Genomic DNA, 60,948 nt, shown 5'->3' with positions numbered 1-60,948 from the left:
AATGCAAAATTGGAGCTCAGTTCACAGATTCCCTTCAGATGGTCTCACAGGAGTGAAAGTGTAGACTATATTTTAACGAGATAATACGTTTTATGTATTAGTTTTGCATTTAGACTGCCATCCCGTTACACAGTCTGACATTCAGGATCTCATTGGTTTAGTTGACTCTGTATGGCTGGGAGACTGACTGTGCCCTGACTTGTTAATGTGGTCATATTGTTAACAGGAAATCTCTGGGGAATTCTATCCTGATAGAGACATTGCCTAATGGTTAAAGAAGTACTGAAGCAAAAGTCACATAGTAACTTTGTTTAAAATCCTTGGGAGTATAAAATCATGAATGACAATTGTAAGAAGCTTGAATTATTCATTTAAAAAAGTTTACAGTTTCAGGTTTTCCATAAGAACGTTGTCTCCCTTATTCTACATATGAGTTTAAAGAATCAAAGATTATAATTTTGAAGGAATGGAACAGGGTTTTTCCGCAGATGCGTAATGGTTTCAACAAGTGTAGCTGATTTCTCATGAAGGGTTCTGTCAAGGCTGGTTGGTTATAGGGGCAGTCTGTCATTTATTTACCAATGTGTAAAGAATGTAAATGGTTTCGACCTTACTGTCCCTATTGAAATGATAGAGGCTGAAACCTACGCAAAACGTTCAGGAAATCATTTTTAAAGCATTGTAATTAGCAAAGACTTGTACATCTCCTGATTAAAGCATTTGCTTATTATAGTACATCTATCTTTAACGATTGTCCATCCGTCTAATGGGATATGTTTGGCACTTAGGCTTAATACAACAATAAAGTTTTAAGCATTTGTTATCCTCATCTGCCAAGTTTTACCAACTAGAGAGCAAACTAGCTACAGTGTGTTGATCATGAATTCTATATGTTGTGTTTTGTGGTTTTTGAAAGAGGGCTGATAGAGCCTGTTGGGCGACAGCAGTTAATAAGGTGAGGCGGTGGGGGAGGGGTAAGTTATATGTTCAAAGAAGCGACCTGGTTCTGTATTACACCTACTCTTCCTGTATTTAGTCTCCACAGTAGCAGTCAGCACACTCATTCGTCTCTGTGCTCATTCACATCAAAGCTCTAGCATGCCAAGATCCTTATTAAATCCCTCCCACAAAGATCAAGGGATCAAGATTGAAGGGAAATGCTCTTTGGAGATATTACACTTTTTCAGTGTAGGCCTATGTGCAGTACTCTGGTAATTGTATACTGTACATTCCTAATGATCTCACCCATTGACCTAAAGTAGTCAGTGGACATCAATTTAAATGCTGTGATCAGCCAATATCCCTCCATTGTCCAGTAAGTGACTTCCTCTCGACACCATCGGCCCTTAAAAGCCCATCCATGCGGAGTGAGGCTTTTCAAATCAAATTAAATCCAATTTTATCGGTCACTTACAAATGGTTAGCAGATGCTAATGTGAGTGTAGCAAAATGGTTGTGCTTCTAGTTCCGACCGTGCAGTAATATCAAACAAGTAATCTAACAATCTCATAACAACTATCTTATACACACAATTGTAAAGGAATTAATAAGAATATGTACATATAAATATATGGATGCGAGATGGCCGAACGGCATAGGCAAGATGCAGTAGATGGTATAGAGTACAGTATATACATATGAGATGAGTAATGTAGGGTATGTAAACATTAAATAAAGTGGCATTGTTTAAAGTGACTAGTGATACATTTATTACATTACATTTGTTATTATTAAAGTGATTAGAGATTTGAGTCAGTATGTTGGCAGCAGCCACTCGATGTTAGTGATGGCTGTTTAACATTCTGATGGCCTTGAGATAGAAGCTGTTTTTCAGTCTCTCGGTCCCAGCTTTGATGCACCTGTACTGACCTCACCTTCTGGATGATAGCGGGGTGAACAGGCAGTGGCTCGGGTGGTTGTTGTCCTTGATGATCTTTTTGGCCTTCCTGTGACATCGGGGGGTGTAGGTGTCCTGGAGGGCAGGTAGTTTGCCCCTGGTGATGCGTTGTGCAGACCTCACTACCCTCTGGAAAGCCTTACGGTTGTGGGCGGAGCAGTTGCCGAACCAGGCGGTGATACAGCCCGACAGGATGCTCTCGATTGTGCATCTGTAAAAGTTTGTGTATTTTTGATGCCAAGCCAAATTTCTTCAGCCTCCTGGGGTTGAAGAGGCGCTGCTGCGCCGTCTTCACAACGCTGTCTTCACAAAGCTGTCTTCACAACGCTGTCTGTGTGGGTGGACCATTTCAGTTTGTCCGTGATGTGTACGGCGAGGAACTTAAAACTTTCCACCTTCTCCACTACTGTCCCGTTGATGTGGATAGGGGGATGCTCCCTCTGGTGTTTCCTGAAGTTCACGATCATCTCCTTTGTTTTGTTGACGTTCAGTGTGAGGTTATTTTCCTGACACCACACTCCGAGGGTCCTCACCTCCTCCCTGTAGGCCGTCTCTTCGTTTTGGTAATCAAGCCTACCGCTGTAGTGTCATCTGCAAACTTGATGATTGAGTTGGAGGCGTACATAGCCACGCAGTCGTGGGTGAACAGGGAGTACAGGAGAGGGCTGAGAATGCACCCTTGTGGGGCCCCAGTGTTGAGGATCAGCGGGGGGAGATGTTGTTTCCTACCCTCACCACTTGGGGCGGCCCGTCAGAAAGTCCAGGACCCAGTTGCACAGGGCGGGGTCAAGACCCAGGGTCTCGAGCTTAATGACGAGTTTGAAGGGTAATATGGTGTTAAATGCTGAGCTGTAATCGATGAACAGCATTCTTAAATGGGTATTCCACTTGTCCAGATGGGTTAGAGCAGTGTGTAGTGTGATTGTGATTGCATCGTCTGTGGACCTATTGGGGCGGTAAGCGAATTGGAGTGGGTCTAGGGTGTAGGTGATATGATCCTTGACTAGTCTCTCAAATCACTTCATGATGACGGAAGTAAACTCTATAAAATGTTTATGCATGCATAACCTCCACAATCTGATTAGGTTATGTTTCTAAATAGCCAGCCATCCTTATCTTTCCCGGATTAACCAGCCCCAAGCTTTACAGCATGTTCAGATTTGTCTAGAGCAACAGCCAGGGCTGGGGATAGACAAGACCTGTCTTGTGTTGTGCCTGGGTTTTTGTTTTCCTGGAATGTCTGGTGATGGGACCTCCCGTCTTCAGGAGAGCTACATTAAGCTTCCCGGCTTCAGGCATGAGGGTGTCTGTGACTCTACCCCTCCTCTCCACACTCTTAAGTATTGAGATGAAATGGCACCCCTGCAACACTGCACCCAGACAGGACCCATGCTGTCTCAATTGCAGGGCTCCAGGCTCACGGGGGTTTCAGCAAACTGTGTGAGGCCCAAGGCACTCTCAACCAGTTCTCAAAGCTGTTGTGATGTCACTGTGGAGTGTCATGCAGAAACTGTTGAAAATCTCATTACCTTCTGAAAGGGTGGGGTCATTGGGATGAAAACAAATCCCTCACACATGCTACCTGACTCCACATTCCAGGGCTAAAAGGATTTTATGCTGTTATGTGCTAAAATCTATCCTTACCCTGTCTGTCTGTGTTTCCTTCCTTGTGCTTCATCACCTGTAGAGAGATGGCGCACCGATGCTCACTCACCTTTTTGACAGTCTCCTGACTCTTCTCTTTCTTTGCGTAAGGTGAAAAGTTACTTGTGCATAGTATTGCCTGGGTAGGCAAAGACTAGGGCAAGGATAGCATGCTGATAAGTGTCCCTGGAGGAATGGCTAGCAGCCCAGCACTTAGCCTGGAGCAAGCTAACCACACCCAAGACTCCTGCCTGTCTTTACCTTAATTGTTATTGTTGACACCGAATGTGGGTCGTTCAGTTAACTGCCCCACTGAACTGTGCTGAACTGTGCTGATGAATGAGTAACTTTTTTTTAAAAAGGGTGAGGACTAGTTTAAAAATTTCAGTTGGCACACTGTATTTTTACTTTACAAGCTTTGATACTGAAATACATGCACAGTCACAGTTCTTGTAGTTCAAGTGAACATTTTTTGTTGGATTAGGATACACTCTGATCATTTATAGGGGTTGAATAAAGTTCAACAAGATACCGCTGCCTCCTTACAGCCAAGCTGGGCGCATGCAAATGGAATAAGGAAGGTGTGCTATCAGGCTCCATCTAAACAGGTATTTCAGGTTGAGACAGGCTTTAGGGTACAATGGAGGCTCATTGTGTACTGGAGTGAGCAAACCAGGTATTTTTTCAACAGCTGTTGACAAGATAGACAGAGAGAAGGATTGTTTGCATTCAGATTAAAGGAAGTCCTTAGTGATATATTACCAAGGTTTTTCAGTAGTGGTTTTCAATGTTATTGTTTGCGTTGGTGACACTCAACAAATGGGTTTGGGGTATTTCAATAGTGCGTTTCCAGTATTTCTAAGAGCTAATGTCTTTCAACTATTTAGATTATTTGGCACAGTAAAAGGAATCACCCAAGACAGTCATTTATGTCATGTATCACTCCAAATCTGGACATAACAACATTGACTTTGTCAGCTGCTATTGATACTATAAACATACACTACCGTTCAAATGTTTTAGAACACCTACTCATTCAAGGGTTTTTCTTTATTTTTTACTATTTTCTACATTGTAGAATAATAGTGAAGACATCAGAACTATGAAATAACACATGTAATCATGTAGTAACCAAAAAAGTGTTAAACAAATCAAAATCAATGTTATATTTGAGATTCTTCAAATAGCCACCCTTTGCCTTGATGCCAGCTTTGCACACTCTTTGCATTCTCTCAACCAGCTTCACCTGGAATGCTTTTCCAACCGTCTTAGAGGAGTTCCCACATATGTTGAGCACTTGTTTGCTGCTTTTCCTTCACTCTGCGGTCCAACTCATCCCATTTCCTTCACTCTGCTGTCCAACTCATCCCAAACCAACTCATCCCAAACCATCTCAATTTGGTTGAGGTCGGGATTGTGGAGGCCAGGTCATCTGGTGCAGCACGCCATCACTCTCCTTCTTGGTCAAATAGCCCTTACACAGCCTGGAGGTGTGTTGGATCATTGTCCTGTTGAAAAACAAATGATAGTCCCACTAAGTGCAAACCAGATGGGATGACATATCGATGCAGAATGCTGTGGTAGCCATGCTGAAGAATCTCAAATCAAATATAAAATATATTTTGATTTGTTTTACACTTTTTTGGTTCTACATGATTCCATATGTGTTATTTCATAGTTTTGATATCTTAACTATTATTCTACAATGTAGAAAAGACAAAAAAATTAAGAAAAACCCTGGAATGAGTAGGTGTTCTAAAACTTTTGACCGGTAGTGTATATAGTGAAAGTACAGTATAAACTGGACTATAAACCGTTCCAACAGACACAAGGTTTGCAAAGCGTCGGAAACTTTCCGATACATTTCCGGAATTGTTCTGGAAATTTTCCATGGGAAGTTAAACTCTGGAATTTGGAGAATTCTGCTTAAATTCATCAAAAAAGTTAGCTTATAACAGTGAGCCTTTTTTATGGGATACACATAAGGCAATTCTATGTCTTGTGGCATATTTTGGTTAAACTATCCATAATTCAATGGAATTGCAACCCTCTGCATGTACAGTGCACTCTTCCATCACATCTACAGCGGCTTCTCAAGATCTTGCACACGAATGGAATGCTATTGAGCCCACACTACTACACTGTCTGAGCTAAGGACTACATGCTTTCTGGTAAGTTTTGATTACAATATACTGGGTTGGGTGAATATATTTGATATGCCATACATTATTTTTGTTAACTAGTAAATAGTAGCCTAGGAGTCTTTCCAAGAAATGGCCATGTCACAGTCTGGATGATGTATTTTGGGAGAGTGGTAAGCAGCCTGAAACTCCTGAAACCTATAGCAGTAGCCATTGCGCGGATTGAAGGAGACAATGCCATCCGGTCTAATGTTCAGACTGCTTGCAAATGTAAGAGGGGAAATCCGTACTGCCCTGCCCACTTCACTGTTGCTCCAAGCAGAGGAAACTGCAGTTCTGAAATATATCAACAAGCATGAAGACTTCTCCCTGAAGCCCATACACGCCGCAGCGTACATGTTGGACCCCAAGTATGCTGGCAAGAGCATCCTGTCTGGTGCAGAGATCAACAAGCCCTATGGATCATCACTACCGTGTCTCGCCACCTTGGCCTGGATGAAGACAAGGTTCTTGGCAGTCTGGCGAAGTACACTTCCAATCATGGCTTTGAGATGGAGATGCAATATGGCAGCCGTGCCAACATATCTCATCAGCCACCTGGTGTAAGGGACTTTGTGGATCTGAGGCTATTTCCCCTGTTGCCTCCATCATCCTCCAAATCCCAACATCAGCTGCCTCAAAGCGCAATTGGTCCTTGTTTGGGAACACACACACCAAAGCACGCAACAGGCTGACCAATACAAGGGTTGAAAAATGGGTGACTCTCCCATTTGAAGAGTCAACTCATTTAAATAAAGTTCAATTCGTAACTAAATTGTTGTTTTTTCTATTGGAAGGATTTAATAATTTGCAATTATGTCTACTTATAAGATAAAAGGTTTATGTTTCTGTCTCCATATGATATTGTAAATATATCCAATGCAAAAAACATCTACGTTTAAATGGTATTAATATGAATTTCTGTATATTTCCGTTAATTCCCATATATTCCCGTTAATTCCAATGGGAAGTTTCCACCTCTGGATATTCCCCAAAATGTGCAACCCTCACAGGTGATTGTACAATTATGGATTAGGCTTGACTTTGAAATGGTGCATTGCAGATGTATTCTGAGTCATCAGATGTTACTTATACTGCTACTAAAGATATTAGCTAGAGCTTATCATTTGAGTCTGGTAAAATGCTGTTTTGCCTTGGATTCACAATTCACATGTGTAAGAGGGCTAAATGAATTGCTGATTTATTTATTAAACATTTTTGCATAAACAATATTTTGTACATGGATCATTATTTTCATGCTTCTGTGTAGCATTGCCATTATATATTAACATTGTAGTTCAATTGTATATTAACATTGTAGTTCAGTCACATTTCAGAATTTAAGATGAGTATGCTGCCACCTGCCGGATACATCTGGAAATCCAACATGACACTAAATCGCTGGGCTGAGCCTGCGTACATTTTGACGTATACAGTTTCCGGAAGTGGATTGTTCAGCCCCTGGTTCAGAGTAAGAAAACGATAGTACAAACAAATATACGTATTTCTTTAATTTCAACATCACAAATGTCAGGTGGGGCCCGTTTAGAGAACGCGAATCCCTTGATTTTTCAACGAACAGGCGAGAGACTTCAGACCGCAAATGACGAGGACGAAGATGTTGCTGATCCCATCGACGACAGAGAAATATTTGATATCCTTTCTGTGTAGCTAGTTTAAGGATACATCCCTTGAGCTTTCAATGTCATACTAATTAACTTAGCATATTATGCTTAATTCTTTAATAAGAAAGCTAATTTCTCAACATTGTGTTATCAGATTTGACCTTAACCCGTGCTACATCTCATCAGATCCATTAATGATCCTGAACACCCACTGTCCCTCGAGGAGTTGAATGTCGTGGAACAAGTGCGAGTGCGCGTGAGTTAAACTTCTTTCACAACATTTTCCCCAGTTAGATGTTCGACACAAACACACTTGTGTAGCTACTAAGGACAGCAGATAGTCCATACTGTGTTAGCCTAATAAAAGCATCAACTTTATTTTTCTTTATAGGTAGATGACCAAGAGAACACAGTGGGTGTGGAGTTCACCCCCACTATACCCCACTGCAGCATGGCAACTCTCATAGGCCTGTCCATCAAAGTCAAACTGCTGCGGTCCCTGCCAGAAAGGTTTAAGGTGGGTGAAATAAATTAAGTCTGCTTCCTGGTGAGCTGTGAGGAAAACAAGCTTTAATATGATTTAATTGTCTGGACATTTAAGATTAACATGGTGGGTCATGTCCATCTATGTCTAATCATATCTCTGCAGATTGATGTGCACATCACTCCTGGGACGCATGCCTCAGAAGATGCAGGTAAAGTGACATGCCTCTGAAGTAACTCAACATTGAGGCTGAGACCAACAATTACACCTTCAAGACGACTGTTGTAGACTTCCCTTTTTGAGAAGCCCTTGACATCAATTCCACAGTAACAGTGATACTGAGACTATGAAGTTTCACTTTCAAATGTATGTTAAACCAAATCCAATGACTACAAAGTTAAGCAAATCATGCAACTCTATGCACAAGGACTACTTTTAACAATTTCCACAAATGTTTACAAAAACACATTTACTAGAACAACAGTGCAGAAGCTAATTTTGTTAACAGAATGACAGTTTGTGCTTTTTTGCTGTCATTCTTTTACAGAAGTAAAAGTGTTTTTGTGGAAATTGTTCAAAGTAGTCCTTGTATGTAGAGTTGTATGGGTTGTTTAACTTTGCAATTATTGGATTTTGTTTTACATACACTACCGTTCAAAAGTTTGGGGTGACTTAGAAATGTCCTTGTTTTTTTTGTCCTTTTAAATAACATTAAAATAATCAGAAATACAGTAGATATTGTTAATGTTGTAAATTACTATTGTACTTTTTTGCCCATTTATCCCCAATTTCGTGGTATCCAATTGGTAGTTAGTCTTGTCTCATCGCTGCAACTCCCGTACGGACTCTGGAGAGGTGAAGGTCTAGAGCTCTGCGTCCTCTGAAACACAACCCCGCTGCACTGCTTCTTGACACAGTGCCCACATCACCTGGAAACCAGCCCCACCAATGTGTCGGAGGAAACACTGTACGCCTGGCGACCGACGCTGGGCCAATTGTGCGCCGCCCCATGGGTCTCCCGGTCGTGGCCGGCTGCAACACAGCCTGGGCTCGAACCCAGAATCTCTAGTGGCACAGCTAAGCCCTACAATGCAGTGCCTTAGACCAATCGGGAGGGCTAAAAATTGCCGTTTTTTAAAATGGAATATCTATGTAGGTGTACAGAGGCCCATTATCAGCAACCATCACTCCTGTTTTCCAATGGCACGTTGTGTTAACTAATCCAAGTTTATCATTTTAAAAGGCTAATTGTAAAGTGGGAGATTTGTACAGGGTACATTTTGCAACGCCATTCCATACCCTGTGGACGGTGCTTAATTGGAGCCAATTTCCTCCTACAACAGGACAATGACCCAAAGCACAGCTCCAAACTGCAATAACTATTTAGTGAAGAAGCAGTCAGCTGGTATTATGTCTATAATGGAGTGGTCAGCACAGTCACCAGATCTCAACCCTTTTGAGCTGTTGTGGGAGCAGCTTGACCGTATGGTATGTATGAAGTGCCCATCAAGCCAATCCAACTTGTGGGATGTGCTTCAGGAAGCATGGAGTGAAATATTTTCAGATTACCTCAACAAATTGACAACTAGAATGCCAAAGGTCTGCAAGGCTGTAATTGCTGCAAATGGAGGATTCTTTGACGAAAGCAAAGAATTAAAAATCATTATTTATAACCATGTCAACATCTTGACTATATTTCCTATTCATTTTGCAACTAATTTCATATATGTTTTCATAGAAAACAAGGGCATTGCTAAGACCCCAAACTTTTGAACAGTAGTGTATATCTTAAAGTGAGGTATCTGAGTGTCAGTATCATCCCGTTTCTGTGGAAATGCCCCTAACTAAACCCTTTGTTTTTGCTTTTGTTCCAGTCAACAAACAGCTGGCAGACAAAGAGAGAGTGGCCGCTGCACTCGAGAACTCCCAGCTTCTGGAGGTGGTCAACCAGTGTCTGATATCCAATGCAAGGACAGGCTGATCCCTCCTGATGGATCAATTGAAAATTCTCCTTAGTCCAGGACTATGCTTAATGTTTCTCTCCTTACATGCTAACTGGACTGGTTGTTCAGATTATGTTGAGTAAATGGCAAATGTATCACGTATGCTGCCATTGTATTATTTTAATCTAACAGAATTCCAATGTATTTCTGCTATAGGCAGAAATAACTATACTGTGTGTTTTGTATGTCTTCAATATATTCCTTACATCTTCAGTTTAACAGTATTATAGAGAAGCATTGTATCCTTTATTATACAAGTAAAGCAATAAAATACAGGGTTATATCTTATGTCATTGAAAATATACCTAAATATTCATGGTATTTGGGAAGAGAACAAAGAAAGTGCATATGTCTCTTATAAATGAAGCAATCTCAACGTACACAATGACATGAAAGCCCAAAGACTGAGGACACTGAATAAGAAAGGCCTTAGTTTATAACATATGTCTTGGGGAGAAATTATATATAGTATAATACTTGTGCCATTGGATTTCCATCAGATGCCTTGTTTCATATTTGTGTAAAATAAAATAGTATACAATCTGTGAAATAGCATTTGATTTGTTTGTTTTTTCTCACTTATTTGTAGTGTGGTTGTAAATAAATTAAATGACTTGATCAACAAAAACATTTTAGACAGAAAATTAATGTTAGTTTAATGATATTAATTTTGTCATTAGATTTGTCTAAATTTATTTTACTATGGCAGTGGAAGAATTATTATTTTCGAATTCTCTTTAGGGAGCTCCTAAGAGCTTCATTGCGTACATACGTAATAAGCTGGTCTCACAGGATCAAATGCTACCTTTCCTCCTAGCCATATAGATAGCAGAGTGGCGCAGCGGAAGCGTGCTGGGCCCATAACCCAGAGGTCGATGGATCGAAACCATCCTCTGCTAAGTTTTTTACATGTCGGTATTTCAGCAGGGGAAAAAACACGACTTAAAAATATAATGTAAAAAAGCCTTTATGCAATACCTATACAGTTATGATTAGACAAAATAAAACGAGAGCTTTGTTAACAAAGAATGTATTAAAATGTTTATAAGCAATACTACAAGTTATTATAATACATAAACTGTGACTAATAGATGGTTGCGTTAGACCACATTAATATTGCGTCATGCAGAAGTGCAAATTTGATGTGCTCACTACCACACTCTCATGGACAATGGATAAAATAGTAAGTAATTTTATCTGAGCAGTTCTAGAACTTCCATTACACATTGAGAGCCTGTGTCTGTTAGCAAGAAGTCTCCAGATCAACTGAGTCTCCTTTTTGTACCCGTAGTCAGTAAAAGGTTAGCCTAATTTTAATAAAAATTCTAACTAAAAGTATGTGTGAGTTTGTCAGAGCACCAGCCGGTGGAAGCATTGTCTTTCTGGCAGTTTGAAAAGAACGTGTGAGTGATTATTCCATCCATGTGGGGGCATTTATCACTCCCTATTAGAGAAAGATGAGTAGAACATATTGATTATCCTGAAGCCAGATGAATATACCGGACAGCCAACCACAGACCTTAGAAAAGTATGACTGATTCTTGTGGGACTACTTTACGTAGTGTAGCCGAAATAGCTCAGTTGGGAGAGCGTTAGACTGAAGATCTAAATGTCCCTGGTTCGATCCCGGGTTTCGGCAGACGTCATTTTTGAGAGTGTTCTAATTTAGACCAGAAAACGGAGAGTTTTCACATTGAGAACCTGTTTAGTATATTTTACGTTTCATATTGTATGTATTATTTGTTGATGTCTATCATCCCTTTCGTATGATATGTTACGAATTTCCTAAATGTAACGAATTAGCTAAATGTACAATATGTTAAGATTTCGCAAAACGTATGATGTTACTAATTCAAATTTGTCTTGCACAAATGACTTAATTTGTTTTTATGACTTTACACATTTATTTGGGGATCCAACACTGTATAAACGTAATTTGCCTGATGACGCGTGAGTGGAGAAGGAGCTGCCCGTTGTTCACTAGCACACGGTGCTGCGCGGTGAAACACCGCTTCCCATTCATTTTCAATGGAAGGAAAGCGGTGAGAGGCGGAGAGGGTGGGGGACCTTTGGGCGGTGCGAAGGTGGCGTGGGAGGCGGTGAAAAAGATCAACGTTTTTCAACTTTATGCAAATCGCTAGCGGCGACCGCTGGGCGATGACCAATCATATCGATTGGTTCCCATGACGAATTTGACTCCGTGCGACCCAAGGCTGGAGACTTTCTTCAGCAAAGATGGCTGACAAAAATGCTATGATGGAAGCACATGTAAGTGGTTATAGCGTAATAACGAATCATGCAAAAATTTACAGTTGACAGGAATATGTCAGTTAATGTAGACAAAGATTATGCATAATTTTTTTATCATAAAGTTACATTTACGAAATTCACAATTTAACAAGCTTGCTGCCTAGCTAACATTTGCCAGCTAGCTGGCTAATTTTATGGGTGTTGAGACACGAGTATGAAATTGTAATTCAGGTTCTTTTCTGTTTTAGGGACTCCTGAAACAACCAGCAAACCAGGCTGTCGTCTTGTGAAACATGTAATTGTCAATACCTTCTGATGTAAAGAATCTAGCTAGCAAAAGCATTTACTGCAAATTGAATGTACAATTTTGTATGCTTGCCTTGCTGATATTTGCCATGTAATGCAGATAGATGAAATAACGTAGCTAGCTATGTTCTTGTTTATTGTGCAGTGGAGGATTAAAAAAAATACCTGTATGCCTATGGATGTGTAGCTAGTTATGTAGCCCATCTGTGTATGGTCCATAAAACATTTGGTATAGATATTAGTTCAGAACCTAGCTATGAACCTCAGCTATCATAACCAGTTCTATCAACTTCAAAACAGTCTGAATGACATTAATGAAACCTATGGATTACCAAAGTCTAATGGTTTTAAATGACTGCTTTGTATTGTCTAGAAACTCACTTGTAGATTTCGCTTGCAGTAGGTCTCTTAAAAAAGAGAAGCCGTGCAAGGTTATACTTTTGTTCTTTTGTGCACCTAACCCTGGCCCTGATATGCAATGTCTCCAAATGTCCCCTCTGATTTTAAATCAAGATCTGGTTTTGGTATTTTTCATTTAAATGTACACAGCCTGTTGTCAAAAATTGATGGGGTTAGGATTTGGGCTAAATCAACTGATGCTGATGTAATTGTGTTTTCTGAAACCTGGCTCAGCAAGTCTGTTTTTGATAATGATATTTGTATTATGGGTTACAATGTTTATCACACTGATTGGGTTAAGAAAGGTGGGGGTGTGGCTATATATGTAAAAACGAAATTCCCTGTAAGTGTGGCAAAGTCTGAAACTATTTGTAAACAGTTGGAATTTCTTGCTTTGAATATTGAGGTTTCAAAGGGCTTCTCTATAACTGTGATTGGCTGTTATAGACCCCCCTCTGCTCTCTATAACTGTGATTGGCTGTTATAGACCCCCCTCTGCTCTCGGTGATGCATTTTCTTCTCTGATGAACCTTAGGTCTAAACTTCTTTACAGTGAAATGACCTTGATTGGTGATCTCAACTGGTGTTGGTTAAAGCCGGTGTCTGATGATTTAAAAATGTTTTGTAATTCTATGAATCTTACCCAGTTGATTAACTCGCCCAAATCTTAAATGCCCAGAAAAATCTACCCTGATTGATTTGATATTGACAAATGTTCCACATAAATATTCTGCGGTTGGTGTTTTTTGTAATGATTTAAGTGACCATTGTGCTGTTGTTGCTGTTAGAAATACTAAGGTCCCAAAGACAAACCCACGTTTTATTCATAAGAGAAATTTGAAGTGTTTTAATGAGCAGGCTTTCGTTCATGATTTGTTTTATTTTAACTGGAGCACAATTGAGCTTATTCCTGATGTGGAAACTGTCTGGAAATTCTTTCATGATGGTTTTTCCCAAATAGTAAACAAACATGCCCCATTCCGCAGGTTCAGGGTTAAAGGGCGGGATAATCCATGGTTTTCTTCTGAGCTGTCTTGTATTTTTCACAACTGTAATCTAGCCTGGGCTAAAGCAAGGAAATCATGTTCTGATGCTGATTGTCTTATTTTTAGGCAGTTACGAAACAAGTGTTCTTTTCTTCTCAGGAAGGCCAAGTCTGAATATTTTATGTCTGTTACCACTGATAACCTGAATGACCCTAGAAAGTTCTGGAAGGCTATTAAGTCTATGTCTGGTAACAGTAATGTTAATGAATTACCGTCATGTGTTTTGAAGGTCTCTGTTGCTATATATGACAAAACTGAAATGCTGAATTGTTTCAATGAGCACTTTGTTTCATCTGGTAGGCTGTTTGATTCAGTGTCCTCTGTCTCTGTACAACCCTGTGTGGATGAACCAGTGAGAGCTGGTCAAACTTTTAGCTTTCTGCCATTCTCAGTGCAGGTGGTACATAAAGCCCTGAAATCCTTAGATCAGAGAAAGCCTGCAGGTCCTGATCTTTTGGATCCCTGCATTTTAAATCTGGCAGCTGATTTCATAGCTGAACCACTTACATCTCTGTTCAATCTAACCCTGGAATGTAATGAAATTCCAAAGATCTGGAAATCAGCATTTGTCCTACCACTTTTAAAAGGGGGAGATCCAAATGTTTTAAATAATTATAGGCCAATCTCAAAGCTGTCACCCCTGGTGAAAATACTTGAAACCCTTGTAAGTGAACAGCTAAAATAGTTTTTATTTACTAACTCTATTTTATCAATGTACCAATCGGGCTTCAGGAAGAAGCATAGCACAATTACAGCAGCCATGAAGGTTTTAAATCATATCAGCCATTGACAAAAAACAGCACTGTGTCTCACTTTTTATTTATCTCTCTAAGGCTTTTGATACAGTTGATCATGCTATACTAAGGCAGAGATTGCCGAGTGTAGGTCTTTCGGAGCATGCAGTTGCATGGTTTGCTAACTATCTGTCTGATAGAACTCAGTGTACTCAATTTGATGGGCTCATCTCTGTTAAATTGTCTGTCTGTAATGGTGCGCCCCAAGGCTCTGTACTTGGTCCTCTCTTATTCACTATTTATATAAATAATTTATACAAAAATGTCCAAAATGCGCAACTTAATTTTTATGCTGATACTGTTATTTACTGTTGTGCCTCCTCTCTTACAAAAGCTTTCCAGAAATGCTTTTTATACTGTTCAATATACCTTGTGTCAATTGAAGCTTATCAGTACAATTATAACCCTTTTCCCATAGCCAATCCTGAGAACAACAAAATCCTAAGTGACTGGTTGGCCATGCCACGACCAAGGATTTATAAGAGAATTAGGCCTTAAGTTATCGAAGTCAAAACATTGATCGTAATGTATTATGTTTTGTTTAAATATGTATATTCCATTTGTTTTATAGCCATGTGTAATTTGAGGTCTTGAAAAGTTAAAGTGAATTATAGGCTACTGGATTAAATAATAGCCATTCACTCGTCATTATGACCTTTTTAAGTATTAAAAAGTATAAATCATTTCAAATTCCTTATATTAAGCAAGCCAGATGGCAGAATTTAAAAACAATTTTTTATTGATGGATAGCACACACCAACACTCAGACATAATTTACAAATGAAGAATTTGTGTTTAATGAGTCTGTGAGATCATAGGCAGTAGGGATGACCAGGGATGTTCTCTTGATAAGTGTGTGAATTGGACCATTTTCCTGTCCTGCTAAGCATTCAAAATGTAACGAGTACTTTTGGGTGTCAGGGAAAGTGAATGGAGTAAAAAGTACATTTTCTATAGGAATGTAGTGAAGTAAAAGTTGACAAAAATATAAATAGTAAAGTACAGATACCCCAAAACACTACTAAAGTAATCCTTTAAAGTATTTTAACTTAGTACTTTACACCACTACTTGCACTTGGGAGGGTGCTGAGTGGTGAAGAAAAAGGGAAACAAAAGAAGTAAATCTATGTTGGAAAATAGGAAACCACTAGACTCGTTTTTGGTCGGAGTCAGGGTTTTGGATGAATGCTACTTGGGAAATCCATTTAACGTTTCCAGGAAAATCTGGAATGTGTTGGAGGAAAGTGTGGAGTCGGGGAGAGTCACAAGAAGTGGTCTCATTTAGATGTTTTGTGTGTCTGTGGAGCAGAAGAAACGTGTGTTAAGACTCAAAAAGATATCGGAGTGGAATGTTTCCTGCATGGATTTTCGTAGCAGGGTGCCTTTCAAGGGGGTTATTTCTGTGGTGGTGCAAACTAAAGGCAGAGGGTATAACTGAATACATTGATGGAGTGGTTTGTGCAAGTCGATTGACTTGTATGGTGGACGGAGAAAATTAGTTCACTTCATCCATGCTACTGAGTCTCTCCCTTCTCATACAAAATTAGGTTTCATGAGATACCCTGTAAGAGCTTTTGTGCACAAGACCCTTCCGTGTCATACATGTAAAAATATTTGGTCATGTGTCAAGTGCATGCAGAAGGAAAGAATATTGTATGCTAGATGAAGGAAAATGCTGCACCTGTCGATGTGTACATGCACCTGAATTCTTGGAGTGCCCTGTTGAAGGAGAATTATTATTTATTTTTTTACAGGGACAGTGCACACGAATCAACGTTTCAGTAGCAGTCCCTGGGCAATTTATTAAAAACAATTACAATATAGACAATTTTTGAGCAGTGAGCACATGCAGAGCAACATAAGACAAGCAAGACAAAGCAACATAGCACAAAAATCAGCAAGACCAAATTCATAAAAGCAATAAAGTGTTTCCACACCTCACAAGCTACAGACAACATGGAAAGCGGCAATACACAGCTAGGGATTATGTTCACAAATATGATTGACCTTTAGCCATGTCTTCATGCATTTTGTGAAAGTGTGATATGTGGTGCAGTGTATTCCAGACATGGGAAGCTCTCACAGAAAAAGCGGATTTACTAAAGGTGCTTTTCCTTAAGGGAACTATACAGTCATGGAGTGTCCAGCGTATCACCTATCTGGAGGCGGTGAGAAAATGGAAGGAACGAGTGGCGTGGAAAAAGCAATGGTAGTAGAGCCACCAATACCAGTGAAGTTTTTTCATCAACTGAGAGATAGTGAAATGGTGCATGTTAAAAAGGTGGACTTTGTATTATTTATTGCAATGGTCATAAACTGTACAGCACAAACAGAGAAGTTGGAATCATTGTGAATGCCGCTGAACGTTCCTGTCGGTGAACGTAGCCTTATCACAGGCCCCTGAGCCTGTGTAGCTGAACGTTCCTGTCGGTGAACGTAGCCTTATCACAGGCCCCTGAGCCTGTGTAGCTGAACGTTCCTGTCGGTGAACGTAGCCTTATCACAGGCCCCTGAGCCTGTGTAGCTGAACGTTCCTGTCGGTGAACGTGGCCTTATCACAGGCCCCTGAGCCTGTGTAGCTGAACGTTCCTGTCGGTGAACGTAGCCTTATCACAGGCCCCTGAGCCTGTGTAGCTGAACGTTCCTGTCGGTGAACGTGGCCTTATCACAGGCCCCTGAGCCTGTAGCTGAACGTTCCTGTCGGTGAACGTGGCCTTATCACAGGCCCCTGAGCCTGTGTAGCTGAACGTTCCTGTCGGTGAACGTAGCCTTATCACAGGCCCCTGAGCCTGTGTAGCTGAACGTTCCTGTCGGTGAACGTAGCCTTATCACAGGCCCCTGAGCCTGTGTAGCTGAACGTTCCTGTCGGTGAACGTAGCCTTATCACAGGCCCCTGAGCCTGTGTAGCTGAACGTTCCTGTCGGTGAACGTGGCCTTATCACAGGCCCCTGAGCCTGTGTAGCTGAACGTTCCTGTCGGTGAACGAGCCTTATCACAGGCCCCTGAGCCTGTGTAGCTGAACGTTCCTGTCGGTGAACGTAGCCTTATCACAGGCCCCTGAGCCTGTGTAGCTGAACGTTCCTGTCGGTGAACGTAGCCTTATCACAGGCCCCTGAGCCTGTGTAGCTGAACGTTCCTGTCGGTGAACGTAGCCTTATCACAGGCCACTGAGCCTGTGTAGCTGAACGTTCCTGTCGGTGAACGTAGCCTTATCACAGGCCCCTGAGCCTGTGTAGCTGAACGTTCCTGTCGGTGAACGTAGCCTTATCACAGGCCCCTGAGCCTGTGTAGCTGAACGTTCCTGTCGGTGAACGTAGCCTTATCACAGGCCCCTGAGCCTGTGTAGGGATGTATTTTGTAGTGGACTGTGATTGAAGAAGTATGATGGTTTTGTGTTTTTAGATATTTTGTATGATATCGTTTTACCCCTTTTCCGGAATATATTTTTTCGTTTTTTATTTAATACCCCGTCCAGTTGGTAACGGTAATGCACCATTAACATTGGATGCCAACCGCCGTTATACCTAATCGAAGGAGAACAAACTCCAACACAGTAGATGGCAGTGATGCGCGAACTAACTGTTCGGCTTTCCAAAGCAATGCTGTAGCCACAAACTGATGTTTGCGGAAGCGAGTGCTGTTGGCTAGGCTATATAGCCAAGTAATATTTGTATTAGGCGATACTCTTTTAATAATCTTCGAAAATGGCCCACAAAAGTGAAGATTTATTTGACTGTATTCTCATGGCGGACGACAGGTAGGCTAAATACTGCCTTTCTCTAGCATGACGCTTGTTTGTTTATAGTTAGCTAGAGTTGTAGCAATGTTTCGTGATTACCGTATGAGTTGTATATGATTTCAGGTTCCATGTAGAGGGGTACCGTGAGGGGTTCGGTGAAGGCACGCGACAAGGAATGATTGATGGTCGGAAACATGGGGCATCACATGGTGCCAAGCTTTCAATGGAGGCAAGTTGAGCATCACTTATCCAGGGTCATATCTAAATTGACGTCAAAAGATGATATTTTTTGTTGTTGCATTTGAGCAAAACCTAATGATTTTCCTAACCTTAACCGAATTATCCTAACATGCTACATTAATTATCCTAACCTACTGCGTAAGTTCTAACATGCTACAAAAAATTAATTCTTACAAGCTGTAAACCATCTAGTGAAAACTAGCTATTAAGAGGATAGTTTACGCAAATTTCAAAATGACATTAGTTTCCTTACCCTGTAGTAAGCAGGGTATGCGTTGGTTTAGTTTCGCTGTTAACGTTACTGTTTCCACGTGCTAACGTTTTAGCATTTGTCACAAATCCCATTCGTCATGTGTCTTGAGTTATTTTTCGCATATCATGTTCAAATCTTCCAAAAGTATCTAAATGGATTGTGAAGCTCAACCAAAATCACTTAAGATGATTTGAACTTGATACGCAAAAATGTGGAAGACATGGAGAAGGTTCGGGACAAGTTTAGACAGGTAGGACTATCTCACTCAAACCACAAGTCAATTGTGTGAATAAGCTCTTAGAAACAAACAAATGTGCCTTAGACCACTGCACCACTCGGGAAGCTGACTAGGCACTTTTTAATAGCTAGTCAAAACCCCCAGGGCAGGCATGGAAAGCCAGTGTTGTTACCGCAGCTGATTTGTTACTCACTAAAGTCATACATGGTTTTGTTACACGCACATTACATGTATAGACTTACTGGTTTGTGAAAAAAGCTTTGTTAAACAAGTGTGATTTTGTGTTTTACAACTAATTTCTCCCCAACTACAGATAACTTTCTAAACTCCACTCACCTATTTTTATAGGTTTCCTTCTATTATGGATTTGGAATCACTTGGAAATGCCTTCTTCAAAACAACACAGACGTGAAAGCCAGGTTTGTAATAAAATGCCTATAGCTCATCTACTCATCGGTCACTTGTTCCTGTTGACTTTCATGCAAATAATATGATCTTCAGTTTGTCTATTTTAATGTTTCAGAAAAAGACTGAAAGTTTTGGAATCTCTACTTGGGTTGATTCAGAAGTTCCCCCATGAAGAACCTCAATATGAACATCTCCAGGAAGACATGGAGAAGGTTCGGGCCAAGTTTAGACAGGTATCTCACTCAAACCACAAGTCAATTGTGTGAATAAGCTCTTGGAAACAAACATGGTTCACTCAAACGTTTTTCATTGTAAAGGTTCATGACCTTTAGATTATCCATGACCTAAACTGGCCACTGGCCAGCAGTGTTTTTCATGCTCTTATTTTGATGTCTAAACTAATGTCTACTGAAAAACTAGGTACTGGTCTTTAGCTCCTCTTAATTTCTTTCACCTTTAGGTCTGCTCTCTGTTAAATGTGCCAACAGACTTCAGTGATTATGTGAAGTCTGGAGGGTCTGGAGGAATATCCTTCTGAAGGGAACTGGCAACTCTAAAGCCCACGGCTTGAGGATCTGAAGGGGGTTCCTTGAATGCAACCTTTCCTGTGAAGCATTGTGGCTTTGAAGACATGATAGGAGAGTTGAGGAGGAGGAACCTGCAGGTGGGCCTGCCCTTATGTAAACAGGAGGTCCTGAATTGGTCTGTAGTGTAGTTAACTGACTTTTAATGGTGGAGCATAAAGTATGCTATCAGTTGGTATTATGAAGAATTGGTGTTTTCGAATGACAAGGGTTAGGATATCAATTGGTGGGGCATCAGTCTAGTTTTGAAATATGGAGTGCTACTGAGAACAGGAAGTGCTACATAGGCCTAACTGGTGTTCTATAGTCCTTGATGTTTACTGCTTTGTCTGGGTGGTAAGAGAGAGCTGAGTTGCATCATATTATTTTGTAATTCTAATGATTCTAGATAAATGAGTGATTTTCTTTTTTTTTAATCTACACTTTGAAGAAAAAAAAGGTTCCAAATGGAACCAATAAGGAGTCTATCGCTTGCTTTATATATACCCATAAATGTTCTATACAGGACCCCAATTAACACTTTTTCTAATAGTGTAGGTCAATTTTGAGTGACCTGGTGGAGAATGAGTGATTGCTTAAACTACTGGTTGATGTGAAATAATAATAAAAAGCTATTTATTTCAAGTACTTGTGAAGTATGTATATTAGCATATTCCAATACATTTGTTTCCTTTTCTATTCACACTTGCTAAAACATAAATGGTCACAAGGAGATGCATCATTTCAGTGGTTGAAATGATCAAGTAGTAGGAGGTCCTATGGATAGCCATAAACTTCAACATCCCCACCTTGTGGTCAATTAAAAATATCACACCCATGTTTTAGTGAGCTCCTCAGGCTGAGGTAATGTGGAAGAGTATGGAGATGGATCTCCTCTGTCGGCTATGGTGTATTAGTTTACAGGCATGAATTAAACTCAACATTATATGAAATAAGTGATCAAAACCACAATTCTTTACTATGCAATACAACTGAGGTGGTATGTGTTTCTAAGTCACTTTTTTTTTTTTTTTTTTTGTAAAATGACTTTATATACAGTATGACAGGAGGGTGGATTCACCTGCCAGAGGCACAAAGTCTCTTGTCTGTTGGTTTTGTTTAACCAACTCCATCCCCATGAAATTCCACCACTGGGCCTTTCAGCCTCATTTCACTGGTGGTCAGCAGTCAGTTAATGTTCGGCCCCTTCTCCTGAGTCATGTGTGGGATTGGTCTCTATCTGTAACAATGGTATCAAGGGGCACCAGCGATGGCAGGGGCTGTGGAGCGCTTGTTTTTGTTCGTGGTCCCCCCTTTCTATTCGCTGTACGGATAAATTCAGATAGACAAAACCAGATGGGGAGGTGGGGGCCAGTGGCAGCTGGTTGATGCACTGTGCAGCAGCAGGTGAACACTGCCCCGAGGCACCTTCTGAGCGGGACAGATAAATCCCAAATGAGCTGGAGGGAAGAAGGAACTGCCAGTGCACTGCTCATCTTTGTGCGGTCTGACCTGATTCGTAGTTACTTGTGTGTGTTTGAGTCCAATGCAAAAAGAACAGAGGGAGAGAGGGGGTATGCCAGTGAATGAAAGTTGTAGCTGCACTGTTTCTTTGATTCCTTGTGTTGGGCAAGCAGAGTGGATGGGGCCAAGGAAAGGGAGGAGGCAGAGAGGGATATGGGGGCACTGGAGGGTTTAGAGAATGTTCTGGAATTTCTGGAGCAGGTGGCGAGTGGTGACATGAAAAGAAGACGTGACAAATGCAACCGCCAGGCACTTCGAGGGGAAAAAGCCCCAAACTAAATTGTGGCATAGTGTTCCCCTGCCTTGGTGCCTCATGCACCCCCCCCCCCATTCCAGTCCTGGAGGCAGATGGCTATCTGAGCTCAGTTTTAACAGCTGTCTAGCCCATTATGCAGTATGTCTGAAGAATGCCAGTATATATTTTCATGCTTTTGTTTTTTTGAACATTCAGTTACAATTAATCTTGGCACCCAGAATCAGCTACTCTGTTTAATATTTTAATGTTGATAGGCATCACGGTGGAAGTCGGGTGATTTCATAACTTTTTAAAAGAACTTGATGCATGATGTCACAAGCTGCTCTGCATCTGCATCACAGCTACAGCCATGGGTAAAAATGTTGAAAGGATACCACACTGAGGTAGCATGTCCTGACGAGTCCATCCCTGTACCCTTTGATGGCACTTGGGGAGCAATGTTGATCCTTCCTCTTAAACCGCAAGTGCTAAGATGTCAGAGGTTGAGGACACCGTATTAATGCGAACCTCAGATGCCTACAGGTTTATGTGAAATACTCAAGAGTTCCTTCACAAATGCCCAGGGCCTTAGACCAGTGGGTACCATTTTTTCTTTACTCTGGCCCATCTGAAAGCCTTTGACATTTTATTGTGACCTACAGTACCCAACAATCAGTTGCTTTTACACTTAAGTAAAAATACCCCCAGAAAACTACTTAAGTAGTTTTCTGGGGGTATCTTTACTATTTATATTTTTGTTAACTTTAACTTTTATTTCACTACATTCCTAATGATAATAATGTACTTTCTACTCCATACATTTTCCCTGACACCCAAAAGTCCTCATTACATTTTGATAGGAAAATGGTCCAATTCACACACTTATCAAGATAACATTCCTAGTCTTCCCTACTGCCTGTGGTCGGCAGACTCACTGAACACATGCGTTGCTTGCAAATTATGTCTGAGTGTTGGAGTGTGGCCCTGGCTATCCGTCAATTACTTGTATTTATATAAGGTGGGGTCATCAATGAGACCAGGGTCTCATTTGCAAGGGAGCCCAGTGAACATGTGAAAAGTGTTATATACAATTTAAAAATAGTGCATTTCAATAACTGCCTTAATGTTGCTGGACCCCAGGAAAAGTAGCAGCTAATGGGGATCCTTAATAAATACAAAACATGAACATACAATAAATAATATCAATACAATAAATATTATAAGATTAATCAAAACAATCACAACTCTCACATATCACCTCCCTTAAACTCAATCTAAGCTGTCCAGTGGAGACAAGCAAGTCTAACTTCAAGGTGGCCTGATGGGTCCCTGGGGATCCTCCAGAACAAGCCAGTCCAGAGAGCGGGTCTGAAAATGGCTGGATCACCAGTTAAGGTTGTTACGGAGTGTCTGAAGAACAACTTTATATACAAAAAGTAGCCAGTGCTGGACCCTTCTTGTAGTCAGGGACTCCCAGCCTTATGTAGTGATGTGTACGAACATTTCCCCAGTGATAAAATGCAGCGCTGATAATTGGCAAAAGAGCTGATCTGATTGGTCAGATATGGATGTAAAAAGTTTACAATATAATCAACAACAGGTTAAAACTAGGGCTAGTGTTAAGGCTAGGGTTAATAAATCATTAGTAAAACAGTTATAACCCAGGGTTAGATTAGGCATTTTAGGATAGTTGTTTTGGTGCTTGTTAATTAAATAGTGAGCATTATGGCTGCAGTTGTATTAATCCTTTAGTTTACAAATGCTATAAGATGCATTTTGTGGCATGATGTTCAGAGAGAGAGAGAGAGAGAGATGTCTATGTGCCAGCAGGGATTTGGTGCCGCATTGTCTTATGTGCTGAAACCCTTTATCCACTGTTTGTCCAGCTCACGATTGCAGGGCTGTGGGAAAGGATTAGGATTTCACACCTTTTTCTTTACAGAAAACCCTGATCAAAGCAATTCCTTGCATAATAAATCAATGAGTGCTGTCACACACGCATGCTTTGACCAATAGCATGGGTAATCATTAGTCCCACAATGCATTTCAACTTTAGATTTTGTAAAATGTCCTTAATATCATTATGTATGTCAATGTTGCTTTTTTTGGAAAACGATTCAGTCACTGTCAGTAATCTATAACTTCCTATTCAAAATGTATGATTACTGATCATAATTGATGTATGGTTATGTATGTATGGAATACAATAACTTTGTTTTAGAAAGAAATATGTATCATGTGACATTGTAAAAGACATGAACATTTTTTGTTTTCCCATCAAGGAGACAAAACAGGATGTGTTTAATCCACTTAATTCTGGTTTAGTTTGATGTTAATCATGTTTATAGAATGAATCTGTAAGTAAACAGACCAGCGACTGTTACACAAAATAGACATAAAGCAGACATTTCAGAATCTTTGCTTTATTTTCTTGGACCCCAGATGACCTTTGACCCATTGCAATGAACACAGATCCTGAAACAACAGTTCAGTAAGAGGGGCGACCTACCCGACCATCATTAACAATAGAAACAATGGTAAAAAGCTGACCATTTTAGCTTTTTGGGGGGGGGGGGGGGCACTGTAGCACATTCTGTTTGGACAAAGATTTTTTTTAAATTACTAACAGCACTTTTTTAATATGACATAAATATGTAATGTCATCTCACAGGGGCATCAACATGTATTTCTTTTCTCCATTTGAGGTAACGAGTATTTCTTACACTAGACAGAAAAACAATAATTCCATCCTGGGTCCTGTGTTAGCGAGTAGAAATTTGAGCAGCAACATCATTTGTCAAAAGTAGGCCTACCTCACATCTACAACCAGAACATATAGCAGCATCATGTCTATGGCTAAGTGAACCACTGTTGGCTCTCACACTCATTAACTCTGATTGAAGGATGTCTGGGTCAAATGGAAGTGTGCCAACAATATCAGTAGCCCATTATTTTGGCTTCAATGTACCAGTAGCGGTTCAGTTAAGAAAAAAACTGCAGTGTTACAAGATTTAAATCTATTTACCATTTATTGTGCAGTTGACATAAATATGCTATGCTTCTTGGGAGGACAAGATATCTAGAATAGCATGAACTGAACTGTGTGGAATAACGGCATGATGATTTGAAAGTAATTCTATGGCTTGGTATTTAACAAACTCAAATAAACTCATTACGGGCTTGAACTCGAGCAAATGTTTTATAAATATAAAATAGGAGGGCCTTCAGGAGCCTAAAGGGGATAAAGACTCTTTCAATGAGACAGCTTAACACTCAAAAGAGTTACACAATCCAGATTACTTGCTCACATCAGGACCCATTTGGGTAATGATCAATGCATTACCATTAGCAGTTTAAACAGGACTGTCAGCCACTGAACAAACTAGTAAAAAAAAAGATAAAAATAGATTAAAGAGAAGTCTTGACTGTAATATGAGGTATTGTTGATAAAAACCATGCCTATTGTCTCATTTTTACTGTTTTTGGAATAGCACTGAAATCAAAGTAAAAACTGATGACAACTATAAAAACAAAGATGTCAACAATTTTCTCATAGAAAATTAGACCTATTACATGGCAGTATATCAACATTTATATGTATATTTAAAAAAATAGCAGCAAACAATAGGAGAAAAAGCAGTTTTTTTCTTGTTGTTTTTCATTTTGTTGTACACTTTGCTGGGAATTCTTCCATAGCAGCTCAAAAGGAGGAGTGTGCTCTTCCGTTATCCTGTTTTCTCATCTTTTTCTCAATGTACAGTCAAACACCTTAATTCAGCAAGTCAACAAAAACATGCCGTCACCCTTTTTGCCTCCCTTTTTCCCCCACTCCCACTTTTCAACGTTACCCTTCCCTCTTATCTTAGGCAAGCAAACAAAAACATAGCCTAAGTCTTCAGGTTTGTGCAAAATCATCTCTAAACCAAAACATTTTTTTTGTATTTTTATCCCCTCAACTACACATATTCTAAACAGCATTTTAACTATGGTGTTTTCTTTCAGTTTTGCATTGAGAAAACACGGTCATACATGATTTGTAGGGCAGGCATGTGTTACGCACTATGGTAAATAGTTGTGTACAAAATGTTACATAGAGACAGACTTTGGCATCCTGTTTCTACTCTGTACTGGCTCCAATAGGAAAATCTGCAATAATAAACAACCTAAATCTTTGTTTTAGCTTTCAAGTTTGATACTTTAGTGTTTCAAATGCTCTGGATGCCGTTCAAGCGATGGGATACAGGATGCTGAAACATGCCACACCCAACGCTCGTCTCACTCTAGACCCCTCCTGTAAGAACTGTGGCATAACAATGTCCAAAATAATACCCGTCTACATCAAGGGCACACAGGATCGCTGCTGGGCTGCGTTGACTTGTACCCAAAATTGTCACACACATAACACCATAGTTAAAAAGAGACCTGCTCCACTCCATTCCATTTTTTTTTCAATGTGATTTTTTATGAGTCAGAAAAAAACTGACTAAAAGTGCTTTTAAAAAATGGAATGGTATTAGAAAGATAGAACCACAAAAAAATGCAACTGTGGATTGCATGGTAAAGGTTTGCAATTAATGCTAGGTTTTAGTTTATCATGTCATAGCTGTTGAAATATGTACATTTGTGGCAATAAGTCAAAACAGCCAAACAATGCTGGTTCATTCAATTTACTCCTAATGGAATATAAAGTAAATGTCCTTATATTGAATGAACTTATTTGCCAAACTTCAGCACCAGCAATCCACAATCACCTAAACAATAAAAACAGAGCAATATATACTAAAAGTATACTGTTGAGTTATACAACCCAGTTAAAAAGAGAAGAGGCCAAAACTGGGGGCTCAATTTCTTTAGAAGTCTAGACAATATAATAAAGTGACTAAACGCATAAGCAAGCAGGGATACACAGATGCCTAGATGCAAAAAAAACAAAAACGGGAACTTTGATGGCAAGCAAAATGCCTATTAGAGAACAAAAATGCCCCTTCTCTTTAATAAATGAATTTATACTTCAAATAAAAACCTAGACAAAGACAGACTAAAAATACCTACTTGTTATTTTGAATGTTTTAAGTAAGCATGTAAAGTCAGTCTATGGTATTTAAAAATCCTAGTTCAACATTGGGTGGTAACAATGTATATTTCTGTGGCTTAATCTTGCACATAAACTATAATGTTTTTGTTTCATCAATATAGTTGTGTATCTTCCTATCATCCTTGTCTAGGTCTTGAGCTGGACAGGATGGGAGAGTGAGAGGGAATATGACTGGTGGTCTCAGAAAAGTGAGGTGTTCAGTCCTTTCTTGACAGCCCTGGCTGAGGGCGGCCACACGTCACTGGGAGGCCATACAGGCCGGGGCACCGTAACAGGTGTGGCACAAAAGCATTTGCCAGAGGGTGTTCAGAGGGTGACGACTCAAGGGTGCGCTGGTGTCCTCTTTCCCCAGATGGCCTCTTAGTAAGGCCAGAGCCTCAAAGATATTTCCCAAAAAATGCAGAGGATGCCACTCAAATGTTAATGTCCCTCACATCTGTAGGGGTGCAGGACAGGTCCACATCCTCATCTACCATTTTTGTTTCTGTGGAGACATTATGTTGCTGTGCCTGTCTCAGACTAGACTCAAGCAGAGACTCAATCTGTTCCTGACACGATCTCAGGCAGTCCTGTGAGGAGAGAGAGATACTGTCAGCATAAGGAAGCAAAATATCTGAAAGACAATAGTAGCGAAAGGGTTTGTGACAAATAGTCAATGCAAGCATGTGTGTGATGCAATGTAAAGGCCTGGGGGAGCTGTGTTTGACGTACCGGGTCACTCCTGATGACTTGGGACAGAAAGTTGGTTAGGTTCTGGGATGACAGTACACCGTCTTTGCTCTTTAGGTACAGCCCCTGGACCGCTGCTGCCACACTGCCAGCTGCGATCATGGAGGGAGGGTTGGCGATGAATTTGACATCTACGGGGAAGACAAAAGAAAGAGACGGTAAGTACTTATGTCATAAAGCAAAACATCTGAAACAGATCATTGGCTAAATAGTACACATGAGCTTTCAATAAGATTAATGTGGAGGTTATGTGAGGGAGGCCATTCTAGGCTGTGGCATAATGATGTAGGGGACAATGGATATCCTGTTGCTCCTTTCCACTCACAATATCCTGAATGTGCCTTATTTCATGACCAGCCACTGACAGGACACCGGTGCGCATGCACACACTTCCAAAAACAATAAATCTAACTCATGAACAAAATAGAACAGGTACAAATGTACTTCCAGCACACGCATTCAATGGGTCCACCACGTAAAACTTTTTCCAAGAAGGAAATACCACTCTCCTTCCTACCCATTTCCCTCATATAAATTATAGTTTTAATCCCCATTGAGCTCATCTCCTCTAAAGAGGTTAGCATCCCATTTCCTACTCAAGTGCATGAAAGGTGACCATAAATCTAGTGGACAGTGTCCATCCCCCCATGCATTCAGTAGATATATTTTCACAAATAAACGCATCGACAGCACAACCGATTTCATTTCCACAATAGCCCTAAAACATACCCCAGTAACAACAGATTCAAAATCTATTGAGCAAACCCTGACTTTGGGGAGAAACAAAGCAATGTGAGAAGCAAACCCATAATCACATAAAACTGATCTGGTGAAAAAGAGATCACCGACTCCATTCCAGTATCTCCTCTACTTGTCCACACTACACAGTGACTGAGACACCCCCCATAAAACATGTTAGGCCTCGTACACTCAAACATTCCTGCATTAGAGCCCATACCCCCAACCGTTTACATTGACCACTGGCCACCTGGGTCCTTCAAGGAGGAAGAGTTATCCTGACAAGTGGGAAAAGAATGCAGACAAAATCTAACACATATATTAGCCATTGGTCCCTGAAAAATTGGTTATGGAACAGTGACAGGAAACAGGTGGTTCATATGTGGGCCTACCTGTTGCACAGAGAGCCACGAATGTCTGGGCATGCTTGCGCAGAATCTGCTTCGTGTTCTGATGGACTGGTAGCTTGGAGAGGAAATGGTCTATGAAATCGTGCGGTGTTACTGATGCTAGATCCCATTTCAACTTGTTTAGAGTCAGTAGTTCCATTTGCTACAACAAAAAAAAAGACACGACGTGTGCAATGAGACAATCGAACTTCACAAGTGGCTTCACATAATTTGTTCTACTTTAGCCACTAGAGGGAGATATCGCCCTCCTCATATCATTGCGCTACACTGGCCTAACCGCTTTAGGCTACCTTTTGAAATGTATAAGAAACCAAACGTTCTTTGATGCAAACTTTCTTTCAAATTAACAACAAAAATGATGCAATAATGATTTAGATCCAGTCAAAGAGAAACTAAGACAAATAGTAGGCTATCTATAGGCCTATATTATGGAAATGCTCATTACAATTGTCTGGCCGATATTAAATGGATTATAACTACAGCCATATACAGTGTGTCTATTTAGAAGATTGACATTGCTCATTTACCAATAGATCGCTGGGCCGGATGGAGTTGTCGGTGTAAATGCACAACTTCTCTGCAGTTAAAGGGACCGTTTCCTTCATCTTTGAGGCCAAAAACATACAAGTAGCTCCCAGGAGTTGTAATCTGGTTTTATTTGTGAGCTCCACAGACAAAAATCTATCCAAGTAGTTCATAGCCAGGGGAAAAACCTCCTCCTCGCATTTCTGTTCCTCGCAGACCTAGAAGTGAAAACAGCAATTTAGCCTATAGCCTCAAATTACAGTAGCCTATAATATAGGCCTATAAGTGCATTCAGGTCGATTGTATATACCAATAAATAGGCCTGTCCATAAGTGAAAACGAAATACTGTAATGACAACACATTTATTGAATTATCCTTCTATTCCTTAAGGCTGTCCTTAAAACAATAGCTATGGCTTAATTATAGGCTTCAGGTGGCGCAGAGTAGGCTATAGTCTGCCAATGCAATGAACATAAAAGCATGCATTTCGAAAAGCTGAAAGTTGCTTAGGCCTAAATTAAAACGGAAATTGAAATAGTTGAGAATTTCGTCTGTTTTCAGTCGCTTCTTGGAAAGACACAAAGGTGGCGTCAATGCAACTTTCCCCTTAAATTTCTAGTTCGTCATCTTTTCAAAAAAGAATCAAAAATATGTAAAAATTGTCCCTGTTTGTCAAATTAGCATGTAAATGATCCTTACGGTATACCTTATCGGATAGTTTCATGAAATGTCGAATTTTCATAGTAAACCCATGAAAACAATTGAATTTACAAGTCAACGCTCTTTCTCGTGGAGCATGCGACATTTAGATCTTGTGCTGACTCTCAATTTCTGAAATTAATAATAAATGTATGTCGACATAAGACTCAATCTCTAACTACATGTAAATGTTGATTCATCGATATAGTATCATAGCCGACCATCTAAAATGCATTCTTATTTACATGTTTTGTGGAAACGATCATGTCTCCAGAGCGACCTTCATAAACTGCAGCAACAGCAGCCTGATCAGTAACCGAAACAAAACTTTACGGTTTTATATAATCAGTTTTCGCTATCCATGCGACAGGATTACACATGCATACCCAAGATATACTTTTCGACTCGCTGATTCAGTTACTGTCATAGCTGACATTATTAAATATTTTTAATTATATTAAAAACCTACGCATACGACAACAAAGATGGCGCATAATACTGGCAAGAGTAAGACTGCATACGTGTACATTGCTATTAATTTGGGGGGGGAAATTACATCTAAATACAAAATTACATTAAATAAGTCTCCGACAAAATAAAATAATCGAGCAGCTACATTGCGAGTGTTGTAATTACTGAACACACACGATACCTGTGAAATAGCCTAATAGGCTACAACCGTGTTCCAAATCTATTTTAGCCTACTTGGACACCCGTACACAAATGAAACATTAGCCTACTATATGTCAGTAAGTTTACATAATATGAATGATCATGCTTGGAAAGAATAAACGTACGATGCATAAAACGACCAATTCAATACATTGCGTCCAAAGGGCATGGTTAGTGTCTGGACAAACTTTTCAGCAATACATTTAGACATCATAAATATACACACCTCTAACATCCATGTAGCCACAATTTTCCTCATTTTAGGTATTATTTCTTTCTGGACACACTTGAAGTAATTCGGAGACGGAAGGTAATTTTCCTCTGCTTTGAGCATTGTCTGTAGAACTCGGTCATTTAGTAAGTTGGCGTCTTGGTAAGCTCGTCTGATGGTTTCCACTTCACAGCACAGCAGCTGGTGTTCCATATCTTTTGCGGTAGTAGCTTGCTGAGCTGAATAAATAATCAAAAGAGGTGCTTCTTGTTAGGAGTGAGTGAGGCTCCGTGGATGCTGCTTGCTGTTCCTACAATGTAGCCCTCTGAGAGCTCCAACTCTTCACGCTTCTAGACAAAACTCTCCTTCAGAGGGCTATGCGATGACGTTAACTGTTGTTAAGGAGGGGATCAAAGCAATAGCGAGTCTGAGAGAGCCGAGCTAAGGAGTCTAGAGCGAGAGGAGGATGACTCTAAAGAACTACCCCTCTAAAGTTCCAAGTCCTTCCAATCGCTGCTGAACCACTCCTATAGGTATGGAAATGGGAGGTCCCAGTATTCTGGGTGGCGTAGCCTATACAGCCGAGGGGAGTCAGGAGGGGGTGAAGAGAACGGACGCTGAGTGGTGGGGGTTTGAGGGCGGAGGGATGTAAAGGCTAGTGTCGGTATAGGGAAGTTGGTTATGCAGAGATGAATGTGAAATGGTTCCATTTTGATAGGGGGCGGTATAGACACGTTCATGAAACTTTCCTGTTAGAAAAAGCCATCCCAAAGAATAGCCTCGGCTTCTCTTCTCGTCACCAAGTCGAACATGAGGTGAGCACATGGGCAAGCTTCTACCACACAAAGACATTTAACAGTGGGACATGTATTTTTTTTAAGTCACTTTAACATAATCATTATACAGCAATTCATATACTTGTTCAGATTGCAGGCATATTCAATAGACCTATGCATCACAAAACCTGTAAAAAGCTACTATCAGAGCCATTGAGTAAGGCAGGCTATTTAATATTTCAAGAGTAAAATACGACGTGCAACGACGTTTACGTTAAAGCCTAACCTAATAATAATAGCATTATAAACATCTCTCATTTAGACAAAGTAGCTTGTTAACAACATTGATTTCATTAATTTTATGTCATTAAACATGGTACAACAAAAGTGCACTAGCTCACTTTACAATACATTCAAGGGGCTTTATAGGCATGGCAAACATATGTTTACATTGCCAAAGCAAGTGAAGTAGATAAACAAAAGTGAAATAAACAATACAAAATGTACAGTAAATATTACACTCTCACACAAGTTCTCTCTCTCACTCTCTGACTAGGGAGGAGACCGAAATGAGTCTTAACCAATAGGAGGAATTGCTGTTACCAGGCAGAAGACGATCAAGCACTTATGGGAGTGTTGAAATGTTGTATTCAAATTAAAGTTATCGATAATCATGTGATTGGTTAAAATATCATTGGCTGTATGCCAAATAAAAAAATGTTGAACGTTCTGTTATATAACATTAGAACAATAACAAAAACAAGTTTGAACAGAATGCTATGTTCTTTTACCTTTAGAACAGTTGGAAGTCATGGGAGTGGAATATCAATATTATTGTCGTGTGAAAGAGGATCTAAATAAGGGATCAATTCTGTGAATAGTCGAAATCAGATTTATCACACTTTTTCTAAGAGTTGCAATAACGTTTAATCTCAGTCGTTTCAATAGGAATATGAGTTTTTTGCATTCTTAACATTCCTCTCAACAGGTTACTGTAAAACTACCAAAATAAGTTTTCTTTTTGTCAATACTTGCTATTGTTGACGAATGTGGGTGACTCTCATCTACACTCTTTCACATTTACAAGTTTATTAACAAAACTTATTTTCAATAAAAATCGATTTTTATCATTAACCCATATGGCCTATAAGGAGCCTACTATCCTTATCACCCACGTTGCACATTATTGCACTATTTTCAACTTTTTCCATACTTGTTGAACATTATGCAAAACCATGTGCCAAAATCCCTACATATTTTGACCAGGGGCTTCAGCTAAATGTAGGGTATGGCAAAGTTACAGTGGGGGATTTCCTACCACAGCCATCTTCCACCTCTGCACTGTTTTGAGAGAAAAGTCATGCTGTTTGGCTGACAAAGTCTCAAAATAATGCGCAGGCATGGATAGGGCCAGAAGCCCTGCTTTGTTATGATTTCTGAATGGTCAGATAGCTAGCAACAATGACAAGAAGCTGCCATGTGGGGAATGGTAGGTGGCTCATTTCAGCTAGTTGTATCTTGTTCTTGATCCCTCTACCCAATTGTCATACTTGAGTAAATGTAAAGATACTGTAATAGAAAAGTAAAAGTCACCCAGTAAAATTCTACTTGAGTAAAAGTATAAAGTATTTGGTTTGAAATATACTTAAGTACCAAAAGTAAAAGTATAAATAATTTAGAATTCCTTATATTAATTAAGCAAACCATATGGCATCATTTGATTGTTTTTTAAATGTACTGATAGCCAGGGGCACACTCCAACACTCAGTCATTACATGGGGTGGCAGCTAGCCTAGTGGTTAGAGCATTGGGCCAGTAAGGTTACATTCCAGCTCAGGCTTCTTCAGTACTATGATGGTGGATATTGCTCATCCACCTGCCACTAACTCTAGCAGGCTTGTAACTGCACATGCATGTCGCAAATGGCTAGTCAAACGTCAAACTCTTAATTGAGACAATGCTGAAACTAAATCCACGGACGAGTCAGTGCCACAGTTTCATTTGTGCCAAAATAAAAGTTGTTTGCAAATTCAACATGAGATGATATAAAATAGGCTTTTAGAATGGCCTTTCATTTGATTGCTTATCGTTAATGCCAACTTCGGTGTGCTTTGTTGTGCTTATCAATGCACAACCACCAGCACATTGAGTCATACTGTGTGTGACATTACAAGTTTTTAACACACCAGAAAAACATTTTAATGAATAAAATATTTAATCAGTTAGCCGTGAGTTAGCCTGCTCCGGAGCAAGTTAGTTCTGAAGGATTCGTAGCCATAGAAATGTACCTTGGCTAAAAGGTGAGCCACTCGTATGACCGGTTATCCCGAGTTGAACTCAGAGTTGACCAAAGTTAGCTCGCTTACTCCTTAAAACTGCTTCGTAGGATACCCCTCTGGTATTGTTTTGCGGTGTTTTGAATCATTTCATGTCAATGCTAATATGGCAAAAAAATTGCGAGCTAGCTAACCAACAACTGTAAAGATGCATTTGAGGGACAGAAAGTGCTCATTGTGCAAATGTATTGATGTTTTCAATAAACATTTGGAGACTAAATATACACTGAACAAAAATATAAATGCAGCATGCAGCAATTTCAAATATTTGACTGAGTTACAGTTCATATAAGGAAATCAGTCAATTGAAATAAATTCATAAAATCTATGGATTTAGCATGACTGGGAATACAGTTATGCATCTGTTGGTCACAGATACCTTTAAAAAAGGTAGGGACGTGGATCAGAAAATCAGTCAGTATCTGGTGTGACTATCATTTGCCTCAAGCCATGCGACACATCTCCTTCGAATAGAGTTGATCAGGCTGTTGATTGTGGAATGTTGTCCCAAACCTCTTCAATGTCTGTGCAAAGTGGCTGAATATTGTCGGGAACTGGAACACGCTGTCGTACACATTGATCCAGAGCATCTCAAACATGCTCAATGGCTGACAAGTCTGGTCAGTATGCAGACCATGGAAGAACTGGGAGATGTTCAGCTTCCAGGAACTGTTTACAGATCCTTACGACATGGGGCAGTGCATTATCTTGCTGAAACATGAGGTGATGAATGGCACGACAATGGACCTCAGGATCTAGGAATTCACTCCTTTCTCATTCTATGTGATAGCAAAGCTACAATTATGTGCCTCTCCCCTTCTGAAAGAAAGCAATGCCATTTTTATAGCCGTAGAAGTGAGATGATCTGTAGTCTGTTGAAGGAGTTCTGCTTTATTAGTAACATGGGTGGTATTATCTACTGTATATAGCAGGTACTTGTGTTTATGTTAATATATGAAGTATATGTGTGTTTTAAAGAGTACATGCTCACTGTCTGAGTGGACCTCAGTTATTTATCAGAGAGGGAGAGAGACAGAGAGAGAGAGAGAGAGAACACAGAGCGATTCTCTAGGAATTAGAATGCTGCTCTATAGTTGAGGGTGGCCTGGCTGTGTGTCCCGAGGCCCTGCTGCTGTTGCAACTCCCTCCCACAGGTGTGCAGTAAATCAGCTGTAGGCCGGGTGACGAGTGCTGGTGTCTTGCCTCCAACCTGCACTGCTGCATATCCCAAAACAAATAGCTGCCTAATGAGAGGATTACAGGTTGTCAATCACTTAACACAACGTCCACCTGACCACCTCCCACCATCTCCCAGCCACTGCCTCCTCCCACTCCTCTTTGTCTTTGAGGATTTCTCCATGTTGATACTCGCCCCCCCCATTGAGGGTGAGTTCACTTTCTTTCCTAAGCGGGTGTCGCCCTATGCTAATACAGGGTCATCCCTTCAAACGTCCTTGACCTATAGAGGTTAACCACCCAAGGGCGGGGCAACATTTTCAGTATAGCCTATGGATTGTGAAATGTGCTTCGGTAAACTTCTGCAAAAGTTTGCTGGTCATGAAGTTTCAGTTTTAGTAATGTGGGTTAAAGTGTAGCTGTGTGTTTCTATTGTACATTACCGAGCGAGATTTCTGGCATATTGAGCTGTGAAAATGGAAGACTTTACACTAATAGGCAACTGTTAGTTAAAGGCTCTGTTGTGTGAATATGTGAATTAGTGTAGATGGTTTATTTCCATTGATGGATCAACTCTCTGTGTCTTACTCTTCATGGAGTAATAGTTTAGTATGGGGACCTGGTACTACGGAGTTCAGAACCAGCTGGTCCATGGAGGTCCAGGCATCTCCTTCATTAGAGGGGCTGGTCCTATGTTGCGACGTCTCTGAAAGTATAAATCGTGGCCCTTGGAAGAAGACCACCTCAGGGACCCCCTGATGCCACAATAAATCACAGACCTATAATGGAAAACCAACTACACAAGGAGTGCTAAAGTACTGTGTAACAGGTATCAAAGATTAATGGGCAGCATTCTCAGTCTTTGGGCTATGGTAGTGCACGACCCCCACGACCCCTGCTGTAAATCAAAAGAACAGCTCTGAAGTCTGCACTTCACAAAAACAAAACCTGAATGGGGAATCTGAATATCTTCCACATAACACTGTTAATAAGTGAAAGCTCAATTTAAAAAGGTCATAATAAATCATTTGTCATAAATTGGGTCTGGTTAGAACTTTTGCCACCATCATTATAAACTAAACACACGTTTTGTATGTTGATGGTGATCTGGTTTGGCTGCCACAGAATTAAGCCACCATGTTTAGTTAAGTACTTGTTAGATATTACTGCACTGATGGAGCTAGGAACACAAGCATTTCGCTACACCTGCAATAACATCTGCCAAATATGTGTAATATGCGACCAATAACATTTGATTTGATTTGTACATACATCTCTCTTTCTTTCTCACTCTCCACTCTCCTCTCTCCACTCTCCACTGTTTTTTCACTAACACAATGTATTAACATACATGGCCCCTCAATTATTGAAATAACATTTATTCAACACAAATTACATCATCACTTTTGCATGCAATTAGACAATGAAACTCACAAGATTGATCTTAATCTTGAGGGGCCCAACACTCCCCCACACCACTGTCTCTGTGATCCATCTCCACCACTCCCAAAGACACTCTCTCCTCAAAGCCACCTTTTATTTGGCTTATGGTGATCAAGATGAATTTGGTGCCAAATGAAGTCAAAAGAATTCCCAACTCACTGCCAGTGGAGGCCAAACCTTAAGCAGGCCTCAGAGATTAATGGAGATGTGGCAGATTGTTCTCTCTCTCTCTCTCTCTCTCTCTCTGTCTCTCTCTCTCTGTCTCTCTCTGTCTCTCCCTCTCTCTCTGTCTCTCTCTCTCTCTCTCTCTCTCTCTCTGTCTCTCTCTCTCTGTCTCTCTCTCTCTCTGTCTCTCTCTGTCTCTCTGTCTCTGTCTCTCTCTCTGTCTCTCTCTCTCTGTCTCTCTCTGTCTCTCCCTCTCTCTCTCTCTCTCTCTGTCTCTATCTCTGTCTCTCTCTCTCTGTCTCTCTCTCTCTGTCTCTCTCTCTCTCTGTCTCTCTCTGTCTCTCTGTCTCTGTCTCTCTCTCTCTCTCTCTCTCTCTCTCTCTCTCTCTGTCTCTCTGTATCTCTCTCTCTCTCTCTCCCCCTCTCTCTCTCTCTCTCTGTCTCTCTCTCTGTCTCTCTCTCTCTCTGTCTCTCTCTCTCTCTCTCTCTCTCTCTCTCTCTCTCTCTGTCTCTCTGTGCTTGTTTGTGTCCATGTCTGTAAGGAGGCCTATAGCCCTTGTCAGGTCAGATGTTTCCCATCCATATCTCTACAACTCAAAGACAAAAAAAGAGTAAAACTCAAATGTTTGGTTTGACATCAAACCAACAATAGTAAATAGATTACTGATGGGACTACCATAGTAAGAATTACAGTTCTGCAAAGTGCTGTTTCTCAGAAGTTTGGTTGCTTGAATGGTTCAATGAGTTTTGAGATGCTCTGACTCCGTACATCAGACTGAGAAAGACAGGAATCTCTGTTCTCGATCAGGGGCTCTGGCAAAAAGGCCACAGGGAACACATTTGATAGTCAGTAGGTCCATTCATACAGAGCATGGTTGACACCAGAAGTATCTCCGGGTTCAAGGGTCAGAGGAAGCCTGCGTGCCTGACATTTATGTTGGCCATCTCATGTGGTCAACTCGTGCTGATTTAAAACTATAATGTACACTGTAAAGGGGTTGTATTGAATTTGACAGTAACTTACAGAAAGCTCATTGGCAAGTAAGTTACTGTATTTCATATTTCAGTATACCTACTGTAATCTAAATACAGTATCAATGCATGTACTGTGTAATGACACACAGTACACTAGTGGAGAATTGACTCTATTATACTGGGGGGAAAAATGCTACTGTAATCGTAATGAATGTGTGAATAAATGGATGAATGAAATTCATTGTGGGGAGGTAGGGTTTGTATTTCACAGTATTTTACTGTAATTACATGGAATTGGTGCAAGCAGGTTGGCTGCTAGCTAATGTGTTTACACATACAGCACATCAATGAATATTTGGTGTTTTATATCACTTGTACTTCTAGAATAGCCTGACGACTCACACTAAATTATTCTGCTCCTCTGTCGTTCGCTATATACTTTAGTCTGAGACTGCAATCATTGAAGTCATTTGTGGTGAGAAGGGGCACGAGGGGCGTTGTACAAAACAAAGTCATCAGCGATTGAATCGTCTCTAACCAGAGTATCAAAGTAAATGACTGATTTCCAAACTGCTGCTTTACCCACACGAGTTCTGGCTCTGGCCCAACCCATCGGTTTCTGGGTCAATCAGATGGCCCCAATGTGTTCACATTTTGTGAAGGGTCCAGGAGATACTCAGCTCCAGACTCATTTCGGAGAGAAGAAAGCAACGTCTTTGGTCATGGCGTGGCGTTTGGCCAGAACAAGGAGTCTGGGTAGCCAGGCAACTTCTAGAGGCCTCAACAAAGACTTCTAAATTGGCAGCGACTCCAGGGAAAAACAGACCAAAAGCACATGGCAAAAGGCTAAACCATTAAAGGAGCACAACACTTCCTGATTTGGCGTCATTTTAGATTTGGTTCATTAAGAAATGATAACGGCCATGACATGATTGAATTCAAACGTGAGTTGGTTTCTGGGTGTGGTTACATCTGTGTGTGTGTGTGTTTGCAGGTGGGAGGAGTTACCCAAATTATTTCGCCAAATAGCTTCAGCCAACTGGTGTTTTACCATGGCAAAATTGATTTTCCTTTTGATAGCCTATCTCTGGGGATAGTTAGGGACCATCAATAAATTACACAATGTAAATTGGGCAATGTTTTCATGTTGCACATTTTTTAGTTGTCTCATTAAATGCTTTCAATATTTGTAGATTCATTTCTACAATGTGTAGTTGGTTTGAGGTTTTTAAAATATTGTCCCATGTACATTGTGTAATTTACTGATGGTCTAACTAACCCCATAGGGATATCGAATGTGAAACCAAATTGACCATCGGCATTTATGCAGCAGCGCTCCAAATTGAAGATTACTTGAGTGCTCCCAGCTGTGGGGATGTGGGCAGGATTAAAATAAACCCAACCCATGGAAAACATTTATGGTATCCTTCATTCCTAGACATACAATTTTTTACCTATCATCTCACAAATCTCCGCTTTGGACGAGACTGACTTTATGACAAAAATGATTCTATTGGCACTTTGTAGTCAATTTTGATTGACTCATATCAATACCGCATAGGCTATTTTGAAAACAATATTATCATTTTTAGGGGCAGTTGCACTTTAATGGTTTAAGACTTGCTGCCACTCAAATCTGTCCCCTATACATTTTAAATTGATGGGGCACTACTACCCCATACCAAGTAACTACTATAGCACTCTCACCAACAGATGTAGCAAATTTAGCCTCTTACAAGGCACACCTCAAAATATGTTAATGAGACAGAAACAACAATACCATGTAACCACTAACGGTCAAAAGGTTTTTGTCCTGGTACGGTACTGTATTTTATGGGATGGAATTATAGTACCATTCGAAATACAGCAACTCTTTCCCTGACAACAAAATATGTTTCACAGTATTTTACTGTTGATAATACCCAGCATTACCATGTTTAAATGACAGTTTTCCGTTACAGTGTGTTGCGTAAGTGGTGAAATGGATAGTGTGTTGTGATAGAAGTGTGTGATTTTGAACTGCAAAACTAGAAATCCGCCTTTAAATATCTACCTTGATCATCTCACTCAGGATTTAGCAGATTGCATTTTTTATGATCTTGTCTCATATTGTTGGAACTTGCCTTTAAATTAAGGGTCTGGAGTGGGTATGTCGCTCATTCGAGTTCTTGTTAAGTGAGTCATGAAATTGGCCTCAAACTCAAAAAACCAGTTAGTGACATTTTGATGAAAAATGCCACTACTGTCAGTACAGCTTTGTGTCATATCTGTCAATTTAACAAACAATAGTGTCCTCCCACATTATGGGTGTAGCGGTGCAAAACACTATCATTAGATGATTTACTCACACTTTTCAGTGAATCTTCAGTTACTGGAAGCACATTTGGCATTCTTAAATTGTAATGACTTTGCATACACCAATGAATGAAATTTGAGTGATTGTGTTGATGCTGATTTAAATTGAATAACTTTATATTTATGTTTATCTGTCACAACAACCGTCTGTTGCTTTACAAATCACGGAATATCATTTGTCTCTGACAACTCTACCTAAATAGTTTTTACTTGTTTTATGTAAGATGACTTCAAGCTATCATTATTGAAATGTAATATGATCATTTCATCAAATTTGACAAGTTTCTGTTGATAACTGACTACTGATTAATGTCCTGAAATAACTTTAAAGGGGCAACCAGCAATTGGTACATACATTTTTTTTAGACTTTAAAATGTTTGATTCTCTAGGAATATAACTTATAAATGCCTCATGAGATGAATTCAACTGTCGTACTCCATAACCCAAAATATCAACTTTTACTCCATTGTTTGAAAAACAATGTATAGCCTCAAAACATGGTTAAAACTATAATGGTGATATCAGGGATGGTCAGTCCTTGCATCCATAGCCCTGTCTATGAATTTAAGAATGGTTACATTTCTCCAGCCCCATCCCTCAGCTGTTTACCAAAACAGTGACCAGTTGTTACATAAAACATCTTCCATTCAGGCTGCAAAGACGTCTGTTTCCTCCTTAACTCAATTTAATGGCCCGCCGGACTAAAAAAAACAGGGAAAATATGCATACAGTCACCACCGTGCTAGAGTGACAAATGCTACTTCCTGATGTTGCGCACCACGTTCAGCCATGGGTAGAAAACAGACTGGTGTAACCTGATTGGCTGAACACGGTGTGCAACATCAAAATGGTGGTGTACAAACATCAAGACAGTACAACATTTTCTCTGTTTTTTTTTCTTCAGGCCAGCTGATAATTAAATCAAAATTAAGGAGGAAACTGACACCTTTGCAGCCTAAATAGAAGATGTTTTATGTAAGAACCGGTTGCTGGGGGACACCAGTGTATTACCAGCTGTGCCACTTAAAGATGCAACATTTCCTGGTTGCTAAAATTCTAATAGTTCGCCTAATTTCAGTTTATGTGCCAAATCAACAAGCAGTCACTGTGTAGAGAATCATTGTATCATCTAAATATATTTATAAAAATACTGTATTTTCAGCTGTTTGAAGCAGCTGTACGAAAGTAAAAGATGCAAAATCGAAACTCAAGAACAAGAAGCATAGAAATATATTTTGATAGAACTAGCTTCTTAGACTTGCCTTCAATGAGAATGACAGGTCTGTAATACACGCCCAAAAAAGTTAGATATTGTAGCTTTAATGCAGGGCGTCAATAGCAATGACAAATCTGGTGGAAGCAGGGCTACGAATCCCCTAATAATCCTGTTTACATGGACACGTCTGAAATCAAGCTACCTGATGGGACTTTCACAGATCAAAATAAACATTCTACCACAGCGACCACATGAAGTTTGTTTGAGTTCGGACATATAAAGTTTGTATGTGAAAACTATTTCTAAGATGCACAAAAGAGGGAGTCTTGGTCTGCTGGTGCTAGCACGTGCACAGCTTAAATACACCGCTGCAACTCCCATTAAGCTATTTACATGTCCCAATAATTCAAAATATTGCTCAGAAAACAGGTGTTTTAACCAGCGTATGCTTACTTCTTAATGACCTTACGCCGATTAAGATAAGTAGAGTAAGGTGTTTACATGACTAATGCCATACTCGGCCTACTACCATAGTCAGTTTAATATTGTTACTATGCATGCAAATGTACTCCATGATAGGTATATTGACAGTTGGTTTGAATATTGAGGATGGGGGAGGCATTCTCTCCAGCTTTGATGTCCTGATTCCTCTTCATATCCTGGATATGTGCTCCAAAAAGGGAGAAGGCCTTGCAATAAGAGACACATAGTCTGTGAGACTTAGCCCATCCGCAACCCCAAAAAAGCGTAACGAAAAAAGAGAGAAAAGATTTCCCACTGAAAGAAGCCCCTTTCTCAACTCTAGGCAGCTCCACAATGCCCCCTGAAAAGATGGATTGAGTGATTGTCCTGTTTAGTGATCCGCAAACTGGGAGAGGTGGGGGTCCAGTCTGGAGGGCACGCCTGCACCGTGCCTGACCTGACACCACTGGCTTGGGTGGGTGGTTGGGGGCCATGTCCGGCCAAGGGCAGCAATGAGAGGAAAGTTCCCCTGAACAATGGAGGCCCTTGGGAGAGAGAAGGACCTTGTCCCTGCTATGTGGGGGCTTACAGAGCCTTGGAACATTGGGGACTCCAGACAAGGAATGGGATGAGCATAATGAAGGAAAAACTTCTACTTATATGGCCCATATCTGCTATGGAAGAAAGTTGGAGCCTGTGCTATGATTTTGGGGCACAAAGGATTGCAAAAGTTCATGGGCCCCCCAAGTCATTCACGAGCGTGCATGTACGTGCACACATATACATACGGTGCACATCACACAGTCATAGTTTTTGGTTTGGACAGAAATAAACACATCCAACAATCTGTAGTCAGTTGGTTGCTCTTTTGACAATTATGTGTCAATAAGCCCCCATCCTGACAGCCATTCATAAAGTCCATGGTGCCGATGGCAGGATTGTCTTCTGAAGCTTCTGGTGGCTTAAGGAGGATCCCAGAACCTTTCTGTCTGATGGTCTCAGAGCTGGAAAGACTGACGCTCATTTGCTTCTGAATAACTCTCCTTTCTTCCCCATTCTCCTATCTTGTTATAGACAAAGCAATGCATACTGGGGGTGGGGTGGGTAGGGTGTGTGTGTTTGTGTGTGTGTGTGTAGATGGGAGGATGGGGGGGGATCTCTTGCTTGACTCATGAAACACATAATCATGAACACCTTTGAATATATGTGTGCTATTTATCCTTAAACAAATACTTACAATATCTCTATCTAAGAACACCATTTACGTCCCTCAAAAGTAATTTGCATAGACCTCAAAAGTAATTTGCACAGACCTTGAACATTGAGAATGGAAAAGTAGTGGAGTAATTATAGAAAGAGTAAAATGAGGATCCAGAATTGGTCATTTGCCTCAGTGAAAGTTTTTATATTGACCAGGATCCCTTGTGAAATACAACACCTCCCTCAGGGGCCCATGCTTAGTCCCCTCCTCTATTCCCTATATTCACCTACGACTCCAATACCATCATCAAGTTTGTTGACGACACGACGGCGGTAGGCCTGATCACCGACAGCAATGAGACAGCCTACAGGAAGGAAGTCAGAGACTTGGCAGTGTGGCGCCAGGACAACAACCTCTCGTTCAATGTCAGTAAGACTAAGGAGCTGATCGTGGACTACAGGAGAAAGAGGGGAGAGCACGCCTCCATTCACATCAACGATGCATTTGTGGAGCGGGTCGAGAGCTTCAAGTACCTTGGCGTCCACATCACTAAGGACTTAACATGGTCCACACACACCAGCACAGTCATTACGAGGGCACAACAGCTCCTCTTCCCCCCGAGGAGGCTGAAAAGATTTGGCATGGGCCCTCAGATCCTCAAAAAGTTCTACAGGTGCACCATCAAGAGCATCTTGACTGGCTGCATCCCCGCTTGGTATGGCAAGACCGCAAAGAGCTACAAAGGTTGGCTTCGAGACAGCTTCTACCCCCAAGCCATAAGACTGCTAAATAGCCATAAGACTGCTAAATAAAGTTAATTAAATGGTTACCCACACTATCTGCATTGACCCTATCTTGCACTGACTCTATGAACACTCACAAGACTGTATATACACAAGATATACAGTTGAAGTCGGAAGTTTACATACACCTTAGCCAAATACATTTAAACTCAGTTTTTCACAATTCCTGACATTTCATCTGAATAAAAATTCCCTGTCTTAGGTCAGTTAGGATCACCACTTTATTTTAAGAATGTCAGAATAATAGTAGAGAGAATGATTTATTTCAGCTTTTATTTCTTTCATCACATTCCCAGTGGGTCAGAAGTTCACATACACTCAATTAGTATTTAGTAGCATTGCCTTTAAATTGCTTAGCTTGGGTCAAACATTTCAGGTAGCCTTCCATAAGCTTCCCACAAAAGGTGGGTGAATTTTGGCCCATTCCTCCTGACAGAGCTGGTGTAACTGAGTCAGGTTTGTAGGCCTCCTTGCTCACACACACTTTTTCAGTTCTGCCCACAAATTCTCTATAGGATTGAGGTCAGAGCTTTGTGATGGCCACTCCAATACCTTGACTTTGTTGTCCTTAAGCCATTTTGCCACAACTTTGGAAGTATGCTTGGGGTCATTGTCCATTTGGAAGACCCATTTGCGACCAAGCTTTAACTTCCTGACTGATTTCTTGAGATGTTGCCTCAATATATCCACATAATGTTCCATCCTCATGATGCCATCTATTTTGTGAAGTGCACCATTCCCTCCTTCTTAATTTTTTACTCTTATTATTATCTATTCTGATGCCCTTTACTCTGCCTTTATGTACATATCTACCTCAAATACCTCATACCCCTGCACATTTATCTGGTACCCCCTGTATATAGCTTCATTCTTGTGTATTTTATTCCATTGTGATTCAAGTGAAAGCTAAATCGGATTTCACCTTTTGGTTCAGGAAACTCAAAAAACCAGGAAGAAAATAGGGAAGCATGTTCGTTCAGGGATTCTTTGGAGCTTTCATGAAAATGTTGGTCTCGATGTGACACGATCCACATTGTTAATTTGCATAACTTTGAATTACTTTTGCATTGGCTGTCTAAAGCATAGCAAAGTTCCTTTTCGTATCGATATGTGACTCAGGTCAGTACTTGGAATCCCTCTATTACACCATCATTTCATGAAAAAAATATTCAGCATATTGTGTTTTTTTTATGCATAAGTACTGCATAATCATGTGTAGGCAATGTGGTCTGACATTGAAGAGTGAATGGGATTTAAAATGAGTCTGTGTATAAATAATTTAACTGGGGAATTGTATACAGTAATCTCAAGCATGTACAGTACTTTTAACCCGAGGGATTGGATAACTTTAGATAAAAAGCTAAAACATGTTTTAGTGTACACGAGTAATCAACAATGCTTTTAGTATGCTATTGATATCATTGTCAACACTGTTATGAAACATGATGATGAACAGTTGGAAATAGAAGGAATAAGAGAATGCAGTCAGCATTATACAGTACTTCAGAAAGTACTCAGACACCTTTTTCCACATTTTGTTACCTTACAGCCTTGTTCTAAAATGGATTCAATAGTTTTTTCCCCTCATCAATCTACACACAAAACCCCATAATGACAAAGGAAAAACAGGTTTCTAAAACCACCCTGAAATAATACATTTACATAAGTATTCAGACCCTTTTCTCAGTCATTTGTTGAAGCGCCTTTGGCAGTGATTACAGCATTGAGTTTTCTTGGGTATATTGCTATAAGCTTGGGACACCTGTATTTGGGGAGTTTCTCCCATTCTTCTCTGCAGATCCTCTCAAGCTCTATCAGGTTGGATGCGGAGCATTGCTGCACAGCTATTTTCAGGTCTCTCCAGAGATGTTTGATCGGGTTCAAGTCTGGGCTCTGGCTGGGCCACTCAGGGACATCCAATGGTGCAGACATTTTTTGGTACCCTTCACCAGATCTGTGCCTTGACACAATCCTGTCTCGGAGCTCTACGGACAATTCCTTCGACCCCGTGGCTTGGTTTTTGCTCTGGTATGGACCGTCAACCATTAACCTTATACAGAGAAGTGTGTGCCTTTCCAAATCATGTCCAATCAATTGAATGTACGACAGGTGGACCCCAATCAAGTTGTAGAAGCATATCAACGATGATCAATGGAAACAGGCTGCACCTGAGCTCAATTTCGAGTCTCATAGAAAAGGGTCTGAATACTTATGTAAATAAGGTCTTTCTGTTTTTCATATTTACTAAATTAGCAAACATTTCTAAAAAAAACAGTTTTCTCTTTGTCATTATGGGTATCGTGTGTAGATTGAGGAGGAATGTTTTTATTTAATCCATTTTAGAATAAGGCTATAACGTAACAAAATGTGGAAAAAGTCAAGGGGTCTGAATACTTTTCGAAAGCACTGTAATTGTTATTATGGTTTAAGTGGTAGGTGAATTAGTGTGTTAAACATTTAAAAGTTGGTCATAACAAAATACCTCAAACTTAAAGAATGGGGGTTCTGTCCTGGCGCTAACACATTTTTTAAATTGTCTACAATACAGGACTGGAGCTTTCAACTGTTTTGTTTGCTTTTAAGCTTCAAAGGGATAGTTTAAGAAAAAATCCTACTTAGTGAAGAGTGAGCAACAGTTATTATGCATTGTGACTCTTACTTCCATTTGATTCTCTCTGTACATAGATCCAAGTATTTAAAACCTGATATCACATTCCTAACAATACTTAAGGTCAGATGTCACTGTCAGGAGGACATGTTACAGCAGCACCAAATAGCTTATATGATGTGTGGGAGGAAGGGAGAGGATTCCCACCAATGTTACCCCATCAGTTAAATCACACAAAATATTGCCTGCATGCCTGCCTCTCTCTCTGTTTCTTTCTGTCTGTCTCTGTACACAATATGACATTCTTGTGCTGGGAGCCCACGCTCTTGTCCTTTTGAATGCCTTTAGGGTACCAGAACCACATCGGACAGGCTTATTATAAAGAGTGGACTTGGACCCTCTCTCATCCTTTCTCTTCTCTTCCCAGTCTCTCTTCTTCTCCTTTGGGTTAGCCGCCCTGCCATTTAGGATGCTCCGTCTTCTCCTCTGTTCCCCTTGCAAAAGAGGACGTAATCCCATTGTAACTGCTGCCCGGGTCAGGGACAAAACTGAGCATAAACAAAGAAAGAGAGGAGCGATGGGAGCCTCCAATCAGGTTAGCCCTGCTAGTCCTGCTCCATCCGCCGGCAGCAGAAACCGTCAGGACGGCCATACAGAACGTCATTCCCTGCTCCATCCCTCTTTATGTTCCAAAATCATACTCAATGTGTACACTATAGACAGTGCTGACTAGGGTTTAGTCGCCAGTGAACTCAATTTTGTTCATCATTTCAGAATGACAACAAGAAATGTCAGAATGACAACAGTGTTTACGGAATGTTTCTTACCAACGGCATGTTGTGATGTGTGTGTGTGAGTGCTGGTATGCGTTTGTGTGTGAGTGCTGGTAGGAGGATGTCTCTGGCATTAAATCCTTATAAATATTAATTGTGCCAGCCAAGGGCCAGGGAATGTGACCTTTTGCTGGGGCTTAAACAGATCTTCCTCAAGCAGCTTACAATGCGTCCCAGTTCAAAGTGATCCGACTAGCATTTCGGAGGCCCACCATCTCCCTCTGAAAACCCAAAGTTATCTGTACTGTAGAAGAAACTATAGAAGAAAACTTCCAGGCCTACAATGTTTTTATTCTCGTGGGATTGTTCAACTGAAGCAGCCATACGGCTAAGCAATAGCTAAAGTGGATTCATTTGTTATACAGAACAATTGGTACTCCAGGCACTATAGTCAGCAGTTAAGGATGGTGGTTTGTATTACAGAGGTTCTTGAAAATGAAAAGCTTGTTTCTGTATTTTTCTTTCCCACTAGTAATAGGGCCTGGTCTCACCACCTTTTACATAGAGATTCTGAAATGTCCACAATAGAGACTTGATTGTTGAGCATTTAAATATAGAGGCATGGGGGAAACAGGTCCTTCTAACGCAGTCATTGGGAGTTTAGCAATCAAGACCATTTGGCTCATCATTGAGTCTGCATACATTGGGCTGACATGCATAATGTAACACTTGCAACCAGTGGATAGTCACTTAGTGGCTGAGGCAATTAGTGTAGCTAAAAGTTAGAACAATGCAAACATTTAAAACATTTTTTTTTTTAACCTTTATCTAACTAGGCAAGTCAGTTAAGAACAAATTCTTATTTTCAATGACGGCCTAGGAACAGTGGGTTAACTGCCTGTTCAGGGGCAGAATGACAGATTTGTACCTTGTCAGCTCGGGGATTTGAACTTGCAACCTTCCAGTTACTAATAATGATGCAGTGTATGGTATCAAACTCAAATTCAACACTTGAGTTTCAACTTTTTTTTTTATTGCAGACTTTCTTTCTTTATTCTCCTTAAGACCTGTCCTGAGTCAACCAGTTAAACCCCCGTTGACCATCTCCTCCCCAACCTCCTGCCAACTTCCCCCTTCCTCCCCCATCCTGATCCTTAATAATGGGCCAGGGGACAATGAGCTCTGGCCGTCTGTTGGTTGGAACACCCATTCATTTCTGTTTCAGTAAGTGCCCCTATTGTGTTTTTTCAGGCGGTGGTGGTGGTGAAGGTGCTTGTTTTGGTGGGGGGTAAAAGTTCCTGAGGAGAGAGGACGAGCCCCCTTGGCTGACGTCACCCAAGCCCACGTCAAAAGGCACCACCACAGGCACTTGAAACCAGTGGTTGGGACAACTTTAACAGGCCGTCCTGACGGACGTTTACGACCTCCATAGCTCCAGCGGAGCAGCAGCTAAAGCCATCATGGGCCAACCGGGGCATCCCCCTCACCCCGACCCTCTAAACGCAAACAAGGTTTCAGGGAGTTGAAGTGAAAAACATGGGGAGCATGTAGCGAAAATACCTGAAACGCCTCCATGTCATTCCAGCTCCATTTGATCTTTCGGCAGCCAGAGGATGTGCCGTTCCCATGATCCAGGCTTCAAGGTTCTATACAGGGATCATGATGCCAAACGACAAGAGCAAGAAGGCTTAGAGACAGTCTGTTCTTGCCCAAGCCTGCAGCATGTCTCACACACGGAAACTTCAGTTTCATATGGCTGGTAGCACTGCATTTCTGAACAACCGCAACTGACATTGTAGTGGTGCAGGGGCCCATTTATGAAATCAAAGCAAACACATTAGTGAAAAAATAAAATGTATGTTTGTTTACGGGGTGCTTGTTGAGATGTGCAGAATGCCTGTGGTGTGTGAAGGTGCCCTATGACATTTCACTCAGTCCCGATGAAGAATCTGCAGGAGAACATTAACAATGGCAGCCGCAGAACAACAGCCAAAACAGAAGGCCCATGAGCTGCCATTGAGGTAAGTATTGGCATTGACTTAACAATTCCACTGAAGCTGTTCACTTCTATCCACGTCTGCTGCCAGTGTTCCATCAACATCTAATAATATGTATTGAATTTGAAATGTAGTTGGAGTTACGGTTTTTCCACTGTTGGCGTTGCCACACATCATTGGAATGCCACTTAGTATGGATAGGCACATTCCTGAAGGTATTCTGAATGATAACAATGACAGGAAACAATAGGATCAAAACACGTTCAATAGGGTTGGCTAGAACTGCTTTTCTCATTGGTGAGCTCTCTACTGCATACACTACATGACCAAAAGTATGTGGACACCTGCTCCTCGAACTTCTCATTCCAAAATCATGGGCATGAATATATATGGAGTTGGTCCCCCTTTGCTGCAGTAACAGCCTCCACTACTCCGGGAAGGTTTTCCACTAGATGTTGGAACATTGCTGCGGGGACTTTCTTCCATTCAGCCACGAGAGCATTAGTGAGGTCGGGCACTGATGTTGGGCGATTAGGCCTGGCTCACAGTCGGCGTTCCAATTCATCCCGAAGGTGTTTGATGGAATTGAGGCCAGGGCTCTATGCAGGCCAGTCAAGTTCTTCCACGTCGATCTTGACAAACCATTTCTGTATAGATCTTGCTTTGTGCACAGGGGCATTGGAAAGGGCCTTCCCCAACTGTTACCACAAATTTGGAAGCACATAATTATCTAGAATGTCATTGTATGCTGTAGTGTTAAGATTTCCCTTCACTGGAACTAAGGGGCCTATCCCGAACCATGAAAAATATTCCCAGACCATTATTCCACCTCCACCAAACTTTACAGTTGGCACTATGCATTGGGGCAGGGAGTGTTCTCCTGGCATCCGCCAAACCCAGATTCGTACGTCGGACTGCCAGATGTTAAAGCGTGATTCATCACTCCAGAGAACATGTTTACACTATTCCAAAGTTTAATGGTGGCGAGCTTTACACCACTCCAGCCGACACTTGGCATTGCACATGGTGATCTTGCAGCTGTTCGGCCATGGACACCCATTTCATGATCCTCTCAACGAACAGATCTTGTGCTGATGTTGCTTCCTGAGGCAGTTTGGAAGTCGGTGACTGTTGCAACCGAAGACAGGAAATGTTTACACGCTTCAGCACTCTGCTGTCCCGTTCTGTGAGCTGGTGTGGACTACCACTTCGCAGCTGAGCCGTTGTTGCTCCTAGACGTTTCCACTTCACAGCAGGGCAGAAATTTGACAAACTGACTTGTTGGAAAGGGGGCATCCTATGACGGTGCCACATTGAAAGTCACTGAGCTGTTCAGTAAGGCCATTCTACAGCCAATGTTTGTCTATGGAGATTGCATGGCTGTGTGCTCAGTATTATACTACTATCAGCTTATTTTTGCTTGTTGTTGCAATGTTTTATAAATCAAGCACATACATGTTTACCTCCATACACCCCGTAGCTAACATATGAACATTATGATGTAGGCTTGTGTTACATGTAGGACAATGTGTTCTACATTTCTTTCGATAGAAACAAGTAGCACCTGTATCTTTGATATGTCCTATCTATGCCTCAGACCCCAGTCCAGGCTCATATCACAGAAAGCCATCCTATGACTTGTTCAACTCCACTGTAGAGTGTGTTTGCTGGTACCATTCCCATTTAGATAATGTCCAGACAGTCCAAAAATAACTCACGTTTCAACATTTCTGCATTTGTGTGTTGTTGATCAAATAAAAAAGTTACATTGTGTGTTGAATGATGAATGTCAGTCTTTGTGAAGGTAGACAGCAGAGTTCGGATTTATGCCAATGACAGTACAGTATTTACCTACAGTAGCCTACTTACCTAGCCCATTGCATTACATTCTCAAAGGCCATTTTTCAATGAAACCAAGAAACTCCACAAACCCACCTCCTACTTCCTGAACTTTATCAAAACACTCATCTCGATGAATGGGGGTCCCCATACACTCATGCTTTCAATTATGAAATTAGGGGCGCTTTGGTGACTGGTTTTTGCTGTACTGAAATGTCACTGCCCTGGGCCTAGGTCTGCCTCAGCTTTCCCCTGATCTCCCAAACACATACAAGGAGGTAAATGCAAAAACAGTTTGAAAACCTCTTATTGATCTCCTCAGGCGAATGTACTCAACTGGCTCAATGTTCCCTCACCCATAGCCTATACCTAACCTTATGTTAAGCATTCCTCCACTGGAACTTTGCAATAAATGGCCACCGGGCACTCTATATTACTGTAGCAGTATGGTGCATGGTGGTTGCATGGGCCCCCTGATCTGATTCCCCTGAGGTCTCTGAATATGGCTACCGCAAACTACTGCCGTACCGACTGACTGGACGTGCACATTCCCTGGGGTTCTGAACTAGATGGACACATTTTTATCAGCACAACAATCACACACATACACGCACGCCCTACACACATGTATGAAGCTATAAACAAAAGCAATCTAACATCATAAGATGTATATTCGGATATTTTTTTTTTGGTCTCTCTCGCCGGTGCCTCTCCTCTCCACATGTGTGTTCCGAAAGAGACGAATGACATCAACATGAATAATTTTCAAGAATGAGAGAAAAAGAAAACCATAACTTCCAAAGTCTGTGCACCTAGGCCCCCCGTCTCCATAGGAACAGGTCTGTTGTTATGTTTGGCCATCACGATCAATCTTACTATATCCTGGAGGACTTGAATAAGGGGGGGGGGCTGTGGCGGTATAGCCAGACATGTTCTACCCCCCCCAAAAGAGTTCAGCGTTCCAGCAGAGTTTGATGGGTATTTAATGGGGGAGGGTGCTTTTCATCTGGCCCTGAGTTTAAGGGGACCCCTACTCGTTTTCTCATATTCCCACCCTCAGTCGCTCGCTCACAAAGCGTCTTTAAGTGGTTTCAGATTCTATACCATGTCCTGGGCACCATCTCAACATGTGCTAAGTTGGGTTGGAGGCGCAGGGGGTTGGTCTGCCCTGAGAATAGCAGGTAAATGCATAGAAAATCACAGCTTTAATGTCTGTGTGCACAGTCTGGTACCCATTATGTTGTATCCATTATCCGTTGTGATGGCTGTCCACTGAAAAGCCTCCCTTTTTTTTAACCCCATGGCTGCATACAGCGCCTGAAATGCAGGTTCTAACACATTATTTGCATTGCTTTAGTATGCCGTTTTTAAACACATTTCAACATACTAAGTAGACACACACACATGCACAAGTAGGAAAATGGCCTTAGTTTAGTTGATTTTACAGCTTCCTCAGACCTCTATCACAAACAGCAGGCAACCTTCATAATGGCAGCAACATATGCCAAAGATCTTTATGAATGGAGTTTTACTCATGAATCATTAGGTCAGTGCCCATGAAAGCACTTCACGTGTTGACCTAAAGTGCCACTTTGAACTCATGCCAACATCAGCGGTCTCACTTTACCTAGACAGAAAGTCACACTCCAATTAGACTAATTGGCATACCACTGACCTCCAACCCCTGATGAACTAATTAGAGCGTTATCAACTCCTCTCAATTAAGCAACAATGAAGGATATTTCACTCACTGATTTCTCTTTGTAAACTGCAGCGTATGTAAGATGACTAGTATGTTGTCTCTGGTGAACTGATCTGTGATGGCAAATGAGGATGTCCGTATTAAAAAGTCACACTTGTACTACAGAGAAATATAAAATGATGATTTCCAATCTTAATTTTGTATAATGGGGTAGATGGAAGAGTGTGTGACCCCCGACCTTTACAAAAAGGCTTCAACACAATTATAGCATGCATGTTTGACACTCATAGATCGGGTAGTACCTTGGGGCTCTGTCTAACATGACACAGTGCTATAATTACAGTTCAGGTTATTTTTCACCACCCTGACTGAGGCATGTCAGGCACTTCCTCTCTCCTCAGAGCAGAGGCAGGGGGTTCCTGTCCATCAGGTCCCCAGGAAGCAGGGACCACCACACCACGGCCCCTGGCCAAGGTCACCTGTCATACCACCACTTCCGGCTCAACCACACGGCCCTGGAGCTGTCTGCTGCATGGGGACATATTGTACTATAGAAGAGTTGCCCCAAGTTGGCCTATCTACAGTTGAAGTCGGAAGTTTACATACACTTAGGTTGGAGTCATTAAAACTCATTTTTCAACCACTCCACAAATTTCTTGTTACCAAACTATAGTTTTGGAAAGTCGGTTAGGACATCTACTTTGTGCATGACACAAGTAATTTTTCCAACAAATGTTAACAGACAGATTATTTCACTTATAATTCACTGTAACACAATTCCAGTGGGTCAGAAGTTGACTGTGCCTCTAAACAGCTTGGAAAATTCCAGAAAACGATGTCATGGCTTTAGAAGCTTCTGATAGGCTAATTGACATAATTTGAGTCAATTGGAGGTGTACCTGTGGATGTATTTCAAGGCCTACCTTCAAACTCAGTGCCTCTTTGCTTCTGTAGCCTGTCAACTATGTGTCTGTCTATCCCTGTTCTCTCCTCTCTGCACAGACCATACAAACGCTCCACACCGCGTGGCCGCGGCCACCCTAATCTGGTGGTCCCAGCGCGCATGACCCACGTGGAGTTCCAGGTCTCCGGTAGCCTCTGGAACTGCCGATCTGCGGCCAACAAGGCAGAGTTCATCTCAGCCTATGCCTCCCTCCAGTCCCTCGACTTCTTGGCACTGACGGAAACATGGATCACCACAGATAACACTGCTACTCCTACTGCTCTCTCTTCGTCCGCCCACGTGTTCTCGCACACCCCGAGAGCTTCTGGTCAGCGGGGTGGTGGCACCGGGATCCTCATCTCTCCCAAGTGGTCATTCTCTCTTTCTCCCTTACCCATCTGTCTGCTCGCCTCCTTTGAATTCCATGCTGTCACAGTTACCAGCCCTTTCAAGCTTAACATCCTTATCATTTATCGCCCTCCAGGTTCCCTCGGAGAGTTCATCAATGAGCTTGATGCCTTGATAAGCTCCTTTCCTGAGGACGGCTCACCTCTCACAGTTCTGGGCGACTTTAACCTCCCCACGTCTACCTTTGACTCATTCCTCTCTGCCTCCTTCTTTCCACTCCTCTCCTCTTTTGACCTCACCCTCTCACCTTCCCCCTACTCACAAGGCAGGCAATACGCTCGACCTCATCTTTACTAGATGCTGTTCTTCCACTAACCTCACTGCAACTCCCCTCCAAGTCTCCGACCACTACCTTGTATCCTTTTCCCTCTCGCTCTCATCCAACACTTCCCACACTGCCCCTACTCGGATGGTATCGCGCCGTCCCAACCTTCGCTCTCTCTCCCCCGCTACTCTCTCCTCTTCCATCCTATCATCTCTTCCCTCTGCTCAAACCTTCTCCAACCTATCTCCTGATTCTGCCTCCTCAACCCTCCTCTCCTCCCTTTCTGCATCCTTTGACTCTCTATGTCCCCTATCCTCCAGGCCGGCTCGGTCCTCCCCTCCCGCTCCGTGGCTCGACGACTCATTGCGAGCTCACAGAACAGGGCTCCGGGCAGCCGAGCGGAAATGGAGGAAAACTCGCCTCCCTGCAGACCTGGCATCCTTTCACTCCCTCCTCTCTACATTTTCCTCTTCTGTCTCTGCTGCTAAAGCCACTTTCTACCACTCTAAATTCCAAGCATCTGCCTCTAACCCTAGGAAGCTCTTTGCCACCTTCTCCTCCCTCCTGAATCCTCCTCCCCTCCCCCCCTCCTCCCTCTCTGCAGATGACTTCGTCAACCTTTTTGAAAAGAAGGTCGACGACATCCGATCCTCGTTTGCTAAGTCAAACGACACCGCTGGTTCTGCTCACACTGCCCTACCCTGTGCTCTGACCTCTTTCTCCCCTCTCTCTCCAGATGAAATCTCGCGTCTTGTGACGGCCGGCCGCCCAACAACCTGCCCGCTTGACCCTATCCCCTCCTCTCTTCTCCAGACCATTTCCGGAGACCTTCTCCCTTACCTCACCTCGCTCATCAACTCATCCCTGACCGCTGGCTACGTCCCTTCCGTCTTCAAGAGAGTGAGAGTTGCACCCCTTCTGAAAAAACCTACACTCGATCCCTCCGATGTCAACAACTACAGACCAGTATCCCTTCTTTCTTTTCTCTCCAAAACTCTTGAACGTGCCGTCCTTGGCCAGCTCTCCCGCTATCTCTCTCAGAATGACCTTCTTGATCCAAATCAGTCAGGTTTCAAGACTAGTCATTCAACTGAGACTGCTCTTCTCTGTATCACGGAGGCGCTCCGCACTGCTAAAGCTAACTCTCTCTCCTCTGCTCTCATCCTTCTAGACCTATCGGCTGCCTTCGATACTGTGAACCATCAGATCCTCCTCTCCACCCTCTCCGAGTTGGGCATCTCCGGCGCGGCCCATGCTTGGATTGCGTCCTACCTGACAGGTCGCTCCTACCAGGTGGTGTGGCGAGAATCTGTCTCCTCACCACGCGCTCTCACCACTGGCGTCCCCCAGGGCTCTGTTCTAGGCCCTCTCCTATTCTCGCTATACACCAAGTCACTTGGCTCTGTCATAACCTCACATGGTCTCTCCTATCATTGCTATGCAGACGACACACAATTAATCTTCTCCTTTCCCCCTTCTGACGACCAGGTGGCGAATCGCATCTCTGCATGTCTGGCAGACATATCAGTGTGGATGACGGATCACCACCTCAAGCTGAACCTCGGCAAGACGGAGCTGCTCTTCCTCCCGGGAAGGACTGCCCGTTCCATGATCTCGCCATCACGGTTGACAACTCCATTGTGTCCTCCTCCCAGAGCGCTAAGAACCTTGGCGTGATCCTGGACAACACCCTGTCGTTCTCAACTAACATCAAGGCGGTGGCCCGTTCCTGTAGGTTCATGCTCTACAACATCCGCAGAGTACGACCCTGCCTCACACAGGAAGCGGCGCAGGTCCTAATCCAGGCACTTGTCATCTCCCGTCTGGATTACTGCAACTCGCTGTTGGCTGGGCTCCCTGCCTGTGCCATTAAACCCCTACAACTCATCCAGAACGCCGCAGCCCGTCTGGTGTTCAACCTTCCCAAGTTCTCTCACGTCACCCCGCTCCTCCGCTCTCTCCACTGGCTTCCAGTTGAAGCTCGCATCCGCTACAAGACCATGGTGCTTGCCTACGGAGCTGTGAGGGGAACGGCACCTCAGTACTTCCAGGCTCTGATCAGGCCCTACACCCAAACAAGGGCACTGCGTTCATCCACCTCTGGCCTGCTCGCCTCCCTACCACTGAGGAAGTACAGTTCCGCGCAGCCCAGTCAAAACTGTTCGCTGCTCTGGCCCCCAATGGTGGAACAAACTCCCTCACGACGCCAGGACAGCGGAGTCAATCACCACCTTCCGGAGACACCTGAAACCCCACCTCTTTCAGGAATACCTAGGATAGGATAAAGTAATCCTTCTCACCCCCCTTACTAGATTTAGATGCACTATTGTAAAGTGGCTGTTCCACTGGATGTCTTAAGGTGAACGCACCAATTTGTAAGTCGCTCTGGATAAGAGCGTCTGCTAAATGACTTAAATGTAAATGTAACATGGGAAAATCAAAAGAAATCAGCCAAGACCCCAGAAAAAAATTGTAGACCTCCTCAAGTCTGGTTCATCCTTGGGAGCAATTTCCAAACGCCTGAAGGTACCACGTTCATCTGTAAAATCAATAGTACGCAAGTATAACCCCATGGGACCACGCAGCTGTCATACTGCTCAGAAAGGAGACGTGTTCTGTCTCCTAGAGATGAACGTACTTTGGTGCGAAAAGTGCAAATCAATCCCAGAACAACAGCAAAGAACCTTGTGAAGATGCTGGAGGAAACCGGTACAAAAGTATCTATATCCACAGTAAAACGAGTCCTATGTCGACATAATCTGAATGGCTGCTCAGCAAGGAAGAAGCCACTGCTCCAAAACCGCCATAAAAAAGCCAGACTACGGTTTGTAACTGCACATGAGGACAAAGATTGTACTTTTTGTAGAAATGTCCTCTGGTCTGATGAAACAAAAATAGAACTGTTTGGGCATAATGACAATTGTTATGTTTGGAGGAAAAAGGGTGAGGCTTGCAAGCCAAAGAACACCATCCCAACCGTGAAGCTCGGGGGTGGCAGCATCATGTTGTGGGGGTGCTTTGCTGCAGGAGGAACTGTTGCACTCATCCATCATGAGGATGGAAAATGATGTGGATATATTGAAGCAACAACTCAAGACATCAGTCAGGAAGTTAATACTTGGTCACAAATGGGTCTTCCAAATGGACAATGACCCCAAGCATACTTCCAAAGTTGTGGCAAAATGGCTTAAGGACAACAAAGTCAAAGTATTGGAGTGGCCATCACAAAGCCCTGACCTCAATCCTATAGAGAATGTATAGGCAGAACTGAAAAGGTGTGTGTCAGCAAGGAGGCCTACAAACCTGACTCAGTTACACCAGCTCTGTCAGGAGGAAAGGGGCAACATTAATCCAACTTGTTGTGGGAACTTGTGGAAGGCTACCAGAAACGTTTGACCCAAGTTAAACAATTTAAAGGCAATGCTACCAAATACTAATTGAGTGTATGTAAACTTCTGACCCACTGGGAATGTAATGAAAGAAATAAAAGCTGAAATAAATCATTCTCTCTACTATTATTCTGACATTAAATAAAATTGTGATCCTAACTGACCTAAGACAGCGACATTTTACTAGGATTAAATGTCAGGAATTGTGAAAAACTGAGTTTAAATGTATTTGGCTAAGGTGTATGTAGACTCCCGACTTCAACTGTTTGTCCATCTGCCAAAGGCCTCTGTTATTAACTACCATGCCTTCCATGTTTTAATACATGGGGTTGTTAGTCAAACTGTATCTGCCTGATGCTAGTTAGCTAGCTATGTGCCCTGATTTTCCTGTTTACAAAAGATACCGGTCTGTGTGGCATTTGTAAAATCTGCAGGATGCTACATTGATGCATAACAAATCCTTTCCTGATGAATAGTTCTGCCTACCATATTCAATTTATCCAATAGTATTTTAGAATGGCCAATAATGAATCCCAGTTTCATGGCAGCCACTGTCACTATTTTGTATCTACCCTGAGAGGATGAGATACCTAGCGGAAACCAGAACAGCCTCTTTTACTGCTTATCAAAAATTGCTAAGGCATGCTTTGTAATCATAACAACTAGATTGCAAGCAGATAGAAGGATGTTAGATGTTAAGAAGCCCTATGTAATCCATACCTTCCAAATACAGGTCATTGGAGGGAAAATGCATGACTTTTCAGCTTCTATCCAGGGTAGGGGAATATGGACTTGGCTGTCAGATAGCATTTGCATGTTTAGAGTTCTACTCTTTATTGATCGATGGCATCAGTCGCCTCATCGACTTGGCCTCTGACAATCTGCACATGGTCTGTCTCTACGTTTCTCTGCTTATGTCATAATCAGGATAATTGGGTGTATGCTTTGTCCTTATTGATTAATCATCCACTAATATTTGTCTTAGACTTTGCTGGTTTTGAGAAGGGCATTTGCTGTCAAGAAAAGGCGGGCTTGGTCATTGACCTCTGTTCCCAAGCAGAGGTGATTGCATAGTAAGGAGCTTTGGGCTAAATCCAGTTACTTATGTTGGAAACAGATCAATACATATTGTATTCACAGTTCATTATATTTCACAACAACAGATATATCAATTTGAAAAGCCCCCCCCAAAAAAAAAGCTTGGAACCCCATGTCCTTGATTCCCCCCCCCCCCCCCCCCTTGAAATTTCAGAACCTCAGTACAGTAACAGTACTCGATGAATGTTATGCTTCTCATGTGTTTTTGTCTGTGAAGGCCAATATATATCTTTCTTTTCAAGACCAAAAGGCAAACACAGTGAAATTAAAAACCCATTTCCAATAGAAATTGAAAACTCATGACAGAGTTGTGCTCCCAGTCTCCTGCTAACCGCAGCATTTATATAGGCCCCTTATCATTTGTCTGGCTTTGCTTCCCCCCTCAAGGACAAATAAACACTCTGTGTCTCTAGGGAAGATGAAAGGGAAATGTTCAAGGTGGGGGCATGCTCCACTCAGGTGGTGTTTGCAACAGCTTTCTATGGATGCTTTGAGCTGGGATGGGATCATTCAGTAGGATGAAGTTTGAAATCCCCCGGCCCATATTTTTACTTTTAGATTATAACGATTGTCTGATGAGATATTACTCTGAGGGGCGAGAGAGAGCATGAACGGACCACCAACCACCCTACCAAGAGTCAGTATGAAATGGTGACGTTAAAAGGAGGAGGAAGAGGAAGAGGAGGGGTTGGAACAGACAGCATAGACCAGTGGAAAACTAAATAGCCAGACCGTGTCTACTCTATCGAAGAGCGCGGGTGCCTCGTGAGCCTCGTCCGCAACTATTTTGTGGCACACGCTCAAAGCGTGTTCTCCCCCTCCATTGTCCTGTGAGTCAGTATTTCGGCCTGTCTCTCCGTGCCCCTCGCCACATCAAGAGCACAGGAAATGCACAAAGCATGTTACATCCCGGTAAGCCATAACGCTCAATCGTTCTGATGTGTGGAAAGAAACAAATTCAAACAAACTATAAAGGTGCCAAACAGGTTGCCCCTCGAGGAGTAAACAACTTCAGAGTTTTCAATACTTGGAGCTAAGTGAGAGTCAAACATTGTTGGGAATCATCAAAAAAGGGAGGTCTCTACCATGCATCTGGTAGACTGATCTTTAGGAACCAATGAAATAAGTTATCTTTCCTTATATACTTTCTCGTTATCATTCAAGTGTCCTGTTTGTGTCTCTGTGATGAGGTCGATCTGATAGCCACGCTACACAGATCTTGTGTCCCATGCTCATTCCGCCACTGTCCGGCCAATGATTCTACAAAGGAGACTCATACACTGCAGCTGACGACATTAAGGCCAACTTCAGGATTTATATTGGTCTTTCAAAAGCATCTTAGCAAGGACTTCAACGTTTTGGAAGGTAATTGCTGTTTGTTACATTGTCTTCAAGATCCTGATAGGCCTACTGAGGTATTGCCAGTTTCAAAATAACTGTCGGATGTCGCCATGAATTATGGGAAAATGGACATGACTCAAGATACACCGTTCCTGGAAAAGCAGCTCGATTGAATAATGATAAACAACAATTCAATAAAAATGCAATTGTATTTAATTAATTTCATGATTGAAGAGTGTCACAACCAGTTAGTGTTCACAAGACCTTTGCTACCAAGCCATACCATGAGGTAACTCCATAATTTCTCCCCCACAGGCCAGGGGAAGGCAAACAAACATAGTTTCTACTGGAACATTGGTCCTCTGAAAGACAACTTGTTCTCATTCAGCGTTTTTGAGACGCTGTAGTCTAAGAAAGTCAAGTTGATTATCATACAGTTTTCCACAGTCCTCCTCCTCCTCCTACCACCATCCATTTTTATGATTTGTTTCTGTTTCTGGGAACTGTTTCAATAGTAACAGCTAGACGGCCCAGAATGCCTGTGGCGGGCTCACTTCCTCCCTCGGTGCCCCTAACTCATCACTGATTGGCCCTGCCGCCTTTCATCTGAGCACAGGCCCTAATCAGAGGGGCTGGTGTGTGTGTGTGTTTTTTGGAGGTTTGTGTTCTGGTTTTAGCAGTCTTGCCAGCCTGGGGGGCCAGCCAGCCATTGCTCTCTTCCTATATGTACATACACTTACACACTCACACACATTTGGCAGCTAGACT

The 60,948-nt window shown here is 41.7% G+C and overlaps 3 protein-coding genes, 2 long non-coding RNA genes and 1 other non-coding gene across 7 annotated transcripts; 5 read left to right on the top strand and 1 right to left on the bottom strand.

Moving 5' to 3' along the window:
• Positions 1–7,135: 7,135 nt before the first annotated feature.
• On the top strand, positions 7,136–10,383 carry LOC115113567 (cytosolic iron-sulfur assembly component 2B-like). The gene is made up of 5 exons (XM_065013021.1): positions 7,136–7,377; positions 7,525–7,602; positions 7,738–7,863; positions 7,996–8,041; positions 9,705–10,383. Exons 1-5 carry the CDS (start codon positions 7,249–7,251, stop codon positions 9,809–9,811), a joined length of 486 nt encoding a protein of 161 aa, XP_064869093.1. The 5' UTR covers positions 7,136–7,248; the 3' UTR covers positions 9,812–10,383.
• Positions 10,384–11,399: 1,016 nt separating this feature from the next.
• trnaf-gaa (transfer RNA phenylalanine (anticodon GAA)) lies at positions 11,400–11,472 on the top strand. The gene has a single exon. It is a non-coding gene; the product is annotated as a tRNA-Phe (tRNA).
• Positions 11,473–11,881: 409 nt separating this feature from the next.
• On the top strand, positions 11,882–14,101 carry LOC135565595 (uncharacterized). Its single transcript, XR_010461725.1, has 2 exons — positions 11,882–12,101; positions 12,332–14,101. It is a non-coding gene; the product is annotated as an uncharacterized LOC135565595 (long non-coding RNA).
• Positions 14,102–18,217: 4,116 nt separating this feature from the next.
• On the top strand, positions 18,218–20,714 carry lto1 (LTO1 maturation factor of ABCE1). Of its 2 annotated transcripts, none has more exons than XM_029641350.2 (5): positions 18,218–18,385; positions 18,491–18,596; positions 19,447–19,517; positions 19,622–19,739; positions 19,995–20,714. In XM_029641350.2, the coding sequence occupies exons 1-5, from the start codon at positions 18,333–18,335 to the stop codon at positions 20,010–20,012; spliced, it is 366 nt and encodes a 121-aa protein (XP_029497210.1). In that variant the 5' UTR covers positions 18,218–18,332; the 3' UTR covers positions 20,013–20,714. The 2 variants fall into 2 exon arrangements, with proteins under 2 accessions (XP_029497210.1, XP_029497209.1); XM_029641349.2 differs by having other exon boundaries at positions 18,222–18,385; positions 19,967–20,714.
• A 3,521-nt stretch (positions 20,715–24,235) lies between these two features.
• Positions 24,236–31,172, bottom strand: LOC115113563 (G1/S-specific cyclin-D1). Its single transcript, XM_029641348.2, has 5 exons — positions 30,924–31,172; positions 29,328–29,543; positions 28,783–28,942; positions 27,635–27,783; positions 24,236–27,492 (listed from the first exon to the last, which is right to left on the bottom strand). Exons 1-5 carry the CDS (start codon positions 31,119–31,121, stop codon positions 27,337–27,339), a joined length of 879 nt encoding a protein of 292 aa, XP_029497208.1. The 5' UTR covers positions 31,122–31,172; the 3' UTR covers positions 24,236–27,336.
• Positions 31,173–31,529: 357 nt separating this feature from the next.
• Positions 31,530–32,822, top strand: LOC115113566 (uncharacterized). The gene is made up of 2 exons (XR_003861118.2): positions 31,530–31,723; positions 32,241–32,822. It is a non-coding gene; the product is annotated as an uncharacterized LOC115113566 (long non-coding RNA).
• The last annotated feature ends 28,126 nt before the right edge of the window (positions 32,823–60,948 follow it).

Source organism: Oncorhynchus nerka, linkage group LG28 (assembly GCF_034236695.1).
Source record: "Oncorhynchus nerka isolate Pitt River linkage group LG28, Oner_Uvic_2.0, whole genome shotgun sequence".
Taxonomy (NCBI): domain Eukaryota; kingdom Metazoa; phylum Chordata; class Actinopteri; order Salmoniformes; family Salmonidae; genus Oncorhynchus; species Oncorhynchus nerka.
Note: the sequence above shows the minus strand (reverse complement) of the source record. Positions and strands in the feature narration are given on the sequence as shown.

What these genes read in the sequence shown, in the direction of transcription:
- LOC115113567 (XM_065013021.1), top strand. Translation starts at nt 7,249, where the DNA reads ATGTCAGGTGGGGCCCGTTTAGAGAACGCGAATCCCTTGATTTTTCAA. An exon ending in CCCTGCCAGAAAGGTTTAAG is followed by an intron (nt 7,864 to 7,995) that starts GTGGGTGAAATA and finishes ATATCTCTGCAG; the next exon opens with ATTGATGTGCACATCACTCC. An exon ending in GCATGCCTCAGAAGATGCAG is followed by an intron (nt 8,042 to 9,704) that starts GTAAAGTGACAT and finishes CTTTTGTTCCAG; the next exon opens with TCAACAAACAGCTGGCAGAC.
- lto1 (XM_029641349.2), top strand. Translation starts at nt 18,333, where the DNA reads ATGGCCCACAAAAGTGAAGATTTATTTGACTGTATTCTCATGGCGGAC. An exon ending in GTGCCAAGCTTTCAATGGAG is followed by an intron (nt 18,597 to 19,446) that starts GCAAGTTGAGCA and finishes CTATTTTTATAG; the next exon opens with GTTTCCTTCTATTATGGATT. An exon ending in TTCGGGCCAAGTTTAGACAG is followed by an intron (nt 19,740 to 19,966) that starts GTATCTCACTCA and finishes TTTCACCTTTAG; the next exon opens with GTCTGCTCTCTGTTAAATGT.
- LOC115113563 (XM_029641348.2), bottom strand. Translation starts at nt 31,121, where the DNA reads ATGGAACACCAGCTGCTGTGCTGTGAAGTGGAAACCATCAGACGAGCT. An exon ending in TCCGGCCCAGCGATCTATTG is followed by an intron (nt 28,943 to 29,327) that starts GTAAATGAGCAA and finishes TTTTTGTTGTAG; the next exon opens with CAAATGGAACTACTGACTCT. An exon ending in CGTGGCTCTCTGTGCAACAG is followed by an intron (nt 27,784 to 28,782) that starts GTAGGCCCACAT and finishes TCTTCCCCGTAG; the next exon opens with ATGTCAAATTCATCGCCAAC.